Genomic DNA, 69427 nt, shown 5'->3' with positions numbered 1-69427 from the left:
GCTTCCTCCAAAGAATTCTGGGAACTGTAGCTTGTGAAGGGTGCTGAGAGTTGCTAGGAGACTCCTATTCCCCTGACAGAGCTCCAGCGGCTAGAGTTGTTTAACAGTCAGCCGCTCTGACTGAAGCTGTGTGAGGGGAACAGGGCATCTGCTAGCAACTCTCAGCACCCTTCACAAACTACACTTCCCAGGATTCTTTGGGGGAAGGTTTGAAGTGAAATAAAGGTCTGGTGAGGATTCGACATCTTTGGTTTAAATTTGGATGGGAGACTGCATGGGCCTGCTGTAGAATAAAAAGGTGCGGAAAACCCTGAAAAACAATGATACTGTTCACCATGTTTTCCTTTTGGCAAAGAAAGGCCTTTCCCTCTGCCCAGTGCCCTCCTAATCTCCTCCTTCCTTCCCCTTCCTCTCTACCCTACCCTTCCTCCTCCTCCAGGTCAGTTTCATCTATCCTAAGCATGATTGCACAGGAGTAAATCCCACTGAACTCAATAAACATGCAAATGATCAAACCTGCCCTCCTCCCCTCCCCCCCTCGGTCAGTTTCACCTATCCTAAACATGATTGCACTGGAGTAAATCCCACTGAACTCAATAAGCATGTAAATGACCAATCCATTCTCAGCAAACTTGTACAAGATCCCATTTCTTAGCTCCCAGAATGAAAAGCAGAGAAATTCTCTAATAGGCAAAAAAACCCACAAACAAACAAGAACATACCTATCGCCATTTCTATCAAACTTTAAAAAGCAGGGAAATTGGGCAGCTACAGTGAATACACCTTACCAAATTCTTCCAAGCTACACAGAGGAAGTGAATTGGACTGTGAAAGACCAACCCTAATTGTGTTTGTATTTTGACAAATATGTAGGGCAGTACAATTATCTCAGAGAGGAGGTCAGGTCTCCTGCTCCCCTGGTGCATTCACTATAGTTGCCCAATTTCCCTGGTTTTTAAAGTGATAGAACTATCTGTTGGCTATAGGTATGTTGTTAAACTGCAAATTTGTTTTGCCTATTAGTGAATTTTAGAGTAGCCATACTTAGGATTGGACTGTTAAGACCAAAAATGAGATCCTATGCATATCTACTCAGAGGTCAGCCCCACTGAGCTCAATGGAACTTATACCCCTATTTAAGAGAGGGCAGAATTACAAGACATAGCCCTGGACCCGCTGCGCCCTTCTCCCCAGCTCTTCTCAGGCGTGTTGCAATACACTAATTTGTAGGGCCTTGCAAATACTGCAATGCTATCGCCCCGCCGCGCCCCCGCGATCAAGGCGACTCTCCCAGAAATGCTCCGGCTCCTCCCAGCTTATCTCTGAGGTTTCTCTTCTGGAGGGGCTGCTTTCTTGCCGCAGACCCTTCCCTGCAATCACGGGGCTGCATTGAGATGATGGGGCAAAGGAGACCCGGATTCCACCTCTCGCCCCACCGCCTTACTTTCTACCCTTTCCGGCGATTCTACCCTAGCAGAGGGACAGGCGTCGCTCCCATAAAGGAAGAAAAGAGGAAAGCCTACTACCGAGCCGCCTGTAACTCACCCGCGGCAAAAGCAGAGCGGAAGGGTGGACAGCCGCCCAGTCTTCCGTTTCCTTCTGCTTGCTAACCCCACACCGTAACGCATGCGCAGATATGCGGACCTCGTTCTCACCTCCTGAGCAGAACACGGCCTTTCACAGGTTGCATTGCGAGCGGGAGAAAATATTCAGGTGGGAACCGACAGGGGTGTCTTGACCCGTTGTCTGTCTGTCCGCATTCAAGAATGATCCTGGTATTCCCCTCACACTCGTACGCAGTCTTGTCATATTAAACGCATGATGTTTTTATGCGGGCGGGCTGTTTGTTTTAAGTTCTTGGCTTTATTTTTCTGGTCTGCCTTATTCTCGGATTGGCACGTTTTACTTTTACTTATTTTTTCATTTTTGAAACGCAACAACAACCATAAGAAGCAGAAGTGTTCACAGAATTTACAGTCCAGTAAGTAAGGTGGAGAGAGCCAGTGTGGTGTAGTGGTTAAGGAGTTGGACTATGATCTGAGAGACCAGGGTTCAAATCCCCACACAGCCATGAAGCTCACTGGGTGACCTTGGGCCAGTCACTGCCTCTCAGCCTCATGAAAACCCCATTCATAGGGTCGCCATAAGTCGGAATCGACTTGAAGGCGGTACATTTACATTTTTAAGTAAGGCATACATAACCATTTGTTTCATATTTCTTAAAGGTATACAGAAAAAACAGCAAAACGATCAGTGTGAGTCCCACTTGCACCCCACCAAGACCCTCCAGGAGATCCCCAGCCGGCCAGGTGCCCAAGCGTTATCAACGTCTTCAGAACCATGTAATAAAGCTATACCACTGTCCTACGAAATCATCCTCCCCCTTCAAACATCATGTTGCCTGCATTTGTTTCGTCAGTTTTTCTAATACAGCATATAACCAAATTAAACTTTTGCATTCCTGGAATGTGCCTCTGCCTTCCTTTTTCCAATTGCAAGCCATAATCTTCCTACCTGCTGCTAAGAGCAGTGAGAGCAGCTCTTTGTACTGTACATCCTTATTTACATCATCAAAAACAGTTAATAATGCAAGAGTAGGTTTTGGTTCTATGCTGTGCCCCACTGAAAAATGGAAATGGACTGCCTTCAAGTCGATTCTGACATATGGGCAACCCTATGAATAGGGTTTTCATGGTAAGCGGTATTCAGAGGGGGTTTACCATTGCCTTCCTCCGAGGCTGAGAGGCAGTGACTGGCCCAAGGTCACCCAGTGAGCTTCATGGCAGTGTGGGGATTCGAAGCCTGGTCTCCCAAGTTGTAGTCCAGCACCTTAACCACTACACCACAGCCCCGCTATAGTGCTACATTCAGAGAAAACCTTTTCCTAAAAGCTTTGAATTGCTCCATACCTCACTACCTGTGAATATACCTACCCAGTTCTCAGCAACCCTGGTGCCAGCATGTCAGATTTACTGTTGCATACCTCAGATGTAACTTCTTGGGAGTTAGGTACAAGCAGTGTATAAGTTTAAAGGTACCCTCTCACTTTTGCAGATACAGATTAGAGATTATTTTTCCCAAATGCCCTTCCCATTTTTTTGCAAAAATATCACAGTCTTCTTCCCAACATAGTTTAAGGCTATCAAAACGATCAGAATTGTGACTGGAACTGCTTAAGTACTGTATTTGATTGGAATGGGAAATACATTGTATGGAAGAATGAAATCTAACAATCTATCATCATTGTAGTGGTGGTCGTCAACTACCTCCCAAAGAAATTGGGAGGCAGTTCCTAGGTTGCAATCTTACACACAAGTTCCATTGAACTCAGAGGAACTCACTTGCATAGGACTACAGTGCTAGTTACATTATTTTATTCTATCCCTGCTCAACAAATAGCAGACTGAAAAAAACAAAAGCACGTATTACATCCCTCCCTGAAGTTGTACATACTTCCAACCCAGAAGGCTAGCCACCAAGAACACCACTCTGTATCCTTGCCGATCTAATTTGATACGTTTCTATTTTGTTGTTGTTATGTGCCTCCAAGTAGACTACGACTTATGGCGACCCTATGAATCAGTGACCTCCAAGAGATTCTGTCATGAACCACCCTGTTCAGATCTTGTAAGTTCAGGTCTGTGGCTTCCTTTATGGAATCAATCCATCTCTTGTTTGGCCTTCCTCTCTTTCTACTCCCTTCTGTTTTTCCCAGCATTATTATCTTTTCCAATGAATCATGTCTTCTCATTATGTGTCCAAAGTAGGATAACCTCAGTTTCATCATTTTAGCTTCTAGTGACAGTTCTGGTTTAATTTGTTCTAACACCCAATTATTTGTCTTTTTTGCAGTCCATGGTATCCACAAAGCTCTCCTCCCGCACCACATTTCAAATGAGTTGATTTTTCTCTTACCAGCTTTTTTCACTGTCCAACTTTCACATCCACACATAGAGATCGGAAATACCATGGTCTGAATGATCCTGACTTTAGTGTTCAGTGATACATCTTTGTGTTTAAGGACCTTTTCTAGTTCTCTCACAGCTGCCGTCCCCAGTCCTAGCCTTCTTCTGATTGCTTGACTATTGTCTCCATTTTGGTTAATGATTGTGCCAAGGTATTTATAATCCTTGACAAGTTCAATGTCCTCATTGTCAGCTTTACAGTTACATAAATCTTAGTCTTTTTGACGTTGAGCTGTAGTCCTGCTTTTGTGCTTTCCTCTTGAACTTTCATCAGCATTTGTTTCAAATCCTTACTGGTTTCTGCTAGTAGTATGGTATCATCTGCATATCTTAAATTATTGATATTACTCCCTCCAATTTTCACACCTTCATCTTGGTCCACTCCTGCTTTCCGTATGATACGTTTCTATATTGATGTTTAATATTTTCTTACAAAGACAATGTAAACACAAAATAATGGGTGTTTTAACTGCCCCTTAGGAAAAATAGTTGAAAGTGAGAAATTGGGAAAATATTTAAGATTTGTCACCATCCTTGGGGTAGGATTCTCATTTCTTTAACTGCTTGATGGGCAGAAATTCAACATGGGAAGCCCCACCACCACCAAAGGACAGCACAAACTGCTTGTTTTATAAGGTATAGGAGCACTACCCCTAACTTACTGGAAACCGAATAAATGACTCAGAATGTATTGTAATGAGAAATCCAAATCACAAACGTACACAACTTAAGGCTCATCCAGATGACCCATTTATTGAGCATTCATTTGCTTGCACTTTTATGGGGGTAGACTATGCCCAGCCTTTATTAGGGGGAGATCCAAGAATGCCATCTCGAGCTCCTTGGAGAAAGGTAGAATAGACATGCAATAAATAAATATTGAGGATTTGTTCTGATTTGTTTGCAGGGAAGTTATACAATAATGAACATTTATCTTGCATTCACCCTGATTTGCTCGTGGGATATTAACTTCCTGCTAATAATTCATTCATCCAGGGCATTTTTTAACATACAAAGTGCAGGGGAAATTTTCCCCAGCCCCTCCTGAATTCTCCCCCAGGGAACTCGGCATTCCTGCCCTGAAGTGCCCTTTTAATTCTGCTTGACCAGTTTAAATCTTGGGGAGAGAGAGAGAAAAAAGCAGATTCAGGCTGTTCTTCGAGCTGAATTCAAAAACAAAACAAAAATGCACTCAGGCTGATCCCACCAGGTTTTACAGTGAAAAGGGGCGAGGTTTCATTAGCGTCATGTGTCCCCATTTTCAAAAGAGGGAGGTGGAGACGTACTACAACCAACAGAACAGTGAGTGTATTTCTACCCTTAGGTGCTAGAGATAATCCTGATTAAAACTACTGCAAATTAATTTAGTACCATGTGCAAGAAGCTGTAGACTGTGGACATAGAAGAGGGCTATCTAAAAAAGTTGCACACACACACACAAATAGATGCCATATGAGGTGACAGTGCAATCCCATACATGTCTACTTGGAAACAAATCCCATTGAGTTCATTGGGGCTTACTCCTCATTACTCCTGTGGGTTCAGGACTGCATAGTCTCTACCTGAAAGAAAAAAAGCATTCTAGCCCAATGAGTATTGTTAAGAAGACTCATAGCTTTCCAGAGTATTGAACTATTTTTGTAGAGTAAAGGTTTTGTGGCTTTAAACTCTTAGAGTACATGAACGCTCTTCTTTCCTAAAACCCGCAGATGTTTTGTTCCACCTATGTGATGAAATCAGAAAGGGTAAAGGGCAGATGGCTCCTCTGTTCCCCTCTGTTCCTCTTGGCTTTATTTTTCTGGTCTGCCTTATTCTCGGATTGGCACGTTTTGTTTTTACTTATTTTTTCATTTTTGAAACACAACAACAACAACCATAAGAAGCAGTAGTGTTCACAGAATTTACAGTCCAGTCAGTAAGGTGGAGAGAGCCAGTGTGGTGTAGTGGTTAAGGTGTTGGACTATGATCTGAGAGACCAGGGTTCGAATCCTCACATAGCAATGAAGCTCACCGGGTGACCTTGGGCCAGTCACTGCCTCTCAGCCTCATGAAAACCCCATTCATAGGTCACCATAAGTCGGAATCAACTTGAAGGCAGTCCATTTACACATCCTGTATCTTCAACATAGCTTTATGTTCCTAGAATGACTAACATAACTATAAGAAACAAAAAGTACAATATAAAATTACAACTACTACTAATACAAGCTAACATATCAAATTAAAAACAAAATGAAGCAGCCACCTCCAATTTAAGCAGATGGTAAAATCAAATTGCTCTAAGTTTAAGATTGCTTACATTAAAAGCCTGGGAAAACAAATGTTTTTGCCTGGCACCTAAATGATTGTAGTGTGGTCACCAGGGCCTCCTTGAAGAAGGTATTCCAAAGCTGAGGAGCAGCCACAGAAAAAGCTCTCTCTCCAGTCACCCTGTATTTTACTTCGGATGGTGAAAGCACCTGGAAATGGGTCCCAAATTGCAACAGTGAATGGATGGACTGATATGGGAGAATGTGGTCCAGCAAATATCTGGGTCCTAAGCTATGTAGAGTTTTAAAGATTAAGACTAGTACTTCAAATGGAACTCAGAAACTCCCTCAAAGCTACTGGAGTTGATACAGGCAAGCAAGGCCGGCACCAGGCATGCCACGGTCCTTAGGCACCAGTCTGCCCCCGGCCCCAGCACCCGCATGCAAAACCTTTTGGCTTCTCTTTGTCCTTCAGCTGCAGAAGCCAAAATGTTTTGCATTTTATAAAAAAAACTTTTGTTAGTCACACTGTACTAAATATGATTTAATTATTAACTGCACCACACCAGCATCTACAGCAAACTTGCCTGATGTGTTATATGATTATCACACACACTCCTACCTCTCTATGGGAAAAATGGTAACTTGAGGACTACAAAGGTACTGCAAACAGAATGTATCTGTTCACAAATGATGTGAATGATCAGGGCTGGTGCCAAAGGGTGGCCAGGATGGGCCCTTGCCGAGGGCCCCATGGCCCACAGGGGCTCCTGAAGGGCCCCTCATTAGGGTGTGGGAGTAGTGCTCTCCGTCCGTGATCCACGGCGAGGTCCCTGCCACGGATCATAGGGAGGGAGCTTCCAGGCAGACCGCCTGTTTGCTCACTCCACCTACCTCTCTCTTGTCTGCTGCTGCTGCGTGCACTGCGTGGGCAGGACTGCCACCAATCAAGATGGCAGCGGAGGCTTCTTTAATGGGCTGATGCACCTACCGCCATCTTGGTTGATGGCAGGCACGTGTGTGTGTGCATGTAGCATACCGCACATGCATGCCATCAATCAAGATGCTGGTGGGGGTATCAGCCCCTTAGAGAAGCCTCTGCCACACTTCCGGGAAGGGTGACTTAGCCTGTGCCTGCTTTTGAGACGGGCTCCTGCCTCAAAAGAAGCTTATTCAGATATATCAGTCAGTTTTTTCTTTTTTTTTGACTGATTAAACTTCTCCCGGGTAGGGAGAAACGAAGAGATTAACCTCAAAGCCTATTTTTGTTGGGACGACCAGATCTCATTAATTTATGGGACGAGGTCCAGCCGACGAAGGTGGGACGGATTTTCAACAGCAAGCTCTATCTGTTAAAGCGAACGTTCATCTTATCTTCTAAGAGAGAACGCACTAACAGGCAAGCACCCTTCTTTCTATATTTTTCTTTTACTTGACTTAAATTGTTGCTGTTTAAAAGAGATTTGCCAGATTGATCGGTTTTTGACATCTCACTGGGGAGCCATAACTTCTCTCTGCTACGCACTAATTAATAGCTTATCTCTGTTTTTGTTGCAAAAAGCTGTCCTGGATTTGTATTCTAAAGATATACACAGAAGAGGGATTTCTATTCCAGATTTTTATTTTGAAGAATATTATACTGTCTGAGACTACTCTCTTTTTGGTCTATTTTATTTTGACGAATCTGTTTCTTGACGACTGCCATTAATTGTTTCGATCCTGGGAACTGCATTTTGTTTACTTAACTATGGAGAGATAAGGCTGTCTGCTCTGTTTATACTGTGATGTCACCAAGTTTGGAGTATTAACCCAATTGTTGCTGAAATAAGAAGTGGTTTTCCTATATTTTTCTTTTAAAATGGCAATTAAGAAAGTGGCTGAGAATCTGGAAATAACTATGCTTCAGAAAATAATGGATGAGATTGAGATAACGAAACAAAACCTGCGACAGGGTTGTAAGGAGCTGAAAATTGAATTGAGTAAAATGACGCAGGAGATTAAAGATATAGGGGTCCCTGTGAGAGAGGTGACCCTGGAAGGGGTCCCTGTGAGAGAGGAGATCCCGGAGATTGGAACAAACGTGGAACAGGAAAAAGATTTGGAGTCTATGGACTTTAGAAATAAAATCTATTGTTTGGAGACACAGGAGATTAAAGACATAGGGGTCCTTGTGAGAGAGGAGACCCTGGAGACTGGAACAGGGGTCCCTGTGAGAGAGGAGACCCTGGAGACTGGAACAGGGGTCCCTGTGAGAGAGGAGACCCCGGAGATTGGAACAAACGTGGAACAGGAAAAAGATTTGGAGTCTATGGACTTTAGAAATAAAATCTATTGTTTGGAACTCAATGTTATCTCTGAAGAAATTAATGAAGATTCTAGAGATAAAGTTATCAATGGCATGGATAATCTTCTGGACTGGAATGATGTGATGGAGCCCAATATAGAGAAAATTTATGGAATTAACTGCAGCCATGTAACAATGGAAAAACTTTCAAGAGATGACCCAGTGTATTTTGAAAAAAAGAACAGAGATATGATTTTACAGCAGTATTTCAGCAACCTATTCAGAATGGATGGCAAGAAAATATTTGGGATAGAGGTAATTCCCATCAGACTCTTACTATATGACTATGGCTTTGACAGCAAGATTATTATGGAATACTGATAATGGAAGATTGGATACTGAAATTACTGGACTTAACAAGACTACTGAAGATGGAAGATGGAAAATGGAATTAATAGGGATAATAGAACAATGGCTACTGAAATTACTGAACCTAACAGATTCTGATGTGATGGATTAATTGAAATGTTTATTTTGACTATGGTTATGACAATAAGATTATCATAATTAGTAATGAGATGGATTAATTGATATGCTTATCTGGAAAAAAAATTGATAGATATATTTCTTAAAGAATTGAAACCTCTCTTTGACTTTTTGTGGAAAGAATAAAGTAATGTTTATGAGATTTGATGATTAAGTAAGATAACTATTGGAGGAAAGTGATTTTATAATATGACTTAAGAGACAGGATTGTTATATATTATAGACTTATAACTGATCTGATCTTTGACAAATGGGAAGTCAATATTTTACTCTTTATTTTTTATTTTTATTTTTATTTTTATTTTGTTTTTTTTGTTTTTTTTGTTTAACTATTTTTGATTTTGTTTTTTGTCTTTGAATGTTTTATGATTTCGTCTTGTATGTTTTATGAAAATTTGAATAAAAATTATTGAAAAAAAAAAAGAGAAGCCTCTGCCACCATCTTGGTTGATGGTAGCCCTGCACGCGCAGCGCACGCAGCAGCAGGATGCAGGAGAAAGGTAGGTGGAAGAGGCAGGAGCTGCACACCCGGGGCAGGCTGATGCCCAAGGGCCCAGTCATGCCTGTCACCGGCCCTATGAATGATGCAGAAAGTTTGAACTGTGATTGTAAATCCAACTTCCTACATGACTATGAATTGATTTTAATAACTGGATATGAACATGTTTAAAACAGCCTTTCGGTCGTTCACAAATGCACAGCAGGAACCAGAGATATAAATGGCACATGTAATGTAAATGGCACATGTGTGAAATCTGCCAGGAATAATATATCAGTATCTTAGCTCAAGTAAATTCATTTGACAGTCCAGCCCATGTGGAGCAGCTGGTGGAGATTAGCTAAACCTGGGGCTAAAGGATAGGAGGGTGGGGTTTGGCGTGATGTTCCAGATTGGTTGACAAAGCCCTGTCAGATCTGCCAATAAGGCTCAGCAAGATCCTCCTTTGGCATAAGCAGGCAACCAAACCAGTCTTTTCTGTCCGTTAAGCAAGATGACACCCACGGAATGTTAGCAGTTCACTAATTAATTTATTTTGTAACACCTTAGCAATTAAGTCCAAACTCTGATGTTTGGTTGAAGTGAGACAGACAGGAGAGGAACGTAATTCTGAAGCAAGTAAGTGGGCCTGGGACAGAAGGGTTTGATTATAGAACAAGTGGGACATGTAACAAAATGCTACAGCCTGGAATGCTCCCAACCCATCCTTCCCATCCTACTCCCCTCCCCTCTTGTTTCCCATATCTGCCCCAGACTGTCACTTAGCATGCTCAGTCCTCACTGATTTTTTTTAGGGATTTTGTTTTGTATTTCTGCAAATCTGGGTTCCCCTAAACATGCTGATATACTTCCGTCTTGAGTGCGAGTGATGCCATTATGGCTACATAAAGACTAGCGGTTAGTATCTGCCAGTGGAACCTGCAACAAAATGTGGCAGTGCAAAGTGGTCAGGATTCCAACCACTTCATTCCATTCCTCATCCCCTCCTGGTTTTCTACTCTCCCTTCCAACAGAAAGTCAGTGTTCCATGCTCACTGTGCATGCTTAGTCTAACTCCTCTTTGGGCTTTTTTTGGGTTTCCTTGAGAGTGTTCCCCTCCTAAAGATTATTTGTACTGCAGCAAATCTTAAGGTTCCCTGAGTCTGCTGACACCCCCCTCATAGACATGAGCGCTTATATTTTTGCTAATAAGGATCAGCACTCTGGAATGCTCCCCCCCCCTGAAATAAGGCATGCACCAACTCTGATACCATTTTGGTGCATGCAGAAAACAATTTATTGTTCACCATGGCATGGTCTTTGCTGGCTGCTGTAGAATTCGGTAAGTATTCTTATTGACTGCGTGATTGGATTGGGTTTTAACGGCTTTTGTCTGGGTATATTTTTGTATTGTGTTTTATTATACTCCACGTGGGCATGCCAGCATTACAGGCAGTATGTAAATATCTTCACTGTATTTTTAGAATTTAACACAAATGATTGACATTTGTGTCTCAAATTCTCAGCTGCCTAATATCACTGCAGAAAGCTCTGAACAAATGACATGTTTGCTATCCTGTCCCTTGCAGGTGAGTCCATTTGCACCATGGAAACTGAACATCGAGAGCAAACAGAAGCATTTGACAACACTCCCTGGCCCTCCACTACCCTCCCTGACTGGATGTCAGATTTACCTGGCCATCTTTCCCTTTCCAGAATCTCAGTCCCTGGCACCCATGACTCCATGAGCCTGTTTGGCAACTCAAAGATCCGTTGTCAGAGCTGGCCTCTTGAGGCTCAGCTGGCTGCCGGTGTGCGCTTTCTGGATATCCGCTGTAAACTAGAAGGTGGCCATTTCCTTATCTACCATGTCAACACTTTCCAGGAGGCTGATTTCTCTGAAGTCCTGAAAAAGACCTTGGGCTTTCTTGAGGAGCACCCATGGGAAACAGTACTTATGAGGGTCAAAGAGGAACTCCCAATGATTCCCAATGAAGCCTTTGCCCCCCGTTTGCGACAGTATCTGGAAGAAGAAGGCCAGGGTCGTGTTTGGGCAAAGGAAACCATTCCCACCTTAGGACAGGCACGGGGGAAGGTTGTCATCTTGGAGGAACTGGAGGAAGAGGTGCTGGGAGTGCCGCATGAGGAATTGAAAGTTGGCGATGCTTGGCATGTTCTCTCTGCAGAGCGTAAATGGGACCGGGTTAAGGAGCACCTTGGTGTGGCAACCACCGGCGACCTAGCTATCCTGCACCTTACCTTTTGCTCTGGTAATGGGCTTTTCACCAACCCTGAGGAACTAGCCAAAGACATCAACCCGCGATGCTATGAGCATCTGAGGGCTCGGGCCGGGGAAACTGTGCGTTGGGGTGTGGTGATCATGGATTTTCCTGGCACAGGACTGATTCGCATCATTGTGGAGAGTAACTTGGAGATGGGGAGTGGCTGCACAACTGCTTAGCTGCTTTGTGATGGCACAAAGCTACAAAAGGAATGAAGATTCCAGAATAGTCAGCATGTTAGCTTGAGCTGCTGTGTGGCAGTTAGTTTTTGTTGAGAGAGGTACTGTTATGAGGTTGAAGGCCCTGGAGCCTGCCGACTGAAATTCCCACCCACTCCCCTTTGTATTTGCTGGTTATGCGTTCCTAAGGTACGGTGTAAAGGACAACAAAGCCATTTTGAAAGTAACAAAAATAACCAAGAGAAACTGGAATAAATGCCATCTTCTCCTTGGCCGATTTCCCTCATGCACAGCAGAATCATCCCATTGTTCAAAAAGTAGCATGAGTTTCTCAGGGTCAGCAAGAAACATACACACACACACATAGACACACACAAAATCACCTCATACCCAGACCCTCCTGTGCAGGGAGGGGGAGAGAAAAAAAGTATTTTGAAAAGAAGCTTGAATCCAGGAAGGGGGGGGCATATGGCGATCTGAACTCCAACACATGTAAGAACGTTCTCAATGCAGGACTGCAGGAATGGAACCAAGAAGGGAGTCTGAGCCTTGGCCCAAGCCTTGAGGCAAACAGATTCCTTTCTGATTTTGGGTCAGAGCTCTTACACATCACTCCAGCTGTATTCAACTGTCCACTCCTGGGCCTAGGATAAGTAATCTCTCCTATCTTTCACTCTTTATAGTAATAGGGTCCTTTGATCTCTTTAGTTTAAAGTTATGAATGGGTTAGGATATTAATGATTAATGCTGCCATGCAGCCAGTAATTTTGTAATACTACTTTGCTCTTTTCTCTCAATAAAAGGAAGCTGGTTTGGACCTGCATTTCTTGGGTTATACATGCACCATTTAGGCACACTTCAGGGCAAAGTGCTTGTTTTATCCATAGCGAAAGATCCCCCTCCTCTCGAGGAGGTGTGTTTCATAGGACATGTGTGTGGCAAGTTCACACACTCAGGTTCCCAAGAGCACCTGTCGTAATAGTACAGAGGTCCAAACTAGAATTCAGGTTAAGAAGGACCTGCTCTTAATCACAGATATTTGTGGGGTAGGCTGTGAATGATTATCCCGGGTGCTCAGAATCCCTTTGTTTTGTCAATTATTACTTTACTACTGAATTGTAGGTCTGATCTGTTGGAGAGTGGCAAAATTGGGAATGGAGAGACTGAGTGAGCCCTTATGTGTGTTTGAATCTTTGCTAAAGATTATACCTTCCCTGCAAATTAGTCAGACAGAGACTTTAAGCTTTAAAATAAGAAATAACTACTTTATTCTGGAAATACATACTTGATAGGAAAGAGTTCTACATCTAGCCAACTAGCTAAGTTGGAGATGCAAACACTAAGCCTAGAGTTTGCCCTCATGCCTGGAGGAAAGGAAGAGACAAAAAGAATATGTCTGCTCTCCCTCTCAAGAGAAAGAAGGAGGAAGGTGGTCAACATCCTTTGCATATCAGTCTAGCAGGAAGGGAGAGACTGCAGGAGATCAAAGGACAGGTATTAGCCTAGCAAGCAGGAGGTCTCCTCTCTAGCTACCCTTTTTAACCCCATGCAGCCTCAATCTACAAGTTGGAGTTGAACCACATATTCCAACATGATTGATGGTCCATTTGGCTTAGACTTCTGTGTACTGACATTTGCTATTAACATGAAGTTGAGTGAAGTGCTCTAAGGGGAACGAGACTGTCGCTCAATGGTAGAGAGCACATGCTTTGCATGCAGAAGCTCCCAGGTTCAATCCCTGGCATCTCTAGGTAGAGTTGGGAAAGAGTCCTAGTGTCTGGAAACCTTGGAGAACTGCTGCTGGTCAGTGTTGCTATACTAGGTTAGATGGCCCATTAGTCTGACCTAGTATAAAGCAGCTTCCCACATTCCTTTGTGTTTTTCAGGGCTTAGACCAGGGGTGGGCAGACTTTAGGCTTGTGGGATATACTTTATTGTTTACTAGAACTCCACACTCCACTAGCCAGAGCCAAAGGCAAAAGACATAGAATTAGGAACTGAGCTGAGCATTCAGTCCTTTTATAGAAAAATCCACTCCTGGTCTCCTTCACACACCTCCTTCCTTCCCAGTTTTCTTTGTTTTAGCAGTATAATTTAGTGGGAGAGGGAGTTATGTTGTTGTTGCTGTTGTTAAACAATTGAGAGTCAGAAACCCTTGCCAATCTATTTCAAATCACCCAGAGATCTACCAGCAGATCCTGATCTACTTTCAGCCCACCCCTAGCTTAGACAGTGCGTGCATGGGCCAACAGGATTTCAGCTTTTGTGCAACAGACCCTCAAGGCCTGATTCAGGCCACACCTGCATCTTACATTTAAGGATGTCCGTTTCACATTTTTCTAATCTTAAATTTGGTTCTCCACATTTCCGCAGTAATTGGCAGATTCTTTTTTTAAAAAATCCTCATGAAAATTCGCCAACAGTTTAGTAAGAATTTCTCCTACTAAACACATTTTTGGATGAAGTTTTGACTAATGTACACATTTCTGCAAGCCATTTCCCTAATATAATGTATTTATTTATTTATAACATTTATATACCGCCCCATAGCATAAGCTCTCTGGATGGTATACAGCAATTTTTGTATGTTAGTTTCACTAATCAGGGCCAGCGCCAGACATGCTCAATCCAGACAAGACTGAGATGCTGCTAGTGGGTGGTTCTTCTGACCGGATGGTGGATGTCCAACCTGTCCTGGATGGGGTTGCACTCCTCCTGAAGGAGCAGGTTCATAGCTTGGGGGTTCTCCTACAACCATCTCTGTCACTTGAGGCTCAGGTAGCCTCGGTGTCATGGAGTGCCTTCTACCAACTTTGGTTGGTGGCCCAACTACGTCCCTATCTGGACAGGGATAACCTGGCTTCAGTTGTCCATGCTCTGGTAACCTCCAAATTAGATTACTGCAATGCACTCTACGTGGGGCTGCCTTTGAAGAGGGTTCGGAAACTGCAGCTTGTGCAAAATGCAGCGGCCAGATTGGTAACAGGGACCAGACGGTCCGAACATATCAAACCGATTCTGGCCTGCTTGCATTGGCTGCCTGTATGTTTCCGAGCTCGATTCAAGGTGCTGGCTTTGACCTATAAAGCCTTACACGGCTTGGGACCACAATACCTGATGGAACGCCTATCCCAATACAAACCCACCCGTACACTACGTTCAAGATCAAAGGCCCTCCTCCGGGTGCCTACTCCAAGGGAAGCTCGGAGGGTGTCAACAAGGGAGAGGGCCTTCTCAGTGGTGGCCCCCAAATTATGGAATGTTCTGTATGACAAGGTGCGCCTGGCACCAACACTGTTATCCTTTTGGCACCAGGTCAAGACTTTCCTCTTCTCCCAGGCATTTTAGCATGTGTTTTAAATTGTTTTTATTTTGTTTTAAATTTTAAAATTGTGTTTTAAATTGTTTTTAAAATATGTGTTTTAAATTGTATATTTGTTTTAATGTTTTTGATTGCTGTAAACCACCCAGAGAGCTTTGGCTATGGGGTGGTATACAAGTGCAATAAATAAATAAACAAACCTACCCTTTGGAATTCCCTCCCCTTAAATATTAGCCAGGTGCCATCTCTATTATCTTTTCGGCGCCTACTGAAGACCTTCCTCTTTCAACAAGCCTTTTAAGTAGAGACCTTATCCCAGTCTGCATTTGTGTTGCAATTGCTTTTCAATATGTTTTTAACCCTTTTCTTTTTTTTAAAAGAAGATATTTTTAAAGCATGTTTTAAAATATGTTTTATTTTAAGGTATTTTAAAGTCTGTTTTTATGATGTTTTAAAGTGTTTTTAGTGCTTTTGTTTGCCACCCTGGGCTCCTACTGGGAGGAAGGGTGGAATAAAAATTAAATAGTGAATGAATAAATAAATACACATTAAAGATGAGCAGCAGGATTAGAGTTCATGTATATAGTGTACAAAATTAGGGTTGCCAGCTAACCAAGAATAAAGGGCCCGCTGCTGTACCTTTAACAACAGCTTGAACTACAGAAGCCAGCAGTGGATACTTCTTACTGCATGCTCACAAGCATTATCATTTTCTACCATTTTAAAAAAGTTTTGTTTTAATATGTTTTAAAGTCTTTTGTTTTTAAGATATTTTAGAGTGCTTTTAGTATTTTTGTTGTCACCCTGGGGTTCTTCAAGGAGCAAGAGTGGGATATAAATTTAATAATGAATAAATAAATGCCATGTGCCAATCAAGCTGCTGTCAATGGCACAGGTTCCCATTAAAAATGGCAGCCCTACACACAACAGAATCACCAGAACATCAAAACCAGTAATCAGGAGCTGGACATCATGAGCCATTCAATTTAACACGTATGTGTCTGCTAAAGAAATAAATCAACTCACTCATTAAAGGTTGTATTATGGACACAAAATTAAAGAGGAGCCAAAGATGCAGAACATGGCATGCAGACGGGTAAGAACACAAGAAGAGCTCTGCATGATCAGACCAAAGGCCTATCTATTCCAGCATCTTTTTCCTTATAATGGCTAACCAGATAATTCTTGGAGGCCCATAAGCAAAAGATGAGGGCAATAGTTCTCTCCAGTTGTTCCCCTGTGAAGGGTATTTAAGGTAGAGGTAGAGAGTTAATAGAAAGTCGGCAGGACATGAATAAATACATTTGAATTTCTGAGACTGGTGGATTATTTCAACATTTTCTTCCCAAGCAGTTTCATCAGAGCACCTTTGACATCTTTATTCTTCAGGCTGTATATCAGAGGGTTCAGCATAGGAGTCACTGCTCCATAGAGAACAGAGATAATCTTGTCCCTGTCTGAGGCATATTTAGATTTTGGTTGAAGGTACATGACCATGGCTGAGCCATAGAAGGTGCTGACTACAGCCAGATGGGAACTACAGATAGAAAAGGCCTTACTCCGCCCCTTAGTGGAATGCATCTGCCACAGAGCCAAGTCAATACGCAGGTATGTCATCAAGATGAAAACAAAGGGGACAATGAGAACAACCACTGTGTTTATGAAAGAGATGATGTCATTGAGATGGGTGTCAGCACAATTCAGCTTGCCAACAGTCTGCGCCTCGCAGGTGAAGTGATTGATGATGTTGGAGCCGCAGAACTGCTTTGGCCCGATTGCCGTAGGGATGAGAGTCAAGATAAGGCCACTGCCCCATGTCCCAGCTACTAGCTGGACACACACTCTCCAGTTCATGGCCAGGGTGTAGTGTAATGGGCTGCATATGGCCACAAAGCGGTCGTATGCCATGACAGCCAGGAGGATGCATTCTGTGGTCCCAAAATATAGACTAATGTGGATTTGGGCCATGCAGCCCATGAATGAGATGGTGGTCCTCTCTGTGGTGGAGGTAACCAAGGCTTGTGGGACGCCCGTACTAGTGTAGCAAATGTCCAGGAAGGAGAGATTGCTGAGGAAAAAGTACATTGGGGTGTGCAGGTGGGGATCAGTCACAATCAGGACAACCATCAGCCCGTTCCCAATCAGGTTGATGAGGTAGACTGTCAAGATGATCCAGAAGAATACAGCCTGAGCCACTGGGTAGTTGGAGAGGCCAAGCAAAATAAATTCCGTCACCACAGTGTCACTGTTGTTGCCCATGGTCTCTGCATCTTCTGGGGAAAACTTCTGGCTGATGTGCTGGGGAAAGAAAAAGGATGATGATTTTTTTTCTTTAAGGGGCTATGACTGATGAGCGAAGATAAGTTGAGTGATTCAAAATCATAAGACTTTTGTGCTTTTGCCAAGTTACTTGCCAAATAAAGCTATAAGGACAACCTGTTTTGTTCCTGTTGTTTACATGTTGATTATCAGTTATCTCCCTCTTTCTTCCCCCCCTGAATTTTCACATGATGTAAATGTTCAGCAAAATCTGTCATAAATTCAGACCAACTAAACTGATGAGGGAGCAAATACTTGATGTCTGGGTTTTTAAGTGATTTTGTTTTCTTTATATTGAGTTATCAATATAAATTTCCATTTCCTCCCCCCCTCCACATAGCATATTCCTGAAGTCCTTGCTTTGTTACAGCTAACATAGTTAGCTGTAATAAGCTTTACTTTAAAGACATTAACAGTGCAATCCTATGCATGTTGATTCAGAGAGGTAAGTCCCATTCAGTGCAATGGAGCTTACTCTGAGGTGTAAAATGTAAATGTACTGCCTTCAAGTCGATTCCAACGTATGGCGACCCTATGAATAGAGTTTTCATGAGGTTGAGAGGCAGTGAGTGGCCCAAGGTCACCCAGTGAGCTTCATGGCTATGTGGGGATTTGAATCCTGGTCCCCCAGGTCGTAGTCCAACACCTTAACCACTAAGCAGATATAAAATTACACTCTCAGCATAAACTCTGTTCAGGTCTTGTTAACTTGTATGTGTGGAAGACTAATGGGTCTGCACCTGCCACCTGGGCCACTGCTGACTTTCCCACATTGAGTGGGACGGTCTGAAGGGACCATTGAAGAACACTGAACATCACCATCCTCCCCGTGATCAGGATCTTTGAACATGCAGGGTTCCTTGTCACATGAAGGACTGTAACTAGGAATGGGTGTATCTGCCAGTTTTGGTTTCCCTCAGTTTCTCATTTTCCTACTTTTAAGTTCAGTTCTCCACATTGCCACATCGGTTTGCATTAAAAAAAAGCATTCATGAAAATTCATCAGTGTTTTAGTGTACATTTATCCTAACTTTCACATTTCTGTGTTCAGTTTTGCATAATAGACACCTTTTTGCAAAGCAGTTTCTCTGAGAACAATGGATGTCATATGTTTTCACAAAAACTTGGCTGGAGCGCTGCATTGATGCAAACAGTTTTCATTGAATTGTGTCATTAGTCACGCTTGGAGTACACCTGATGAAAGTAATGGGCATGACTAACAAAAATCTTCAGTACCACTCCCTATATATGCATGTGTGTGTGTGTGTGTTATTTTAATTGCATTTTATGTATTTTAATTTATTTTAATGTTTTTGTGATTTTTATTGCGTACAATTTTATTATGTACGTGCTCGATTTTATTGTAAGCCGCCCTGAGTGCCCTATTATAGGGTAGAAGGGCGGGATAGAAATATTTTAAATAAACATGTAGCCTGATCCTGACAGAAAGAGTAAATCTCAGGGGTGAGGACTTATTTGGCATTTGGGACTCTTCCCTGGACAACCTCTCACTGGACCAGCTTTGTACCATCCTTGAGTATTTTTGCCTGGCTGGAATGTGTCTTTGAACTTTGCTTTTTGCCATTTTTTTTTTTTGTCTGGATGGAGGATAGAGAAGGGTGTGTGAGTGCGGGTAAAAATTAGCCTACTATAGAAAGGAAACATTTACATGCATTATTCCACCCACTTTTGCTTTGGCCCCACCCACCGCTGGCATGGGCTCCCTGAATGGTTGCTCAGAAGGAATGTAGCCCCCAGGCTGAAAAAAGATTCCCTCCTGCTGGAGTAAATGGTCATAGGTAATTCAGTGAGCTTCATTGCTGAGCACAGAGGAGAACCCTTATATCTCCAGTCCTTGGTCTACATGCTATCCATTACTCTAAAGCAGATCTCCAGACATCAGAGCACTTAGGCATTGTTGATAACAAAGACATAAATGACAAATGCCAGGACATAATGCAAATCCAACAGATTATAAGATTTCTGAAGAGGAAAGGGCCTATGCTCCTTGTACAGAAGATTCTGCAAGCCTGATGCTAAAATAATCTTACATAGATATTCAGACCAATAGCCAAAATATATATACTCTTCATTCAGGTATTTTCCCTCCGAGCAGTCTCCAAAAGGCTCCCTTTACATCCTTATTTCTCAGGCTGTAAATCAGGGGGTTTAGCATAGGGGTCACTGCCCCATAGAACACAGAGATCATTTTGTCACGATTGGAGGAAACCTTGCCCTGTGGGTGTAAATACATAGACATGGCTGAGCAGTAGAAGACGGTGACCACAAGCACATGGGAGCCACAAGTAGAAAAGGCCTTGCTCTGCCCCTTGGCTGACTTGATGTGCATCACGGCCAGGGCGATGCGCCCGTATGTCACCAAGATGAAGCAGAAGGGCATGATGAGGACAAAAAAGCTGTTGGCCACAATGAGCATGTCATTAAGTCTTGTGTTGGAGCAGGCCACTTTCAGAAAAGCCTGCAGCTCACAGGTGAAATGGTTGATGATGTTGTGACCACAAAAACATGTTGACTGCAACACCACTGCAATAAGGGTCAACAGCAAGGCAAAAGCCCAAGATGTGGCTGCCAGCTGAATGCAGAGTCTCCCTGCTCATGATGAGGGTATAATGCAAAGGGCTGCAGACAGCAGCAAAGCGGTCATAGGCCATGACAGCCAGCAAGAAACACTCTGCTATGCCGAGGAAGAGGGTGATGTACATCTGAGCTAGGCACCCCACAAAGGAAACGGTGGGTCGGTGGGCGAAGCAGTTGACCAGCATCTGTGGAACACTGCAGGTGGTATAGAACATGTCCAAGAAGGAAAGGTTGCTGAGGAAGAAATACATAGGAGTGTGCAAGAGAGGGCTAACGATGATCAAGACAACCATGAGGCCATTGCCTAGGAGTGTTACAAGGTAGACCACTAGGAAAACTGCAAACATCACTGCCTGGGCCTTGGGGTAACCAGATAGTCCAAGCAAGATGAACTCAGCCACCGCTGTGTCATTATTTTCCTCCATGCTATCTTCAGTGTGTTCTCTGTAGATGATACAAGAAATAAGTATTAATATGTTGTTGCAGAATTTCATGTCATGGTCTACTCATTCATCTGAATGAGGTGGCAGAATCCTGAGGTGGTAGAGTGGACTGTACCACTTATGTAAGTGTGCCATTTTAATGCTCACTCACATTTATAAAAGCTTCCTGCAAATGTGAGTATGTCAAGGAAGAAGGTTCTTGCCTAACCTGCTCTTTGCTGTACTAGTTTTCCCTCTGTAGGAAGTTATATATATATTCAGGGGTGCATTAAAAATGTGACCTACTTCAAGACTAAAGTGGTGCAGCCCATCCTACTACTTCAGGACTCCACCACCTCATAATTCCCAACCCATTCTGCTACGTATACAGACGAGGCCTTGGAGTCGCTTCCCAAAATGCATTCACTTTAAACACTTCAAGCATCACAGATTAGTTTATACATAAGGAGAAAGTAAAGATTCCCTTCCTCTCCTAGAGTTTATCTGTTAATAAACAAAACTGTGGTTTTTCTTTTTTGTTGAAAACTAGGTTGTAAATTACTCAGGGTAGGGATCTCTCTTGACAGTTTACTCTGTAAAGGGACATGTACAACGATGATCACATAACAATAACAGCAGCAATAAAAATGATTTTTAAAAACCTACCACAAAGAAGACGCCTCACAAATAAATAAACCAACAATAGCGAAGCAAACCTTTATGGTGAATAGGCAGGGGACAGTGGGAAGAGTTGTAATGTGTGAATCCCTGCCTGGAAAAATCCTGGCTTTCCTCAAAATTCCTTAGATGTTTACTTGAGGAAGAACCTCCATGTTCAGTTTGAATTTCAGCGCAGGCAGAAACTGGTGGCAACCTTATCAACACTCTGTTTGGTCTTCCCTCAAAATGCCATGGATGTTTTTCCTGGGGGAAAATCCCTAAGTTTGATTCTGATTTTGCTATAGGCAAAATTTCAGTGACAATTCCACTTACTCCAATGGTATCTTCTGTGGTGCAGTTAGGTAAATGTTAGGCTCTGGTCTTAATGATCTTACTCCCCACCCCCCTCCATCTTTAGATGGGAAGGGGCATTATTCCACATCAAAATGCAATAATCTAGCCTGCTGCATTCAAGTCCCTCCTGCTTATTCTGCTGAGTGGGGGGCAGGACTCAAGTCCTACCTTGAGGCCATCACTTGGTGTTTTTGTGACACTTTCCCATGAACCAAGATACAAGATATATACATGTTATGTGGGGGGGGGGAAGGATGCTTTGCTGTAAAGGAATTAGCCTTGCTTCTTGGGTGGGAACGGTGAAAGAAGGTTCTCTAAACTATACTCCTTCTATATCAGTTGGCTGACTTTAATCCTTTCCATTTATTTCAGTGAATTATGAATCCCATTTTCAAAGCAACTTACATGTGACAGAACAGCAGCAAAACAAATATTTAACATAAGAGTACAAGAAGAGCCCTGCTAGATCAGACCAATGACCCACCTAGTCATCCACCAATGACCCACCTAGTCATCCAGCATCCTGTTCTCACAGTGGGCAATCAGATGCCCACAGGCAGGACCTAATTACAAGAGTGACCTCCCCACTTGTGATTCCCAGCAACAGGTATTCAGAGGCACACAGCCTCCAACAGTAGAGGTAGAATATAGCCATCCTAGCTAGCAGCCATTGATAACCTTACCCTCAATGCATCTGCTTAATCCTCTTTTAAAAACATCCAAGTTGGTGGCCATCAAGGGAGCAAATTCCATCGTTCAACTATGCATGGTGTGAAGAAGTATTTCCTTTTCTCTGTCCTGAATCTGCCAACATTCAGTGGCATTAGCTAGCCCTGGGTTTTAGAACTTGGGAGAGGGAGAAAAACTCCTCTCCATTTTCTCTTCACCACACATAATCTTATACATCTTAGTCATGTCCTCCCTCGTTCATATTTTCTGTAAACTGAAAGGCCCCAAATGTTGTCACCTTTCTTCATAGGGGAGTTGCTCTAACCCCACTTAGATTGCCCTTTTCTGAACCTTTCCTAGCTCTACGATATGCTGTTTGAGGTGAGGCAACCTTGTCTCATAACTACTAACCTTTGCAATCACCGCCAGCATTGATATGTTTAGCAGGTTAAAGGCTATGTAGATAAATAGCAAATAAATAGCATTTTGGCTGTCATATCCTAATGTTGAAAGGCTGCCTGACCTTGCACTATATACATTGGAAGAAGTAGACTGTGGGTTGTAGTATTGAGCGCTGGTGCTTTTATCTGGGGGTGGGGTGCAGGGGGAAGAGGGAACTGGTGAGAATTTCTTCCAACCCTTGTGTTTATGGAAGCCTCCACTGAATCAAAGAGCCTTTTATGAACGGAAGGGCAGTTATATACAACCTTTTGAGTCCAGCGTTCAAATGCTCATATCATGATAAATACACATAGTCTTTAAAGTACCACACTATTCTATGACATCTTCTCAAAGCGACAAGTTCCAGAGAATTTGTTGTTTCAGCCTAGCATGTGACACCCAAAAGACTAGCAATCCTGAAAGGCTAGCAGACTATGATATGAATTCAGTGGGCTAGAGAAGCTGTTGATCAGAATAATTTGACCAGTTGGACTCTAGCTCATGAAAGCTAGATGCCACAATAAGCATTGTACTCTCCGAGTGATGCAAGAGGGGTGCCCTTGCTTTCCCAGCTTCCAAATGCCGTGGGTCATTGCTGCTGATCAAGATGGGGAGGAGTAAATCATGGGGAGCTCAGTGTGGTGCAGTGCATGGTGGCAGGAGCACTGGATTGCACTGTGCCGAACTCCCCACATCTCTCCTTTCCTTCCCTCCCTCTTGGTCAGGGGCAGAGACCCACCACATTCAGAAGCTAGGAGAGCAAGAGTACTCCGCCCACACTTCCTCACTAGCTGCTGCTGGGGTAGAGTCCCAGCATTGATCAGAGAGTACTCAGGCAACCAGTTGGTAGGATCAATATTGCTTCAAGACTCACCTGGGCAAACTGAGAAGGGTCCAGGAGCAAAAAAGATGATAAATTCTCAGGTAGAAGTTGTTTGCTATCATAATGTTATCTGTTTCGTGCAGTGTGGGGGAAAAAAAGATCATTCTAGTCACCAACTCATCATTTTCGTTTCATTTCATTTGCTTTGGGAAGTTCAATAAGAAGTGATTCATGAATGAAATGAAATGAAAAGAAAATGATGAGTTGGTGACTAGAATGATCTTTTTTTTCCCCACACTGCACAAAACAGATAACATTATGATAGCAAACAACTTCTACCCGAGAATTTATTATCTTTTTTGCTCCTGGATTTGAAATTATATATATATATATATTTGCTACTGGGTTTGAAACTTTTAGACTTGGTTAAAAATAATATTCCTTCATACCTTTGTAAAACTTAGGGTTAGGGTTAGGCATGGGGTGGGATGGAGAAATGTGTCTGTGGAGAAGTAAGAGTATTTACTTCATTTGATTCCCTTCAGGTGATGAGCCTCCTTTTAGGCTACCACCAACTATTTTAATTTTATTTATTTGTTTATATGTTTTCAATATTTAGACCCTGCCTTTCTACCAATTATTCAAGGTGGATTACAAGCAAAACCAAAACAATGCACAGCTATAAACAAAACAACACAAGGTGTCGATGAAGACAGCAATAGACTTTAAAAGACTGCAAAAGGCAATAGGAACAGAATCAAGGATAGCAATCGACAAAAGCTCACTGAAATATAGAAGTCTTCATTGCCCATCTAAAAGTGAGCAGCAGAGGGCCCAGCTGCATCTGGCTGGACTCTGTGAGAACAGGATGCTGGACTGAATGGGGCACTGGCCTGATCCAGCAAGACTTTTCTTATGTGCTTCTCTCTGTAGCTGGAGTACATTACAAATCAGACTGGCTTGTAACACAGCCCAGCTCCTCTAAATGTTTGGCTTCATCTTTGCTAATGTCTCTAGTGTATGACTGGCAGTCCCAAGGGTAGAACAGCTTGTTAGATGAACTCTGTTTCAATCACCTATACAGTGGGCTCAGCATGCAACAGGGACCTGAAAAGCAGCTGGACTGAATCTATGAGATGAACTCAACACTCCCTTCTTCAGACCCTGAGTGAATGCAATGCTTATAGGGGACAGCATTATAAAGATGAATATAAGCCATGGGTAGGGATGGAAGAATCTGTCAGTTTTGGTTCTTATGAAAAATCTTCAGCATTTTAGTATAAATTTCTCCTAATACATTTTTATCTGCATCTTTGACTAACGTACACATCTTTGCAGGCAATTTCACCTTATATAATGAATTTTTGTATATTATTTTCACTAATATGTATATTATTTTCACAAAAAATGGGTATAAACATATTTCCCCCTAATATATGCATTTTTGTACACATTGATTGGGGAAGTGCATTGCAAAATTCAAACTGCATCGCAAAATTTGAATAAGTGTGAATTTTGAAGGATGGCTGTGTTTCGCTTCCCACATTGTTTTGGAAAGTGTGAATTTGATAGATTCAGCATTAAATGCAAACTGAATTGAATGGTTTACTCCCAGGTTAGTGGGGTTAGGACTGCAACTTATGTTTCTACTTCTTTCCTTCCATTTGCACATCAGGGAGATTTGGGGGAAAGCTTTGAATGGATTGCCTGAGTGGTGAAATACGTAGCAAAGCAGGAAACAACAGGTGCATTCTTCTGCTATTTTTTTTAAATGCGTGTGAACATTAGTGGCTTTCACAACAATGTCCCAGAGTATAATGTACAAAACAGTTCTTCATTTCCATTGTTTTAAGTTACAATTGCATGGGGGGGGGTATGGCAGAGAGAGAATACAGGCGCCTGAGGCATCACTGCTGCCACTGCCTGGGGCAGCATGACTCGACTGAGTGAATGATGCGAGGTGAAGGGGCTGGGCACTCGCTCATCCTGCACAAGGCAGTGGCACTTCTTACCTCTCCTCAGGTGTGTGTGCAAGCAAAAGCCTCCCTCCTTCCCATCTCTCCTTTCTCACCTTAGAGGCCTCCCACCAGCTGGCAACTTCTGGAGCTCAGCGAGTGCAGCCAACAGGAGTGGCAGGCACTTCCTGGGCACCCTGAAGGGCTGAGCCAGGCTGAAGGTACCTGGCTGAGACCCAAAAAACCAATGGGACAGTGACCCTCCACAGCCTGGGACCAATACACCACTGTTTCTTATGCTGATTAGAAGTTTATCTTATCCATTTTTCTCACTCTCTTCTGCTGTGAACAGCCCCTTTCAGACGGGCAGCCCCATAATAGTCTGTAGGAGCCCACACTGCGGGATTACATTCATTTCTATATCCAGCACCAACACCTTCACATAACCTTAAAGGTCCTCTATGCATTGGTTTACCTATATATTTGTGATATCCTAAGAACATAAAAATGTTAGAGCTGATCCAAAGCCTATGTAGTCCACCATCCCGCTTCTCACAATGGCCAACTAGATGCCTCTAGGAAGCTCATAAAGAGGCCAACAAGAATCCTCTCCCCTGTTGTAACGCAGCAACTAATATTCAGAGTAAGGATGGGGGAGAAATTCACTTCAGTTCACATTTTAAAACCATATCTATAAAACTTTCTGAAACAATATAACAACCGAAACACAGCCATCCTTCCAAAGTCACACTTATCTGAATTTTGCAATGCAGTTCTCCAACCAGCCAATGTTTACAAAAATGCATATATATGAGGAAAGTGTGTATAGAATGACTGTATTAGTGAAAATAACATACACAATGTATTATATTAGGAGAAATTGCTTGCAAAAATGTGAACCGTTGTCAAAACAGCGTACAAAAATGTGTTTATTAGGAGAAATTTGCACTAAAATGCTGAAGAATTTTCATGAGGAACTTTTTTAAAAAAATCAGAAATTGCTGCAGAAATGTGGAGAACTGAATTTAAGATTGGAAAAATGGGAAACCAAGAGAACTGAAACTGACAGTTCCTTCCATCTCTAATTCAGAAGTATGCTATCTCTGTTATAGGAGGGAGCATGTCTGATACCCTTTTAAAGCAATCTCAGTTGGTGTCAGCTCTGCACTGAGACAGCAGTGCAGGCGGGGGCTGGAAATTCCTGGGTATTTACCAGGGCGGGAAAGTCCTTAGCTGGCAGTCTGGTTGTAAATCTGCCAGGCTAACGAGGATGAAGCATGATAAGGGCAAGGCCCTTTCCAAGCCTACATGCCAAGCCAGAAGCGAGGTCAGTAGAGGTCCGGGTTCAAATGCCAAGGGGTCAGTCCAAGATAAGGTTCAGGGAATCTGGAAACACACAAAGCGACGCCTGATGTTGTAGTCAGCAACAAGCTGAACCCAAGGTTTGTCTTTTAAGGAGCAGGTTTGTCAGCAGGTGTGAGCCATCAGCATTTTGGCCTTGTGGACAGGCCTGCCCCTCTTCTGCCTGACCTTCTGCTGTCTACGTTCTGCAGGTGAGGGGGGAGTATCCTGTTCACTGGCTGCGTCTGGCTGAAGGGCTTCAGCTGTGTCTGGGGTGCTCTGCAGCTGAGGGGGAGAAGGAGCTGGGTTCTCAGGAGTTTCCTCCGTTTCTCCTTCTGGGTCTGCTGCTTCTGGGTCTGCTGCTGTTACTCCTGAGTCATCCTCATCTGATGAGTCCTCCGATGGGGCCATGACAGTTGGTGGTCTTGTAGGAGCAAATTCAAAAGTTTAGCTACTGTATTGCCAAATGCCTAGCCCCAGCCACGCACAAGACAAATTAGTTCAAAATTTCAACAGGGCAATGAACACTTCTGGTGGTGAAGATGTTAAATGGTTTATTAGAGCAAGCTGTTTACATCATTTGCAAGCAATAAAACACTAAAATGAAACTAATGGCAAGCAGGTCTTGGCCTCCCCCCCTCCCCGTGCTCTTCTCTTCAATTTCTCTCGTTGGTTGGAAGCCTCATGAACAGCACAGCAAGGATCTCTTGTCTGGGAGGGGTTACAGCTCCTTCTTTATTCAAGCTGGTTTCTCTTCTAGCTGATGTTGAGGCTAGTGGGGGATTGCAAGACCCCTGGAGGCTTAATTGGATGTCACTTTGAGTCTTGATCTCCCTGATCTAGGGGTCCTATATTTATACCCAAAAGACTCTCTGGGAGGGGGCACCTGATACCTATTAGATCATTATCTTCCCATCATCCAGGTTGCTGATTTCCCTCTCAGGTGATTTTTGTTTATTTCTTTTCCATTTCTGCCTAGCCTCTACCAATCCAAGGGATCCATTTCAAAACACAGAGATCCAGAGAGTACCTTGAGGTGCTTGCCCATCAAGAAGAATTCTCAGCATATTTCTGATAGCAGCTGCTTGTCTGCATTGGAGACTCTTGCTGAGGTTTTGCTGAGCTTCAGGTTGGGCTGGTGAGGCAGTGCAAAGGGCTGCTTCTAGAGAGCTGGGACTCAGAAGCTCACAGTGCATGTATGGGGGGGCTAACCCCAAGGCCCCTCCTGGCTAAGTCATTTCACTATAGGTCCAATGCCACACTAGACATGCAGCCCCTCTGTATTTTATTTTTCTTCTTCCAGGAAATGTATTGTCATGGGTTTGCTGCCTGATGAGTGTGACTAGGTCTTTTCACTGTGGTTTAACCATGGTGGGTCCCCCCCCCTTGTAGAACAGCTTCTAGCCCTATTCATGTGTTACCGTAAATGCATGTGGGGGATAACGCATGTAGGGGGAGCACACGTGCACATGTTGACTCCATCCCCAATGCCCCCTTTCTGCTTCATCTCTGATCTGCATGTGTTGAGCAAGAAGAACCAAGGGGGCTTCTATGAAAATTTAGCCACCGGCTGGTTTTTAAGCTTTCTGTGGATCAGGAGTCATATCTTATACCCCATACAACCAATACACAATCTTTTAAAGCATGAAGATTGTTACTGCATGTTTCATATCCAGGAAAATTTATGCTTGGCTGTCCAATTTGGTTCAAAAAGTTCATTGTTTGCTGAAGTTCCTTATCTCAGAACTGCTTCTGCTCACTCGGTTCCTGTAGGTACACGGGTCCTGCCTGACTGGATCCTTCAGGAATATTGGACAATTTACTCCCATAGCCTTTCTAAGTCCTTTAAGATCTAGGCCCTCATATAATGAAGATTAAGAGTATAACTAAAATCATTTAATGCTCACAAAATCCACATGTGAAGAGTAGGTAAGTCTGATTTTCTTTTTTTAAAAAAAGAATAAGTTGGCAGCTGGAGAAATATGTCTGAGATAGAGATGGGTGGCCCAGAGAGATCATAACTGGGAACTGCAAACTATTAGCTCTCATTTCTGTGCATTACCTTGTGGGCAATGCCAACACACATTCTTTGGGGGGCAATTATTTTTGCATACGTAAATAAAATCTCTGAGGAATATTGAATATTAGAAAATGGCTGTTCCCTACAATGGAGATATACCATCCCTGGTGAAAGTTGTTGGGTACAGAACATCAGAAACACACTATGAGAAACACACTACGGACATCCATCAAAACATGTAGCACACTTTCATTGTTGTAGATGATAAAAACTAACAATATCATGGGAGAGAAAAAAAAAGGAGATAATACAAGACTGATAATAGTTGTATGCATTTATTTGAATGTCTATCTTGGTCTGTCTTGAACACTCATGAGGATTTACAGGTTTGAACAACACAGTCAGAATAATCTTCCACTTATTTAACCACTAGCTATTAAATGCCAGTCTGAAAAGCATTACTTTACAACTGATGTGGGGAAGCTCTGGCCCTCCAGAAGTTGCTGAATTACAACTCCCATCTTTCCTGGTCATTGGCTATGCTTGCTGGAGCTGATGGGAGTTGTTGTTCAGCAACATCTGGAGAGCCAAAGGTTCCTCACAGCTACTCTGCAGTGTATAATTCTCTGCTTTGAACTTTGTTGAGCCTCTAAGACACATTTATAGCCATGGAACAGCCACTCAGGATACTCATCTAAGAGTCAATTGAGTTGGGGGGGGTTGTGCACACTGCACTGTGTGCATCTCCTTCTGTTCCCTCTCCCAACCACATGTTTAATCAGAGTTTAAAACCCTAATTACGCATGTGGTTGGGGTGGGGGTTAGAAGCAATAGCAGCCAGGAAGGTGGGATAGAGTATTGTTTAACTTGCTTCCTGACACCACACATCACTGCCAGTTACCAAGCGGCAGAAGGGGAGGGGGGAGGTACCAGGAATCTTGGCACAGGGTGGAAACAACAGCAGCAGAAGTGTCAGATTGAAGCCAGGCAGTGGCGGCTGATGGCTCCATATCAGTGGGGCAGTGGAATCCGCTCCAGGTTTTAGTCTGAACCTTCAAGGAATTGTCCAAGGTTCTGAAACCCATTCGCAAGATAGGACAGATCCTTGAAAGCACCTTGGACAGATCCTTGAAAGTGTGGACTAAACCCCAGATCGGATTCTACTGCCCCACTGACATGGAGCCACTGCTGAAGCCAGGTAAGCAATGCTGCCCTGTCAGCTCCTACTGGGGGGAAGGAGATGGCTACAGGCTGCCTGCATCTCTTCCCTTCTCTCCCTTCCAACCACATGTTTATATAGGGTTTAATAACTGCCTGCATCTCCTTCTCCCCCCATTTCTTCACCACCCAGCTCCCTATTTTTGTACTTAGTTTTATATGCAATGTTTATATTACGTTGATACTAAAGAGAATGTTTTGTTCAGTTAACTGTATCTTACCTTTTTTTGTAGTTGTTGTTTTAAGATGTTTGGACCTGTTGTATACTGCTCAGAGTTTTATTTAAATATGTGGTATATAAATGGACTAAATGAATGAATGAATAAATAAATATACCCCCTCATTTTTTAAAAATACTGCCTTGCAAAACAAACACATGCAATTCAGGAAATAATTAGTATACTATAATCACAGATCCCCAGCTACAGAATATTGAACTTTGAGTGGTGCTTAGAAATGGTAATTTTTGTTTTACCAACCTTAATGGAAGATGCATGGGCTGGGTGCAATAAATGGGAGGGGGAGGGAGAAATGGCATTAACTACGCAGAAAACTGTGCAGAAAGTCCTAATGTAATAAATAACAATTACCTTAAGTCCTCATTGGGTGTTCTACTTACTTGTAAAACCAACATTGAGCAGGGAGGGCAGGGCCAAGCACTCTCAGCTCAGCTCGCTCCATCTGTTGCCCTTTACAAGTTAGAGGGTGAACCCCTGAAGTGGGGACCCTTCTGTAGCCACACAATTTAGAAACTTGGGAGATGAGGGTCCTAAATCATGCAGTGATAATCCATCAATGTTGGAGTTTCCTGCCTTTCGAATGGAGCCCATGGAGGGTGGTCAAGGTAGGGGGCAAAGCTTCGTGCGCCCATTTCTGCTCTGCCACTTGCATTTGGTTTTATCCTCAAGTAGAACGGCTGCAAAGGGCTTTAGGCACCACATGAATCCAGGACTAGGTGCATGGGTCACATAATCAAATGCCACTATTGTACCAACAGCCCCCATAAGGAGCCTGATGTTCAAATCTGTAGCCCCTTTTCACACTGTTATCCTCCCTCCTCAATATCCCCCAGATATATTTCACAACATTGAGAATGATGTTTCAGAAGTTCAGGGCTAGCATGACTGGGCCCTTGGGCACCAGCCTGCCCCGGGCCTGCTGCTCTGTAGTCTAACCCCCCCTCCAATACAGGTGGTGTTGGGCTAATATGCCTGCCTGCGTGCCCCAACTACCTCGCAAAGCATATGAATGATGCGTGCACACCTGCCATCAACGAGGATGGTGGTGGTGGGGGCGTCAGCCGCTTAGGAAAGCCGCCACCACCATCTTGGGTGATAGCAGGCATGCACAAGCAGAAGGAGCACAGGCCAGCAAGTTGAATCAAGTGAAATTATATGACATCAGGTGATTGATGGGGGTGGCCCCACCCATCTGTCAAAAGTGCCCCATGGAGTTCTGACTCCAGCTGGCCATCTGGGTGGATCTGGTTCCCCACCCTGTTCTATGGGGATCATCCCATCCTCTGCACCCTGTGTTCTTTGCCTCTGCTTCCGCTCTGCACTTATGATAACATACAGTAAATTTGACAAAGCAGGGATGGGAAACATGTGGTCCACCACATGTTGTTGGATTACAACTCCTGTCATCCCTCCTGACCACTGGCCATGCTGATTGGGCTTGATAGCAGGTGGAGTCCAACATCTTGTGGAGGCTCATAAAGACACCATAATTCTCAGTTGTTCTCTCAACCATCAGAAACCAAACCTTGGCAGTGCAGACCTTGGAACTTCTCACCGCTCAGGGAAATGGGGAGTGTGCAGCAGATATACAGTGTAAGCTTGGCATTCCACTTAGACTTGAAACTGAGATTTGAAACAGAGATTTGAAATTGAGATTTGAAATTACTATTATTGTTGTTGCTATTGTTATTGTTAATTAGATTTATTAGTTGTTGGATACCCAAAGGTCTCCCAAGTGACTTACAACAATATGAAAAGCAAAAACAAATATATCATACTATGGAAAAAAAAAAAACCCATGCAGCCACAGAAAGCTTTGGCAGCAAAATAAAAACAGACAACATCATCTCAGTCTGTCAAATACCTGGGGAAAACATTAGTCTCTACCTGGTGCTGAAAAGATGTCATTGAAAGTGCCAGCTGGACCTCAGTGAGAAGCAAATTCCACGTATGGGGAGCTACAACTGAACAGGCTCTCTCCCTGGTCACCACCCCCTGAGTCTCCCTCAGAGGGGGGACCTGGAGAAGGGCCTCAGGAGAAGATCAAAGGGCCTGGGTAAGTTCATATTGGGAGAGGCATTCCAGACGATATTGGGGTCCTGAGCCATAAAGAGCTTTATAGGTCAAAACCAGCACTTTGAGATTTGAAATGGAATTCCTGCCATTAATAAGTGGTTTGACTTAATAAGTGGTGTAGTATAAGGGATGGGGTGCAGGCTTAAATTAAGTTCCTATCCCAACTCAGCCATGAAGCTTTCCTTAGGGAAATTACTCCCTTGCACCCTAACCTCACAGAGTTGTTTTGAAGATAAAATAACTCCCATTTACACTGCACTGACTTCTGGGGGGAAGAACCAGGTCAATATTAACGTAATGATCTCCTAAACTGTAAATAAATGCCACTCCTAGTCATAGTATAATCTAACTAATCCCATTGTACTAATTAAAATGCAATGCTTAGGCAATCCAAATTCTGTGGCAAGAAAATCTGCTGCCGATATAAATTATTCAAAATTTGCATAATTAGAAGAGGTACATGGGAAACTGTACCTATTCTATGCTGAGTCTCAGACCTGTGGTCGATCTGGTTCAGTATTGTCAAGATGGACTGGCGGTGACTCTCCAGGACTTCAGACATGGGGGTTTCCTATTCCTGCCAGGAGATGGCAGGGAATGAAGCTGGGACCTCCTGCATGCAGAACAAATGCCTGACTGCTGAGCTATCAGTTATGAGTCTTGAGTGGGGTTGGGATGCTGATGCCCCATTAGCCACTCAAAATCATACTGAACTCCCTCTCTGGTTTCTGAGATATCAGCAGGCATTGCCCACCACACACTTCCAAACACATCTTCATAGCCATAAATGAGTAGGGATTTCTTTCTTTCTTGCAAAATAGAAAGTGGAAATTCTTAGGAAGCTGAATTCTGCACCTAGTACCATATTCTACAGTTACACGAAACTGTGGGCCTTTGTCAATCCACTGAATGCTGCATTTGTTTCAATGTCAGGGGAAGGTCTTCATGACACATGAAGTCTTCACTAGCAGTTATGTGAATATGGTAGGCCCTTTACTCCACCAACAAAACTCTGCATATTTATCTGAGCCTGCAGCAACCTGAAGCCCTGGAGCACAAAGTGGCTATCCAATATAAAATATATCGAGGGTCCTTTGCACACATCCAGTACTTTTTATTCTCCCCATAGTGAGAAGAGAGAAACCAAAGTGTCAGTGTATAACGATTATGTTGTGAACATTAGTGACCAATGGGATTTCGCTTCTAAAAACAGGAAGCTGCAGGAAACCACTCTCACTTTATTCATGAATACATCTCTTTATTTCTAAAGCAAGGAACACACAGACATCTTAATGGTAAATAATTGTAAGACATCATTGCCATAAGGAACAGCATTCAGCAAGAGACAGAATGCTGTTAGGACTGAGATCAGTATTAGGATCTATGAATATAATGGTAGTTTGTGGATTTAATTGTGTACAGTAAACACTAAGCAGTAGCTATGCTTTAGCTTAGTAGAAATCACACTGGGATTCTGGTACAGGAAAAGCAACAAAACTAAGTTTATTGTAGGAAATACATTTAGATAGAAAGACCTACATCTGACTAACTAGGCAGAAGATGCTGCAGAAGACACATCTGCTGGATCTGTGCTCCTCCTGAGGGACCCACGCTGGCAAAAAGAACAAAGGAAGATTGAGATCAGAGAAGAAGCAGGAAAAGAGATAACATTTTCCCTAAAAGTATCAGTTTACACCTGGAAGGAAAGGTCAACTTAGGTTAGAGTGGACAGAACAGTCTAGGAATTTAGGAAGCTTTCTCTCTATCTACCCACTCCCCATGTAACATGCAATCCCCTCTCAGGCTTCTAGCTGACTTGCACTGTCACATTTCCAACAATTAGCACATGCATCACTCTAGTAGATGAGTGGCTCAGACAGCGATAGAAAAGGAATTTGATGAACAGTAGATAATTTTGGGGTGCTCATAGTTACACATAGTGTGGGGTGTGCGTGAGCAGAGGAGGGGGGAATCCCATTGCACAAGTGGCAATCCTTGTGCTAGCATGATTATTTAACTGAATACCACCTATGAGTATGAAAAGGTGCTCCAAACTGCATTTGAGTTGTTTACAACTGTTCTTCAACCTTTCTCCCCATGGTTCTTCACAGTGCTCCCTTTACATCCCTGTTCCTTAGGCTACAGATTAGGGGACTGAGCATAGGAATGAGAATCCCACAGAGCACGGCCACCACCTTCTCTCGGTCACTGAAAGTCTTTTTCTGGGGCTGCAGGTACATAGCCATGGCAGTGCCATAGAATATGTCCACCACAGCCAGATGGGAGCCACAGGTTGAGAGGGACTTACTCCAGCCTTGACCTGAATGAATGTGCAGTGCAGCCAGGCTGATGCGTCCGTATGTCACCAGGATGAAAGTGAAAGGCACCATGAGGGTGATGACACTGTTCAGCATCATTACAAACCCACTTTGGGATGGTACATGTGTTCAATGAAGAGTTGGACTTCATTGGCTTACTGTAGATGTTTAATGCAACTTCCTCGCTCACCAGCCTGCCACCGGGTTGGATCCGCCCACTCTTCTCCACTTGCACCCGAAGATCAGCAAAACCGGTATTTCATAAGAATATTTATTGTGGCAACTTCTTTTTACCTCCAGAATTACCAGAGATATAGGTGTCCCTGGAGAGCAATCATGACTGGTCTTAAAATATTGTCTTCTCCCCACCCAGCCACCCACCAGCTCACTCTGGTAGTGCCCCTGATACAAAGAGTGCTGGTTTTTAATGTATATCTATATTTCTACGTTCCTTACACACCCTCAACCATTAGTCCCCAAGGTGGGTTACAGTAGTATCATCATACATACAAATAAAACAATAAACTATTCCTCAGAAATCAGTGTATGCAATTTAGACCACAGTGATCTATAAATAGAGAACAGGTGCACACAGTAAGAGGCATTTGGAGTTATGATCTCTGCAGGCCCCAAGCAAATGTTGAAAGGTCTTCTACCAATAAGAAACACCAAACATTTCCTTTAATAATGCTATATCCTGAATAAATTGGTGCATTAATTCTAATTCAGGAGAGTCATTTGAATTGGCTCTTTGTGCCATGTTTACTTGTTTTGTTTATTTGGCATAATTGTTCAAAATAAATGGGATAGATGCCATCATGGTTGCTGTCTTGTCTGTCTTGTCAGTCTGGATGCTCCAGACTGAAGGGGGATCCAACTGAAATGACAGAGAGAACCTTGCATTCCTCTCGGAATGTGCACTCAACATTTTTTCTCATGTTTACCCCCTATTTCCTGGGGAGCTTTTTTTTACAGAATTCTACAGAATTCCAAACACCATTTCAGACTTAAGGCTGCCATCTATTATCCCAAAGGCAGCCACAGTAGCATCCTCCAGATATTGTACTAAAACTCCCATGAGCCCTATCCTGCTTGGCCAGCAATCATAATAATGAGAACTGTAGTCCAAAAACTTGACTGCATCTGTTTAATTATATGCATGAAAATGGAAATGGACTGCCTTCAAGTCGATCCCGACTTATGGCTACCCTATGAATAGGGATTTCATGGTAAGCGGTATTCAGAGGGGGTTTACCATCTAAGGCTAGTACTCCCCACCTGGCTAGGGCCTGCTCAGCTTGCCACAGCTGCACAAGCCAGTCCCTTCCTTGTCCGCAACTGCCAGCTGGGGGAAACTGGGCTCCTTGCGACTATGCACCTTGCCCACAGGTGGCAGGGCACATAACCCCTGAGCCACTCACTGTGGGGATGATCTTTAGCTGGCCCTTGACATCCAGGAGACACGAGCGGGGATTTGAACTCATAGACTCTGGACTCCCAGCCAGGCTCTCCTCCCCAATGTGCTATACCATCTGTTGCATGAGCATACAGTTAATATACAACTGACTTCATAGCACCATGCAGATAACAACTGGCTCATTCTGCATTAGCATAGCTGCTGCAAGCACTCTTAGTTCATTTTTACAAGATAGTTCAACATGCTATCTTGTTCATTAAAAAAATGCATTCATTCCTGACTTTACCTCTTACCACTTCTCCAGGCTGTAAAAAATAAAATAAAACACCTTCCACTTTCCTCTTTTGTATCTTTAATTCAGTTGTTGTTGTTAATGTGCCTTCAAGTCAATTTCAACTTATGGTGACCCTATGAATCAGCGACCACAATAGCATCTATTATAAACCACCCTGTTCAGATCTTTTAACTTCAGGTCTGTGGCTTCCTTTATGGCATCAATCCATCTCTTGTTTGGTCTTCCTCTTTTTCTACTCCCTTCTGTTTTTCCCAGTATTATTGTCTTTTCTAATGAATCATGTCTTCTCATTATGTGTCCAAAGTATATGTGTCCAAAGTCAGAGGAAGGCAATGGTAAACCACCTCTGAATACCTCTTACCATGAAAACCCTATTCATAGGGTCACCATAAGTCGGGATCGACTTGAAGGCATTCCATTTCCATTTTCCATCCATACTCCCTAAGATGTTGAGAAAGAATGAATTTGTCACTTCAGCTGGACCTCTTTTAGGTAAGATTTCTATTTTTATTTCCAAAAATTTTTTTTGACTGGTATGCTGCACACAAGTGTGGTTGATACAATGTATCATGCTTCATGATGTCACTAGGGCCCGCCCTGTGATGTCACTAGGACCCACCCCATGACATGACTAGGACCCGCCCCATGACATCACTAGGACCCGCCCCATGATGTCACAAGGGCCCGCCCCCATTTTCTCAGGTTTTTGAATGGTTCCGACCTGGCAACCCTATTTGTGGTCTGTTTCCACGGTCACTTTTTTGCCATAGAGAAATTGATGGAATCTTGTGCATCCAAACACTATTGCCAACATTTCCTTTTCTATTTGAGCATAGTTCTGTTGGGCCGCAGTCACTGCTTTAGAAGCATATGCAACAGACAGTACAGCACCTAAGCCAGTAGAACTAGCATCCACTGACAGAGTTACAGGTTCTTTCACATTATAATATTTCAAAACAGGAGTTTTTGTTAATAGTTCTTTCAACTGTGTGAATGTTGTTTCATGAACTGATATCCAGCAAAATTCAACATCTTAGGCCAATAGCTGTCTTAAAGGGGTTGTTACTATTGACAAATTTGGGATAGATTTTGCTAGGTAAGTCACCATTCCTAGAAATCTTTGAAGATCAGCTTTGTTACTTGGACTGGGCATTTCAGTGATGGCCTCTATTTTAGATGAATCAGGTTTTAGTCCTTGTTTGGTTAAGATGTGTCCTAGATATTTTATTTCAGTCATGGCAAATTTGCATTTCACTTAGTTCAGTTTCACATTCCTCTCTCGGCATCTGTCCAGAACTCTCTTCAGTCTCTCATCAAGTTCCTGTTTGGTCTTCCCCCAAACCAGGATATCATCTATGTAGCATGTGACCCCATCAATACCCTCAAATGTCTGTTGGATCATCCTCTGATAGACCTCAGGAGTTGAAGAGATACCAAATGGCATTCTTGTAAATCGGTACCTGCCAAAAGGTGTATTAAATGTGCATAGCCTGGAACTGTTGTCATCTAGCTGAATTTGCCAGAATCCACTACTGGCATCAAGAACAGTAAACAATTCTGCTTCTGCTAGCTTACTGGTAATTTCTTCTACAGTAGCCAATTGAAAATGTTCTCTTAAAATTGCTCTGTTCATATCTCTTGGATCTAAACATATTCTTATCTGGTCCCGGCCAGGCTTGTCTACAACCACGATTGAATTCAACCACTCTGTAGGTTCTTCTACCTTAACTATGATTTTTAATTGCTCCATACGAGTCAGTTCCTTTTGCACTTTATCCCTTAGTGCCACTGGAACCTTCCAAGGTGCATGAATTACAGGTGGAACCTGTGGGTTGATTTTGATGGCGTATTTCTCTGGTAAGCAACCTAAGCCTTCAAATACATCTTTGTATTCAACTGCAACATCCCATTGATCTACTGGAGCTCTTTTCATTAAATTAACTCTTTGCACCAAATTTCAATTAGTCAGCCCGGAGACCAAGTGCAGCTTGTGCATCAAAGTCTACCATGTGAAATTCCAACTCAGCTCTTTGATCTTTATATTTGCAATCCAGGTTACATTTACCAGACACATGTAGTCTTTCTCCAGAGTAGGTTATTAATCTGGTATTTGAATTCTGAAGTGGTTCAGCTTGCAAGGCTTTGTATGTTTTTAAAGACATTGCATTAGCCTGTGCTCCTGTGTCAATCTTAAAGGTCACATACTTGTGATCATTTATGAGAAGATCCACACACCATTCATCTTCCAGAGCTGTAGAATTCAATGTGCCAATGAAGAAATCATCAGCATTTTTAGCTGTATCTGCTACTGAGACAATAAGGGATGCTAAAAAAAAATTTGAGGAGCACATTGCTAAGAACATAAAAACCAACAACAAAAAATTCTATAAATACATTCAAAGCAGGAGACCATCTAGGGAGGCGATTGGACCCTTGGATGATAAGGGAGTTAAAGGTGTACTAAAGAACGATAAGGAGATTGCAGAGAAGCTAAATGAATTCTTTGCATCTGTCTTCACAGTGGAAGATATAGGGCAGATCCCTGAACCTGAACTAACATTTGCAGGAAGGGATTCTGAGGAACTGAGACAAATAGTGGTAACAAGAGAGGACATTCTAGGCATAATGGACAATATAAAAACTGACAAATCACCGGGCCCAGATGGCATCCACCCGAGAGTTCTCAAAGAACTCAAATGTGAAATTGCTGACCTGCTAACTAAAATATGTAACTTGTCCCTCGGGTCCTCCTCCGTGCCTGAGGACTGGAAAGTGGCAAATGTAACGCCAATATTCAAAAAGGGATCCAGAGGGGATCCCGGAAATTACAGGCCAGTTAGCTTAACTTCTGTCCCTGGAAAACTGGTAGAAAGTATGATTAAAGGTAGATTAACTAAGCACATAGAAGAACAAGCCTTGCTGAAGCAGAGCCAGCATGGCTTCTGCAAGGGAAAGTTCTGTCTCAGTAACCTATTAGAATTCTTTGAGAGTGTCAACAAGCATATAGATAGAGGTGATCCAGTGGACATAGTGTACTTAGACTTTCAAAAAGCATTTGACAAGGTACCTCACCAAAGACTTCTGAGGAAGCTTAGCAGTCATGGAATAAGAGGAGAGGTCCTCTTGTGGATAAGGAATTGGTTAAGAAGCAGAAAGCAGAGAGTAGGAATAAATGAATAGTTCTCCCAATGGAGGGCTGTAGAAAGTGAAGTCCGTCAAGTCCCTCAATCAGTATTGGGACCTGTACTTTTCAACTTGTTCATTAATGACCTAGAATAAGGAGTGAGCAGTGAAGTGGCCAAGTTTGCTGACGACACTATATTGTTCAGGGTTGTTAAAACAAAAAGGGATTGCGAAGAGTTCCAAAAAGACCTCTCCAAACTGAGTGAATGGGCGGAAAAATGGCAAATGCAATTCAATATAAACAAGTGTAAAATTATGCATATTGGAGCAAAAAATCTGAATTTCACATATACGCTCATGGGGTCTGAACTGGCGGTGACCGACCAGGAGAGAGACCTCGGGGTTGTAGTGGACAGCACGATGAAAATGTCAACCCAGTGTGCGGTAGCTGTGAAAAAGGCAAATTCCATGCTAGGGATAATTAGGAAAGGTATTGAAAATAAAACAGCCAATATCATAATGCCGTTGTATAAATCTATGGTGTGGCTGCATTTGGAATACTGTGTACAGTTCTGGTCGCCTCATCTCAAAAAGGATATTATAGAGCTGGAAAAGGTTCAGAAGAGGGCAACCAGAATGATCAAGGGGATGGAGCGACTCCCTTACGAGGAAACGTTGCAGCATTTGGGGCTTTTTAGTTTAGAGAAAAGGCAGGTCAGAGGAGACATGATAGAAGTGTATAAAATTATGCATGGCATTGAGAAAGTGGATAAAGAAAAGTTCTTCTCCCTCTCTCATAATACTAGAAGCTGAATGTTGGAAGATTCAGGACAGACAAAAGGAAGTACTTCTTTACTCAGCGCATAGTTAAACTGTGGAATTTGCTCCCACAAGACGCAGTAATGGCCACCAGCTTGGATGGCTTTAAAAGAAGATTAGACAAATTCATGGAGGACAGGGCTATCAATGGCTACTAGCCGTGATGGCTGTGCTCTGCCACCCTAGTCAGAGGCAGCAACAGCAACAAAAGACCTTGTATGGCTCTCAAGCCAAAGTTCAGCAACTGAGGTTCTGGTCCTAAAAGCGTTGCTGTCTAATAAGTTATCTGTTACCTGGGAGGGTCCTCTTTTGGTCAATGCGCTCTACTGCAATGCGCTCTACGTGGGGTTACCCTTGAAAACGGTCCGGAAACTACAATTGGTGCAGAATGCAGCGGCTCGTCTGCTTACAAACAGCCGCCGCCGTGATCACATTACGCCAGTATTATTTCATCTACATTGGCTTCCAATTGTTTTCCGGGCCCAATTCAAGGTGTTGGTGTTAACCTTTAAATCCCTATACGGTCTTGGCCCAGTTTACCTGAAGGAGTGCCTCCAGTACCACAAATTAAGCCGCCCGACCAGATCAGCCACGCAGGGCCTTCTCTCAGTCCCACCAACGAAAACAGCTAGGCTGGTGGGGACTAGAGAGAGGGCATTTTCAGTGGCGGCCCCCACTCTCTGGAACTCCCTCCCGTTTGATCTTCGCCATGCCCCTTCCCTGGATACATTTCGCCGAGCCTTAAAAACTTGGCTCTTTGGACAGGCCTTCGGGATTTCTGGGGTGGGCTAATTTTTCTGTGATTGCTTTATAATTATTCATTGATTGCCCTAAATGATTTTATACTGCTGCATTAGTGTTGACTGCATTGTATTCTATTTTGTATTATATTGTATTTTATTGAATTTTAATGTGTACATCGCCTAGAGTGGCTCTGGCCAGATAGGCGACGCAAAAATTAAATTTATTATTATTATTATTATTATTAAGTCCCAAATAAATGACACAAGTTATCTGCTGGCCTACCCTAACTCCACCAAGCGGCATAGAGTGTTCCATGTTAACCTGATGAAACAGTATTTGTCCAGAAAGAATCTAGTATTGCCCTGCACTAATGTGAAAGAGAATGCAGAGGACTTTGTGGACTTGGACACTGAAAGTAAGCAGGAGGGAGAATCTCTGAAGCCTTCCAGCCTACCAGCTTGTCTCATGAGTAGCATACCCAATTGTCCTAGGAGATCTTAACAGAGTTTCAAGCCTTGTTTTCCAGTAGGCCTGGCAGGACTCATTTAGCCACTCATTCTGTTATTACTGGAGACCATCAGCCTTATTGTGTTACTGGACCACATGCAGAGGTGGTGGAAAGGGAGATCCAGGCTATGCTGGAGCTTGGAGTCATCATGCTGTCAACTAGTGCCTGGTCTTCACCTATTGTTTTGGTGACTAAGAAAGAAGTTAATGAGGTTTGCTTTTGTGTTGATTACAGAAAGCTCAACCAGATCATTCAAGTGGATCCTTATCCTTTGCCTAGGATGGACCATTCGATTGAGCATCGGGGAACTGCTCAGTACATCACTACTTTGGACTTGATCATACTTTGGATGAAGATGCTGCATTGAAATCTGCATTTGTGACTCACCTGGAACTGTTCCAGTTGACAGTTTTACCTTTTGCCTTGCCCAATGGACCTGCCTCCTTCATGAGACTCATTAACTCTGTGTTAAATGGACTGGGTGAATTTGCATGTGCTTATTTAGATGATATTGCTATTTTCAGCTCAGATTGGGATTCACATGTTCAGCACTTGCAAACTGTGTTTCAGAGGCTTCAGGAAGCTGGCCTAACAGTTAAAGCTCAAAAGTGTCGATTTGGATTGGGAGAGGTGGTTTACCTTGGACATTGAGTGAGAGTGGGGGTGGAAGTATGAAACCTCTTGATGCTAAAAGTGAGGCTATTCAGAATTGGCCTGTGCCTTGCACCAAAAAGCCAATTCAACCCTTTTTGGGTTTGGCTGGGTATTATTGAAGGTTTGCCCCTCATTTCAGTAGCGTGGCCTCACCCCTAACTGATATTTGTAAGAAATGTCAGCCAAATCAAGTTCAGTGGAGTGACAAGTGCCAACAGACTTTTGATGTTTTAAAAGCTTTGTTAATCAACTATCCAGTTTTGAAAACTCTTGATTTTTTTTTTGCACCTTTTGTTGTTCAGACTGATTTTTCAAATTTTGGTATTGGAGCTGCCCTACTGCAATTTGATGCAAGTGGAGATTTGCACCCTATTGCTTATCTCAGTAAGAAATTTTTGCCTTGGGAATGAAGTCTGGCTACTATTGAGAAGGAATGTCTGGCAATCTATTGGGCTTTAAACAGATTGTATCCCTACCTGTGGGGTTGACATTTCCACTTACAGACTGACCATTCGCAATTGTGTTGACTCTCTAAGATGAAAAACTCCAATCAGAAGTTGTTGAGATGGAGTTTGGCCTTGCAAGGTTTTGATTTTGCTGTCACTCACATTAAGGGATGAGACAATGTTGCCGACAGCTTGTCTCGGGCCTATGCTCCAGATGACTGATTTTATTTTTTTTACTCTGTTGACCTAAATTTTGGATTTGGACCTGATATCTGGATTTTTATGGTTTTGTTGACCTACATTTTTGGATTTTGGACCTGATTTTTGGATTGCCCTATTTTAACTTTTTCGTAATCTTTTTATTCACTTTTTAAAGTCCTTTTTAGACTTTTTTCTTCTATGGGTATTTTATGGTCCTTTTTTCTCTTTTTAAAGATTTTTTCTTAATCTTTGAAACATAGCTTTTTTAAGGCATAAGCAAAGAAGTAGCCTAACACACTTGGGGGAATGCATTCAAATATTTATTTTTAGTAAAGTATTTTTAAGCTGTCTTTTTGGGGTTTTGTTGTTGTTGTTTATTTTTCTTACTTGTTTTGGCCAACGATGAAACAGAGGTATTTGAATCTCTGGTATCATCATTTTGAAGTGGGAATGTGTCAAGAACACCTGGCTTCTACAATGGCTCTGTGGCAAAGAATTGTGGGGATTTCATCTTGCCTGAAATGGGCCTCTGGGAAGAGCAATGAGGTGTATTTTTTCACAGCTGAAGCTAGTTAATTACACCCAAGCAAGAATACCTGCTTATCAGTAGTGATTGGTACAATCAAGGCCACAGGCCTGAGAAGGTTGGGGAGTACATGCCAGTTAGGCATGAAAACTCCAGCAGCATTTCATCATCTGCAAGCCCCCTGATTGGCTAATTAATTCTGGGCTGTTGCTAGGATCTTTCCCATAAGTATAAGATTCAAAGTTTAGTCTTTATTTTCCTGGGTTCCATCATGTCTATTGGTGGTTACCTGTGTGGGGTTCTGTTTTCCATCTGCTATCCAGGCTATGCATCTCTGGGGAAATGTGGAACCATGAACCTATACAACTGTTACATCTTTGTAAGTATAGAATAGGCTAGACAGTTTTGTTATTTTGTTTTGTGACTGTAACTCTCTGTATTTTACCTTGCCCTCTGGGTGTGGGTTTTAAGGAACTATTTTGTGCACTTATATTTTATTTAAGAAAGCTACTTCTTATTTACCAGTGAGTGTTCATTTCAGGAGGAGTGTGGCTCTGAATCTGATACCTTGGCCATTTACCATGGACTACTGTGTACTTGGTTATTTGCCTAAGGCTCCAAGACAAGGAGTGCATTTTTGGCTCTTGTCTGCTGGAATCCTTGGCAGGTCTATTTCTGGCACTTTGAGTTTCCCCTTGGACCAGAGTGGTTGACCAGTTCAAGAGGTGGTGGCAATCTACCTACCTTGCACAGTTGTTGATGGCCTACTCAGCCCTACTCAGTAAGGGAGGCATGGGTTGTGCCTCACCAGGATCAAGTGCCCTAGGTTTGGGAATTGAGTCCTGGGACTGAACCGGGTCAGGTTCATGACAGCCATGAGCAGAAATAATAATTATTTATTGCAGCCTGATGTATTTCAGGTATTAAAAGGCCCTTTATCAAGGGCAGTCTGTAAAAATACATATGAACAACATTAACATGCTTGAGAATATCAGCTACAATACAACATTTATAAAATTGTCTATTAAGAATAAACAGTGTCAAGATCTGTAGGCTATAGGCTGGCTCATGAGCTAGATCAATGAGGAAAGAAAACAACTGAAGTGAAACAATAAAAATAATAAATACTAATAAAATATAATAAATATAATTTATATATTAAATATGATTTAAAATAAAATATTAAAACTACACAAAATGGTACATACACCCCAACTTTGAAAATTCCTGCAGAGCTTCTCTAAATTGAAAACTCTGTTCTTGGAAAGAAAATGGAAAAGAATACAGAGGTGAATGTCTTGTATACATCACACACTGTTATCCAGTTAATATAACAGTTTGTAGGAGTAACTTGTTCTTGAAGGAAGACAACACAGAAGCATGAAAACTTCACTCAGAGAAAGGCAATGGTAAACTACCCCCGAATACCTCTTACCACAAAAACCCTATGAACAGAGTATCCAAAAACTTCACACACACCCAGAATAAACACATCTCCGATATATAAATGGGAAAATGTTAAAACCTGTCCAAATTAAAACAAACCAGAAAGCTGGAAGTAAATACAAGTTAATACAGGGATAATATTCCTTGTGCAAGTACCAGAAAGCTATCCATCTCTTCATATTAAAATGAGACACAGTCTAGGGTTGCCAGGTTCTTGGTCTGAGACTTATCCTGTATCTTTAGAAGAGAAAGTCAGCCAAGTACAGGTGTTCTTGCAACCCTGAAATGGGAAAAACCACGAGGTGGAATTCTTTCTTCCCCCTACACAACTTTTAAAGATACAGAAGACCTCTTGATTGCCAGGCCCAGCCTCTAAGAGGTCTTCTATATCTTTAAAAGTTGTGCAGGGGGAAGGGGGCATTCCACCTTGTGGTTTTTCTCATTACAGGGTTGCAAGAACACCTGCACTTGTCTGACTTTCTCTTCTCCTAAAGATACAGGATCAGTCTCAGGCCAGGTACCTGGCAACGCTAAGACACACACACACAAAAACTCCAAAACTGCTGAGGTTCTTAGAAACATCTGACTCATAAAGGAAAATGAACGTTGCCCAAAACAGGTACGCCTGGCGCCAACATTATTATCTTTTTGGCACCAGGTTAAAACTTTCCTCTTTTCCCAGGCATTTTAGTATGTGTAAAAATGTCTATGTTTTAAATTCGAATTTTAAGCTTTTAAAAAACTGTTTTAAATATATATTCCATTGTATTTTGATGCTGATTGTTGTGAACCGCCCAGGGAGCTTCGGCTATGGGCGGTATATAAATTTAATAAAATGAAAAATGAAATGAACGGTGGGTGTAACCATACAGTAATGGCAGAAGAGTAATAAATAATTGAAAGCATATGATGCTAATCTCAAAAAACATTGATGTTACTTGCGAATAAATGCACACATCCATATGTGGGGCACATAAAACTGGTGCCTGTCTTGTAATTATTTGCAAACATAAGAACTTCACGACTAACTGGATGAGTGAAAGCAACCCCCCCAAAATGTTTGTAGGAAGTTCTTACAGGACTTTTTTATGAACCTAAGAGCAAAAAGTGGAGAAGTGGAAAAAGAGAAAGAAAAATACCTTGTGTAAATAACACACTGCTGTCTCATCAGTGTAAACAGCTAACAAAGGTCTTGCATAAGGCTGGCTCTTAAAGGAAAGAGGATTAACATCAACCCACACAGTCAGGTCTGGCCACACAATGAAGGCAGCGGAATTTTGACATTATTACAGGTATATGATATTGGTGTTCATCAAAGTGAGTATTGTGTAAAAGTAATACACAGCCATGCAAATGTCACACCTAACTGCTACCTATCTGACGATTATAATAGGGGAGTTATTCCTAAATCTCCATTAAGTCCTGTGGGGGATACACTCTTCAACTGGAGGATCCAAAAAAGTTCTCTTTTCAACAAAACTTCATTACTAGTACACTGCACTTTTTCTATGGCCCCAAACACCAAGTCATTGGGAGCATGTCTTTGGGTCTGGAAATGGGTCACCAATGGAGATCCCACTCTATTATTGCGAGTGTTACTAAGGTGCTCTCCAATACATTTTTTGAGGGGTCTCCTGGTTTGGCCAATATAAACTTTTTCACAGGGACACTATGGCATAGACCAGCCTTTCCCAACTAGTGGGCCACCAGATGTTGTTGGACCACAATTCCATCTTTCCTGACCATTGGCAATGCTGGCTGAGGCATTCTCAGAGTGGTTTAACAATCAATCTCTCTTTCCCGGGAACTGGAGAACTGTAGGTCTCTGAAGGGTATCGGATTCTCCTAACAATTCTCAGCGCCCTTCATAAACTACACTTCCCAGGATTCTTTGAGGGAAGCCATGACGGTTTCAAGTGGTATAAATGCATGGTGAGCATGTGACCTTACACAACCCTTTAACAATATTGAATAACAATGGGACAAGCAAAAGGTTATATGAAGGTAGGGCCTGTATAGTAATTTTTTAAAAATAATGTTTTTATTGGTTTTGGGTAGAACAGAATACAAAACAAGAAAATATAAAAAACATTACTAAGGATTCTGTATGGTCTGGTATGGGAGGAGGTCCATGGGGGTGACACCATGAGTTACCGCACTGGGTGACACCAACCCCAGTGATGCCACTGTCTGGCATGGCTTCAAAAAAACCCTTACCTTTAGTGCGGCGTGGCCACGCACGTCTGTCGCGTAGGGGGCGGAGCAGGGTGGCTATTTAAGCCCTGCTCCATCTCCCCTTGGCCTCTTTTTGGCCTCACGTGACACAAAGGAGCAGGTTCTCACTTGCCTTGGCTGGACGCCTGTTCCTTTGAAGTGTGGGGGTGTGTGGAAAGAGGCTGATCGCGATCGGCTGTAGTGCGGGGATCAGCTGAGCGGCGGTGGCGCAGCAGCAGCACCAGCACAGGCTGTGCTCTGCCTGGAAGATCAGCTGGGCAGCGGCGGTGGCACAGCAGCACAGGCGGTGGCGGTGGTGCAGCAGTGATCTGCTTGGAGGATTGGCTGGGCAGTGGCAGTGCGGCAGCACAGTGGCGGCGCAGCAGCAGCACAGGCTGCAAGGCTGCATACCGTGGAGCGTTCGCAGGCTGAGGCAGCGAGGGAGGCTGAGCAGCGATGGCAGCATGAGATCAGGTGGCAGTTTGGAAATAGTGATTGGGCCTGGCCCCGGGGTTGCTGAAGGCGGTTGGGGCTGGCCGCATTCCTGGAAGGGCTAGGGGTGGCATTTGGCCCCTGTTAAGTGGGCTGTTGCTTGTCTGCTGCAGCTCCTGGGGGGGTAGCGGGTGGCTATTTAGACCATCTGGCTATTTCCCGCCAGTTTGTCCTTTCCTTGTGGGGGGTGGCCATTTTGGAGCACGCTTTGCTCCTTCGTGTGGGCAGCCATTTTGCACACATTGTACTCCTTCGTGTGGGCAGCCATTTTTGAGCACATTTTGTGTGCCAGCCATTTTGGAGCACATTTTGCTCCTTCGGGGGTGGGGGCAGTACTTTGAATTATTGTCTGCCTTGTCTAAGACAGACATTTTGGGGCACATTTGTTTAACCATTATTTACCCATTATGCCTCCCCAAAAGGGCGCGGGGGGGGTTTAAAGGGAAGGAGAAGGCCGTGAAGCGGCCGGTGCTGAGGCCGCCCACACCACCTCAGGAATCCTCATCCTCAGAGGAGGAGGGCCCTGATATGGCTTCTGCATTGGCTTGCATTGAGTCGTTGGACAGGTGGAATAGGTGGCCTCAGGAAGTTAGTGGGGCAAGAGTTGAAACAGCCAAGGGGCCGCAGAATAAGAAAAGTCAGTATGGCACTGATTGGGATTCTGTTTTAGGCCCCTTGGCAGCTTTGGAGGACTCCTGAGGTCAGTTTGCACCTCCTTGTTTGACTCCTGAGGTGGAGGCGGTGGCTCCTGAGCATCCTGTGGTGGAGAAGGCTGCGTTTCATCCAGGTTATGGTGAGTCTACACCTGCAGGTACTGTGTGGGGAATGCCTGGGTGCCCTGGGATGGGGCCTGGGGGCACTCCTTGGGGATCGCATCAGGGGTGGCCATATTATCCTTCTGCAGGTGCAGTGACTTCTGGGTATGGAAGGGGGATGTCTCAACCGGTACAGCAGCAGCCTGTAAGTGAGGCTTGTGGGCAGGTTTGGATTTCTGTGGGCTACTATGGGACTCCCTCAGGGGCCTGCTGATCCTTTGGCTTATGTTCAGGCTGGCGGTTTGCCTTTTGGGGAGACATCCTCTCGCTTGGGGGCGCATTTGGAGAGGGGAATACGTGGACGTGTTCTCCTTATTGTATCGAGAGCCTGAACAGAAGGAAAATAATAGGTAGGAAGAGCGGGAAAATGAGAAATGTAAAAGGAAGAAGGTAGATAGGACCCGGCGCAAGTGGTTGGCAGGGTTTTTGATCTATATGGGGGTAGTGATCCAGCACCAGCCCATGGGAGCAGCGGTCTTGGTGAAGTACCATGTAGTTTTTAGAGCGCATACGGAATTCATGGGGTCAGCGTGGCTGGCCCTTGATGAGTCCTTTGGGATGAAGGTGGCAGTGGATGTTCATCTGCAGTGGGATAGGAAGGACCCTGAGTTGTTGTTACAGTTTATGACTGCATCTCAACCCATGCACGGTGACAGGGCAGATAGCGGGCATTTGCTTGGTAAGTCTGCCAGTGTGGCTCCTACCCGTGGGTTCACGGGGCAGGGGGTTCAACCTCGCCTGCTCTGTTGGGAGTTTAGCGCCAAGGGCTTTTGTAACAGGAACCTGTGTAAATTTAGGCACGAGTGTTCCATTTGTGCTGGCTCCCACCCCTTTACCAGTTGCCCTAGGGCTCAGGGATTTAAGGGTTCTCAAAGGGGGGAAAAACTGGAGGACAGCCTTCTGGAAAGCGGCCCCACGCCAATTAGAATTCCCAGCTTATACATTTGCTCTGTTAATATCTGAGAAGGGCAGATGCAGTCTATTTGGGGGAAGGTTTTCATTGTGGTTTTAGAATCCCGGTTGTTGGAGAGCATAGGCCTTATATGTCAGGGAATCTTAGGTCTGTAGTGGGTATGGAGTTAATGGTGCAGGTGAAAAATTATTGAGGAAGTGCCTCAGGGACAGGTCTTGGGCCCATTTGATCACCCTCCCATGCCCACGCTAAGGGTTTCCCACTTGGGCATATTTCCTAAACAAGATCCTGGACTGTATAGGCTCATTCATCACTGATGCTGTCCCCGAACATTTGTGTTCGGTGCGTTACGCTTCCTTTGACAGCACAGTTTTGATGGTCCGACATTTTGGCCAGGGTGCTCTTATTGGTAAATGTGATATTAAGTCAGCATTTCACTCATTTCTTTTAAGGGTCTATTTCTCGTTCAGCTTTTGAATGCTTTAGTGCATTCCTGGAGTGGGCTCTCTGGAGGCGAGCTGGCTGTGATGCAGTAGTGCATTATTTAGATGATTTTCTATTCGCTGGGCCTGCTGGTTCCCAGCATTGCAGCCAAGCTGATGGGGACGTTAGGGCAGTTGGCAGAGGAGTTAGGTGTGCCAACCGAGGGCCCATCTCCTGTGCTCACTGTTTTGGGTATTGAGCTTAACTCGGTAGTACAGGCTTGTCGTTTACCAGTGCAGGGTCGATAGCATGCGGGAAGCCAGGAAGGTTACACTCAGGGAGCTTGAGGAGTTGGTAGGGCATTTAAACTTTGAGTGCAGAGTCATAGCACCTGGCAGAGCGTTTTTGCACAGGATAACTGACCTGGTGAAAGGCCTCACCAGGCCTCACCATCGGGTCAGAGTTACTAGGGACATGAGGGAGAATTTGCTAGTTTGGTCATGTTTTTTGGAGCAGTTTGATGGGGTTTCATTTCGGTGTAGGGATTTGCTGCTGGAGGCGGAGTTGCAATTTCACTCTGATGCCTGTGGGGCTTTAGGCTTTGGGGTTATTTTCAGGGATAGGTGGTGTGCTGGGACATGGCCAGGGCAGAAGCTGGCATCACTAGGGAGTTGATAGGGATGGCCATCTTCCAGACTGGTATCAGGAGTAGTAAACACCCCTGAGACGTACGAGGGGTGGACTTCACATGTGGTGCATCGTGTCCAGGACTATGGTGGCCATGTTTTCTTAGTGATCATTTTGTCATTTTAAGAAAAGGCATAGTCTGGTCAGTGCCGGGATGGGGACTGCCTGGGAACCACATGTAGGCTGCCTTGAGTTTCTTGAGGAAAGAAAGGCAGGATATTTACTCTACATTCAGAACATGCCATATCTAATCCCAACTGCTTTAATGTTATACTGAGCCAGTAAAAGCTGCTCTGATAATAAAGTAGCAGATTACCCAGTATGGGACGTTATGGCAGCTACTATTCACTTTACAATAAAGTGCAGTGACCGCGTTCTGCCTTTGAGAGGCTGACCACAGATTTTAATTACCATCATGTTTGTGGTTGGATCACTCTTTCAAGATTGGTGTGGCTTCTACAGCAGCTATGTTGGGTTTGGGAGCACAGCTATGCAGGCAGTGGAGTGTTGGCAATTGGGTGCTTTCCAGGCTTGTGTCAAGCCAATCGAGGGCCCATGTGGACCGTGGCTCTGAACAGCGTACTGTTAATTGTTTCTCTTTTACAGGTTGAAGGGTGCTGGAGAGAGTTGAGGTACTCATGTGTGGCCACAGATGGAGTTCTGGACCAGGAGGAGGGCATCGCAGATCAGGCACGGAACCCAGTTGGGGCTCAGCCATTGCGCTTTTGTCCAGTGGCTGGGTAGATGTGGCATGCTGTGGGAACGCCTCCTACAAATGCTGATGCATCATTGGTGCAGCACCCTCCACAAGTTTTGGTTCTCCATTAGGGAGTTGATGAGCTGGGAGTGTTGAAAGGGAAAAGACCTTATCACTCAAGTTTGCCTGGACTTTGAGGCCGTACACAGTGGGTGGCCTGGGACTGTGACTGTTTGGTCCGATATCCTCCCCAGGAGGATTTGGTGGGGTGGGATTGACCCCAGGAGCTGGAACAGGGCTAGTTGAAAGGTAAATAAGGAAGTCCGGCTCGCCATTGCTTTGACGCAGGGCAAGGTAATACATCACCCGGAGGTGAGGTGTGACAGCCGATTTTTACCAGCCAGATGGTGTTCATATGCCTGACCTGGGTAACGATCTGTTTCTTTCTGATCTGCAGAGTGCCCATGAAATAATTTGTCGCAGGTGGGGGAAGAGGGACTAAGCTGGGGCTTGTCCTCTTCTGTGGTGGGTATGTGCAGAAATTCACAAGGTAGGGTTTGGTGACCACCCTTAGGAACCCTTTAAGGTGATTGGTGGGCTCTGAGGCCTGCCTTCCAGGTTGTGCAGCTGGTTGGCAGGATAAGGCTCACCTTTGGGGCTAACCTGTAACACCCACTCAGAGGTTGGGCGGCCCTGAGGGGAGGTGGAGCAGGAAGGCCTCCCTAACCACCATGCGGGGATGGGGCCCAAAAGAGGGGATTGGGCTTGGACCACCCCTTTTCGCATGGCAGGGTGCCCTCGCCCAATTGGGTAGGAGATAGGTTCCGCACTTGTCTCTGCAGATCATTTTATTATGTAATGAAGCATGTAATTGGATTTATTCCAATAAACGTGGCCCTTGATTTACCCACACCTCATCTTGGCTTGCCTCTTCATTTCCCGGCTATGTACTGCAATTATTAGTCTTCTGCAGTTCCCTGTGTTGCCTTCCTTCAAGAGCAAGTTACTCCTACAAACTGTGTTTGTTATATTAACTAGATGACAGTGCATGATGTATACACCTCTGTATTCTTTTCCATTTCCTTCCTAGTTCAGGCTTTTTCAGTTTAGAGAAGCTCTGTAAGAATTTTCCAAGCTGGGGTGTTTGTACAATTTTGGGTAGGTTTAATGTGATGTTTTAATAGTATTTATTGTTATTTTTTATTATGTTTCACATCACTTGTTTCCTTTCCACATTGATCCAGCTTATGAGCCAGCCTCCAGCCTATAGATCTTGACACTGTTTATTCTTAGCAGACAAAATTATAAATGTATTGTAGCTGACATTCTCAAGCACATCTTGTAATTGATTTTAATGTTGTTCATATGTATCTTTACAGATTGCCCTTGATAAAGGTTCTTTTGATACCTGAAATGCATCGGGCCACAATAAAAAATTATTATTTCCACTTGTGGCTGGTTACTGGCTCAGAACTTAGAGGCCCTTTCAAATAGCAGCCAGTGAATTGTGTGATGCCCAGCTCAGCTCTGCTGTCTTCCTGCTGCTGCCTGCACTATTGTTTTACTGCTGTTTTGTATCTTATGTACACGTCTTGCCATTGCTCATGCATGAAATGTCAGGGAGGGAGGAATAGAAATATTTAAAATAAGCAAATAATATTGCTTCTGTGTTTTCTTTTGGTCTGTGGTGTTGACGGTTTGTTTTGCTCAGGATTTCTTCTCATTTTCTCCCCCCCCCCATTAAAGCAATCAAATAATTTTGTGGCGCCCTAAAGAATAACAATGTTTATTAATTGTTTATTGGTCTTTAGTCTTTAAGACTACAACTCTTTGTTTCTGCTGCAAGAGGCTAACATTGGGTTCCCCTCCCATTAGTTAGGTAATGATTTATTATTACACTTTAAAAACTGTTTTCTTTTCATATGCATACTTTTTTGGCTACCTGTCTTAATTTTACTCCATGGAAAATGAAAATGAGAAGGTTTTTCTGAAGTTGTTCTGTGAGGTTTTCTTCTTTTTGAAATAAGTTCAACACACTGTTATTATATGAGTAGTCAACCGAGAATTGCAACATTTCTCTTTTTTTGCTATTGCCACACCCACACCCACACACCCCTACAATCAATGTTCTGTTTCCCGTCTGTAGACACCTCCCAGAACTTTGGGCTACAAAAGCCACTGGAGATCTGAGGGAATCCCAGCATCACTCTCCAGGCAGTCGCAGTGATGAAGGTCCTGGCCCTCACCCTCCTCTGCCTCCTCATTGCAGTGAATGAAGCCAAAGTGCTTGAGAAATGTGAACTGGCTCGAACTTTGAAACAGAAGGGGATGGATGGATACCATGGTATTAGCCTGGCCAACTGTGAGTTTGCGATTCCTTTCTCTTTCTCTTTGTCACTTCATATTGGTTTTAGAGCAAAGCTGAGATGGAGACTTCTTTTCAGGAAACAGTTCACCCCCACCACTTCCTGGCAAAATGTTCCAACTTTTATTAGATTTTGAAAGAGAGAAACAGGGATAGAATCTTCACTCACTGCAGTTCTACACAGAGGTAAACCAAACCAAACATTTGCCCCTAGTAATATGTGATTGCAATAATGAAAAGTACTGGCTACGTGGAGTGCAGGAAATCTAAATTAGGTGTGAAGAACTTTGACCCTCCACATATTGCTGAACTACACCTCCCATCAGCCCCAGCAAATCTGACCAGGGAAGACGGGAGATGTAGTTCAGCAACATCTGGAGGGTCAAAGGTTCCCCACACCTGACCTAAGTGGTCTATTTAGCCCTGTTTTTTTAAGAAACAAACAGAAAAATAAGTAACACAGATTTGCAACAGTTAATATTGAAATGTTTTTAAAATTCTGTTTCAACTTTTTTTAAAAAAACTAAACTCATAGTGTACTTTTCCCTGTCTACTTTGTTCTAGGGGTCTGCATGGCATATCAGGAAAGCAGATACAACACCGCAGCCGTGGGGCCACCCAACTCAGATGGCAGCCGTGACTATGGGATTTTTCAGATAAACAGCCGCTGGTGGTGTGACAATGGAAGGCGCCCAACAGCCAATGGCTGCAAATCCCGCTGCTCCGGTAAGCAACTTGATACTATACGGATAACTAGCAAAAGGCCTCTGCAATTTCCCAAATAGGTTGGATCTTGTTTTTAAAAGAAGCTTCTACTACTTCTCCCTCCAGTTACCGTTTTCCCATTTCAGTCCAGACTATTGATGGGGGAAACATTTGATTCACTTCACATTTAAAGATGAATCCACCTAATTTGCAGTTTCTGAAACAATACATCAACCGAAACACAGCCATCCTTTGAAATCCACACTTCTCTGATGTTTGCAATGCAGTTCTCCAGCCAAGTAATGTGTAGAAAAATGCATATAGTAGGGTAATGTGTACATATAAATGCGTATGTTAGAGAAAATGATACAACAATGCATGATATTGGGAGAAATAGCTTGCAAAAATGCATGTATTAGGCAAAATTGCATACAAAAACTGCATATTCGGAGAAATTTGCACTAAAATGTGAATTAATTGTCATGAGGCTTTTTGTTAGAAATGTGGAAATGTGGAGAACTGCACTTAAAATTGGGAAAATTAGATACTAAGGGGAACCAAAATTGAAGAGTGAGCCTTTCTTGCTTCCTTGACATCATCTAGCATGGAGGGCCTAGGAAGTGCAGAAGGTAAGGCCAGCCTGCTTGGTGGACCCAGCTTATCACAAGTTCACTGAAGCAGCAACTGGGGATGGACAAAACTGTCATTTTCACTTTCTATTTTTCTTAAATTCACTTTTCTACATTTCTGCACTAGCTTACATTTTTTTAATAAGAGTGTATGTGAGAATTCATCACCATTTCTAATATACACACTTTTGTATACAATTTTATTTAGTATAATGCATTTTGTATGTTATTTTCACTAGTATCTGCATTTTCATGTATGCCTCCCCCTAATGTATATATTATTTGGAGAACTGCATTGCAAAATGAGGAGACATTGCATTACATTGCAAAGTTAGGAGGCAGTTATATTTCAGTTTCCATATTGTTTCAGGAAGGGAGAATTAAGTAAATTCACCTTAAATCTGAACCAAACTGAATTTCTCCCCCCACCCCTAGCAACAACTGTGTCTTACTGGAGAAGGAAGTAAGAAACATCACTTGCTCCCCAGCTGAGAACTTCTGAATAAGAAACATCACCTGTCCCTTAGTTAAGCCATTCTTAATCATTGCTTTCTACTCTTTGGGCTCATCTACGCAGTGGTTTAATGTGTGTTTGGTGCTTCTCACATGTCCTTTAAATTTCATCATGTTACCAACAAAAAGAAGCTAACACACGGTTTTCTTCCTGTAAATCCATACTAACCCAATCTGCTGATAATACAAAAAGGAGAGAACAAACCATCTTCACTGTGCTGAGTTCCTCCTTGCAGATGCTTTGCTCTGATTCTTTTAGGTGAGTGTCAATCATTCCCTTCTCCATGGCCACTATCTCCTCCTCCCTTCTTTCATTTCGTTTCCTGTGGGCTGCCAAGCAACTTCTGGCTGCTTTCCTCTGTTCTGCTCGCCTTTTTTATGTTGCTGCAATGGTGGTGTTATTTTTCTTCCCCCCCAACTTGAGTGCAAAACCATAACACTGCTCAAATAAAGATCTGTATTTCAGCTGTACCACACCAGTGAAAATGCAAATAATTGCACTTGTAGGTTGTTTTTTCTTCAAAATGGAACCTACTGCAGTTGGTAGAACAAACTGAACAATCTTGATTGCCAAGCAACCAGAGGGAGTACATATGTTAAATTAGAGAGCATGGTTAAATTAGAGGGTATTGAGCCCTTACGATGGATGGTCAAATAGAAAATGGCAGTAAAAACAGTGTCTTTAGTAGAAAGTAATGCTCCCATGGGGATAAGCAAGCCTTGCAGCATTATCCTATGTGTTTATACAGAAATGTCTCATTGAATTCAATGGATCAGCCAGAATTAGGCATCACTAGGGATGCACGGTGGCTGCCATTAGCTTTATTTTAATCATTTTAATCATTTTATCTTTTTAATCTTGTAATACTAATCCTTTTATCATCTTATATTTTGTTTAATTGTATTTTGTTTTCATTGTGTCTTATATGTTTTGTGATTTTATTATTATGATGTATGTATTTTATCCTATTATGTTTACCGCCCTGAGAGCTACTTGCTATGGGCGGTATATAAATGCAACAAAATAAATAAATAAATAAATAAATAAATAATAAGCTCTTTGTCTCCAAATCCATGGCTCTGCTCCATGAAATTGTCCAGCTAGAATGTCTCAGCTCATTCTAGAATCCTCCACTAACCAGCTGCAGGGTGCTGCTTTGAAGAGCTTGGAAAAGTTACTTTTTTGAACTACAACTCCCATCAGCCCAATCCAGTGGCCATGCTGGCTGGGGCTGATGGGAGTTGTAGTTCAAAAAAGTAACTTTTCCAAGCTCTGCTGCTTTGCTTGCAAAGGAGCATTCTGCTGCCTGCTGGACTGAATCCTCCACACACCATCTGGTGAGAGGAGGGTTCAGCCCTGCTTTTTCCTGTTCCATGAGCACAAAGGAGCATGTTGTAGCCCACAAAACTGGAACCTTTGCTCCCCATCCTGCTGGTGTCTGCTTCCTCAGCATGATCCCTGCAGGAGAACATGCTGGAGCTGCGGCACCCATCCCCTTAAAGCCCCAGATTGCTTCAGGCAGATCGACCACAGTGATCCAGGACTGTCTCCTCTCCACTTGGGGGAAACCTGGATCCATCCAAATAGACCTGATTTGATTCAGGATTTGGGCTTTGGCTGAATCCGTTGCACAACCCTAGAAAGGAATTAACAGTTCTGGGGCATTTACTAGACCATCTCTCAAATGTGCTCTTCTTGACATATTTTATCCAATATTTTGCAGACTGTCTTAATGCAATATTTTGCACAATATTTTATGCAATGGGGGTGTTTGGGAACAACCATTTTGAGAAATAATAACCTCGTTTGCTTTCTGACAAACCTTTCAACAGATTTCACAGATGACGACATCACAGATGATATCAAGTGTGCTAAGAGAATTGTCCAAGATGTCCAAGGGATGAATGCCTGGTGAGTTTATTTGTTGCTAACATCGCACTGCTTTTAAGATTCAATAACAGTTTAGCTTTCAATTGTGGCTGTACAGAGAAAGGTGGCTTTCATTAGGCTTCTATATAGCTGGCATCTTAAGATGCTTCCTCAGTAGGCATTGATGATGGCTAAAAGATGCTGCCTTGGCTTTTGATGGCTGGTGGCTACTAGAAGCAGTTAGTATCTTTCCAGGTGGAGATTTAAGGAACCAGTCTGGGAACTGAGCCAATGTAGAGTAGTGGTTAGAGTTTTGGACTAGGACCTGGAAGGCCAAACATCAAATCCTGACTCAGCCATTAAGCTTGTTGGGTGACCTTGGGCCAGTTATCATCTCTCAGCCTAACCTGCCTCACAGAGTTGTTTTGAGATTTTGAAGCTGTTTGAAAGGTTAAAATGGTTTGCCAGCTTCCTCATGCCCCCGAAAAATAATTGTAGAATAGCATATATCTTTAAAAGACGCATTATAGCTCAGAAGTCACTCCCACTGACTTCAGTGGAGCTTATCCTCCTGGGTAAGGACAGATAGAATTGCAGTCTTAGCCTTCGGAATGCTTGTCTCCTCTATGTTTATTCTATTACAGGAAAGGATCATGGGTCAATTCTTACCTGAAATATGGTCTTGGAGTATGTTCTAAGAAGCCACACAGACACACACACATTTCAGAATGCTGTCTTGTGTTTGCATACTGAAGAGGAAAAGTTGAAACTATATATTGTCAAAGATTGCCCCTTAGGGTCCCTTGACCTCAGCAACCCCAAGGGGGTCTTTACTTCTGAGAACAGTCCCAACGTCCTGGGCCCCTGCTTCCTAGGCAAACTCTCACCTTCCCAGGGCCAAGCTACACCCAACACCAATCCTGGGAGGAGGTAGACTGCCACCACCCCTTTACTAGCCCACACTCTGAGTAAGGGGAACTCAGAGCAGTAATTTAAATCCTAGAGCAGACCGATTGTTAAACTCTTTGCTCTGGGGCATTAGCCTAAATTAACCAACAGTAGTCAGTAGCTTCATGGTCAAGAATTGGATTTAGAGTCATTAACTCCAGGTAATACACAGCAAATAGAGAAGGTAGTTTATTTAAAAAACAAAAGAAAGATACATGTAGAAAAGCGAGCAGCATTACTTTCCTTTAAAGCCAATTACCCACAACTGGGCTGAGCAAGAGATACATTTACATAACACTGTGTCAGGCCCAGGATGTGACTCAGGAACCAGACCAACGATTGTAGTTAATTCGTGTTTTATTAGGGTAATGTCCAAACAAAGACTGCGTTTTCTCATGAATCAATACAGGGATACAGGTCCTGCGGCATTGGGAGAAAGTTGACAGAGCAAGGGACTTCTTCCCGCCTGTTCTTTAAGAAGGGGCCAAACGGGCGCGCAATCTTTCGCTCCTCCTTAACTGCCCCTCACGTACTGCCCGCCTTCCCCCCCTTCTCTCCTGTCTTTTCAGCTGTCTGCGTGTGCGCGGTGAGGGGGGAAGCATCACCCCCTCCTCTTCTGAAGTTTCCGATTCCAGGATGGGGGATAGGGTAGGGGCTGATGGTAAACTGCCTCCCCGCTTTTCGGCTGTGAGCAGCCCTCCCTCTTTCCCCTCTTGCTCTGAGCCTGAAAGAGGGGGAGGCGTGAGAATGTCCAGGGAGGGCTCAGGCTCCCCGTTGCTAAGCGACCTTATCACTGGAAGTTCCTCTGTTTTGTCTTCGCTCCAAAGGGGGGAAGTTCCTCCCCCTTCCCTCTGCCATCCATCTGAATACTCTTCTCCCAACTCTCCGGGATCCAGCTCCCCGGGATTGGGACCCCAGCTCTGCCTTCCGACACACTGTGAGAGATTCAACCAGACAAAGAAAATAACAAGGCTTACCTGTTCTAGCTAATACTCACTTTGCAGTCTGATAGCCTGGTTTCCGAAGGCTTTTACTGAAATCCATAGGCAAATGGGAATGGATGAAGTGGGGGAACAAGTAACTGAAGGATCACCCTTTATTTTATGGGGTTTAGCTGGCAACAAGGAGGGGACCAATTAGCCATCCTAGGCGCCCCTTCCGTGACCACCTTCTTGAAGTTAAGGAGGGCTAGACAGTTCACGCCAAGTGGTCCCTGATCTGCATTACCCAAACTCCTGACTTTGACCTCAGGAAGCAGATAATAACAGATAAGGCTCAGCTGCATCTTCTTCACATTAGTAATTTGTAGCTGTCTGGCACTAAAACACTTGGGTTTCCCTAGCACAGAGTATCCCAGAGGTCTTTGCAACAAAGCACCCCAGAATTCCCTCTGGTTGAGCCATTTTGGCTATTCTGGACATATATAAGTCAGCACTGAAAACACATTGTTTGGCCCTAACATCTCATGGTCTTTGGGTAAGCAGTAAATATTTAGATTTGGCCTTAAATGCAACTGCAGCCTGTTAAGGTAGTAGCAGATCATTTGGTGGTGCAGTTCTAGAATGTTCAAGGATTTCCTCCACATTTCTAAGCAAACTGCCCTGATCTGCAATTCCAGAAGTAATATGCAGATCAGAACACAGATCTACTTTGGGTTTTTGCACTTCTCCAAATTTTCTCAACTTTTTTCTAAGTATAAAAAACCTCCCCTCCTCCTCCCCCTCCTGCCTGCTCCCATCTCTCTCCTTCCATCTCCATTCCCTGTGGTTTCACCTATCCTAAGCATGATTTCAGGGGAGTAAATCCCACTGAACTCAATAAGCATGCAAATGATCAATCCATTCTCAGCAAACCTGCACAGGATCCCATTTCTTACCTCCCAGACTAAAAAGCAGGAAAATTCACTAATAGGCAACAAACCTTGCAGTTTAAGAATGTACCTATAGCCATAGATATTTCTATCAAACTTTAAAAAGCAGGGAAATTGGGCAGCTGCGCTACAAATTTGTCAAAATGCAAACCCAATTTGGGTTGGTCTTTCACAGTCCAATCCACTTCCTGTGTAGCTTGGGAGAATTTGGTAACGTGCCTCTGAGCATATGGTGAATGGTGGCAACAACTGCAATCAGCCCAAATAACAGAAACAAGATGTGCTGTGCTGATCTTGTTTTAGAAGGGAGGAAACAACAATATTAAGACAGTTTATATAGTTCAGATGGTCACTTTAAATATGTTTGATTTACTTTGCAATTTTAGTGAAGTTTCCTATAGGAAATCATTTTCTTTTGCTTCTGTTTCTGTGGATATGTGAAGGACAGCAACACTTTGCAACACTAAAAAAAAGCTCCCAAAACTGTTGTGGAATAATGGCACTAACTGTTCTGCAGAATAGCTTCCAATAGACATAAGGAGAGTGTCAGTTTGCACAAGATGAAACGGTGGGAGGTGAAATATATTCTAGCAAAATTCTAGGAGTGCTCTATGTTTTAATTGGCCATGCTCACCTTTCCTTAAGTGGAGTAGTTTAAGTGTAGCAGGCTGAAAACATGCATCTTGGGCAGGCCAGGTTTGGTTTTTCCAGCAGCTTGAATCATAGCTTAAGTAGCAACATATTGTAATCAGTCTGATTTTACATCAAACTGCAGTTTCAGATTCAAATGTTAATGCACCCAAAATAGAAATAGCCTTTTGTGTTTCAAACTGTTATGTTATGTTATGTTAATGTTTATTTATACCCTGTCTTTCGGCCAAATGGCCCTCAAGGTGGCTTACAGAAAAAGTAGACACAAATATAAAAATGCATCAACAAGACAATATATCAATAAAGCAATACATTGTACAAAAAATGAAATTAAATAGCAGATAACATTAATTAAGAAAAATATCTAGGAAAGGCATTCCATCTTGCCTGAACTTACAGCTATTTCAAGGGGCAGAAGATAAACTGGAGGTTATCTTCACCATCATATGACATTGACCAATAAAAAGGCTTTGAAATTAATAAAAATAAATTTGACACAGATTTCTAGGATGAATAATGAGAGAAATATAATTTTCTAGGTTAGATTCTCTGTAGAAAGAGTAAAGAAGCAAAGTAAGAAGAACACCAACAAACATACAAAAATGTAATTCTCCAGCTTTGGAGATGGCAGGTGTTGTCACCACTCACCATATGCTCAGAGGCACATGTTACCAAATTCTTCCAAGCTGCACAGGAAGTGGTTTGGACTGTGAAAGACCAACCCAAATTGGGTTTGCATTTTTACACATTTGTAGGGCAGTCCAATATCTCAGAGAGGAGGTCAGGTCTCCTGCTCCCCTGGTGCATTCACTGTAGCTGCCCAATTTCCCTGCTTTTTTAAGTTTGATAGAAATATCTGTTGGCTATAGGTACATTCTTAAACCGCAAGGTTTTTTTGCCTATTAGTGAATAATAATAGATTAATGCTGAAACAGGATGGGCTGGGCTGCTGGATGTAGACATGTGAGACTGACATGGAGTGGAAATAGACTGATTCATCCATCCCTTTTGGACTTATTTCTGTCAGAGTTCTCATAATCTGTTGAAATTAATTAAAAATCAGACATATTCACAGAGTACCTGCAATCCTATTACTAACCTTGCCCATTACTCTGACCTTCAGCTTCTGCAGTTTAAAAGTTTAAAAAATGCCTGGCTGACTTTTAATTAAAGAAATTTTGCATTGAACTCAATGATAATGCCAGGCATGCTCAATAAGAACCAACTGTCAGTGTTCTAAAAGCCAGACTCACAGCTGCTGGGCTTGCCTAATCAGGGGGCCACATCAGACTTTGATTTCACATGAGACAGCCATGGCTTCCCCCAGAGAATCCTGGGAAGTGTAGTTTGTAAAGGGTGCTGAGAGGAAACTCCTATTCCCCTGACAGAGCTCCAGTGTCCAGAGTGGTTTAACAGTCAGCCACTCTGACTGAAGCTCTGTGAGGGGAATAGGGCATCTCATAGCAACTCTCAGCACCCTTCACTAGCTACACCTCCCAGGATTCTTTGGGAGAAGCCATGACTATCTAAAGGGAAATAAAGGTCTGGTGTGGATGTGGCCTGAGACAGCTTTGGTTTAAATTTGGGTGGGAGGTTACATGTGCCTGCTGTAGGATAAAAAGGTGGGGGAAACCCTGAAAAAGAGTGATACCTTTCACAATATTTTCCTTTTGGAAGGTAAAGGGGCTTCCCCTCTGTCCAGTGCCCACCCAACCAATCTCATCCCCTCCAACTCCATCATATTCTCAGAGGCATGTTACCAAATTCTTCCAAGCTCCACAGGAAGCGGATTGGACTGTGAAAGACCAACCCAAATTGTGTTTGCATTTTGACAAATTTGTAAGACAGTACAATATCTCAGAGAAGAGCTGAGGTCTCCTGCTCCCCTGGTGCATTCACTATAGCTGCCCAATTTCCCTGCTTTTTAAAGTTTGATAGAAATGTCTGTGGGCTATAGGTACATTCTTAAACCGCAAGGGTTTTGCCTATTAGTGAATAGATTGCAAGGGAGGAGACATCATCTGATTCTCTGCTTCCTCTGGGACAGTCAAGAGCACACATAATAAAGGGGAAGGATAGACCAGCAGCTGATGGTGATGCTTCACTTGGACATTTTCCTAAGCTTTTAAAGGAGATCCATCTCACCCATAGTGATCCACAGAACAGTCATGTGACCCTTTTTTCTTCATTTGTTGCTCTCACCCTCACTTTTAGGGCTGCTTGGCGGAACAACTGCAAAGGAAAAGACCTCTCGCAGTGGACTCAAGGCTGCAAGCTCTGAGTTCCATGACTCTGAATGAGACCCAGCCTTTCTCTTGATTTCCCCTTTGATGAACCAGATTCCTCTCCCTCTACATTCAAAACTGAGCTTCTTCTTTCTATGCAAGCCTTTGTGCCGCAGAAGAGAATGAATGAGGGGGGAAATGTATGTGGGGCTGGGCTGTGATTTTGCTTGAGATTGTAGGCTTCTCTGCTCGAAAATCTTCAATAAACTAAGCATCATAAAAACCCTGTTCCTATTTGATGGGTGAGTAGGAGAGTAAAGAAGCCGGAAGATATTGCAATCAAACATTGCTGCCTTTCCCAGTTCCACTGAGTCCTCTTTGGTGATCAAGGAAACAGAATAGTAATAGTAATAATAATAATAAAACATCAGCCTTTGTATCAGTGATGGAGGTGCAACATTCACTGCCAATCAAAGAGAAGTAGTTCTAATTCTGGGCATTACTCTTCCTAAGGTACACATCCATCTTACTAGGGATGGCAGCCTCCGCTGAGCCCTATGCCCACACAACCACCATAGTCCCCTGGGAGTGGGTTTGGTGTATAGGGAAAGAATAAAAGGGAATAAATCAGGGCTTTGAGCATCTTGGGGAATGAGGGCACCCCAAGCCTGTGACCAGGTATCATTGTTGGCGGTTGCTGCATTAAGTAAATGACAGAGCTTGGAAAAGTTACTTTTTTAAACTACAACTCCCATCAGCCCCAGCCAGCATGGCCACTGGATTGGGCTGATGGGAGTTGTAGTTCAAAAAAGTAACTTTTCCGAGCTCTGGTAAATGAGTATTATTGAAAAACCCCCATGAGCCCCCCTTTCTCCGACTAATAATGAATTTACAGGATAGACCCATGTATGTGCGTAGGCTGCTGCTTACACACATCTCTCCCTGGAGCGGGCCACTTGTATCCAAAGGGCCGTCGAGTTCTTTGGCCTGCTGTTGGTTCTTAAAACTTAAAATCTCTTCTAAAGGGAGGGGCGCACCTATGAGGGGTACTCCTGCAGTTCCGTGCGGAGGAGTGTGAGCACATACATAACAGGATCCGTTTTTGGGGGCTGAGGCTTCCAAGAGAGAGAGAAAAGTGTTCGCCTTCCAGCTGTCCCCACGAGGCATGAAGGGTGGGGGTGTGATATGCCTTAAAAGGGGCTTGGATGTTAATTCAGATGTACTTGGGGGAGCAAACCGGTTGAGCTGGCTCTTCCGTAGAGTAGTATAACAATTATATTCCCCTATCCCAATGCAGAACTTAGGTGCTATAGTTCCCAACTTACGATAAGTAAAGACGGAATATTCCTTAGTGACGGAGCTAGTGTCTAGGGATGTAGGGCATGCTGAATCTCTGGTTAGGCCTGGGGCTGGTGTACAATTTACAGCCAGATAAACTGCCCATGCTATTTCCGCCCGCATACATTGGGTGACAACGAAGCCGTTGAGGCTGTGTTGAAATACCACAGCGGCCTTTTGACACCTAGTCTTCCATCCTGCAATATCTACAGTGAAGGGTTGATTATTATTTAAAAGAACATGATATAGGTAAGGATCAGGGCACTCACCCAGCACCTTCGGGTCTGGCAACCCATTCCGGATCCCAGCAAGAGGGGGTTTGTAGTCATCCCCCGTACATATTTTTATTCCATCAGGACAACACAAAGGAAAAACAAGGCTGAATTGCACAAGCAAACAAAGAATACAATAAAGAACCCCACAGTCCTGAGGATTACAATAGTTCATGATATTTCAGCTGTGCGGAAAGGGACAGTCTGTGGTGCCCACAAATCAGTTACTGGATCTCTTCGTAAGTGTAAAGCTGGCACAATTCTGTCCTCTAAGTCCACAAATCCGTCTTGTGAAGGCACGTCCGGCACGTCCGTGGGGCTGAGGTCCACTACTGCGGGCTTGACGTGTGAGTGATGAATCCAAGACTTTCTCCCTTCCAGGAAGACCGCGGTCTCGGTAGATAATAAAACCTGGTGGGGACCAGTGAATTTCGGATGGAGCGGACTGCGATGGACAAACTTCTTCGCCCAAACGAAGTCACCCGGCTGGAAAGGATGGACCTGTTTCTCCAACGGCACCGTCTGTGCGTACCGAGTGACACGCCACAATGCTTGTAATCTGTTGTGTAAAGAAAGAAACTGAGCACAGGTCACATGCTCCCCCCCCAACAGGGACACATCGGGCTTCGGAAGGCCCCCACCCTTGGAGGGTGGATGACCATACAGCAACTCATACGAAGAGAGACCCAAAGCCCGTGTGGGCCTGGTGAGCATGTGGAACAGGACGATAGGCAGTACCTCAGGCCATTTTAATCTAGTCTCCTGACAATATTTTGCCAAAAATGATTTCAATTCCCTATTCTGTCTCTCTGTCTTTCCAGTAGATTGTGGTCTATATGGGGTGTGAAAGAGGTGAGAGATACCCAAGCCCTCCTCTACGTGTTTTAATACTTGTCCTGTAAAATGTGCGCCCCGGTCAGAGTCTATGGTTTCTGGGACCCCAAACCGCGGAATGATTTCCTTCAGCAACAACTTTGCTACAGTGAGGGCTGTGGCATTTGTAGTGGGGTAAGCTTCAACCCAAGACGTGAGGGTACATACAATAACAAGTAAATGCTTCTTACCCATTGCTGGTGGTAAATCGACAAAGTCCATCTGCAAATGTTGGAAGGGTGCAGCGGCTGCTGGCCGCCCCCCTTTTGGTGCTCTGTTAGGCAGAGCAGGTCCATTAGCCTGGCATAGACTACAGGCTTTTACAATTGATGTGCATACAGATTGGATCCCAGGGGCGTACCAGTACCTAGTGATGGTGTCTACTAAAGCATGAGTCCCGTAGTGCCCCCCTTTACTGTGATCCCAGGCAACTGCCGCGAAATACATAGAGCGGGGTAGGCAGGCTCTTCCATCAGGCATAATCCACAAATTATTCCTGTAGCTGGCTCCCAACGCTTCCCAGGCTTGGGTCTCCTTTGGTGGTACAGACGTTAAAGTAGTGGGTTGAAAGTCATCAGTAATCAATGCTAATGTGGGGAAAGAAAGGGGGAGCCATGCTGCGATCTTGGCTGTTCTGTCTGCGAGGGCATTTCCCATCGCTATGGGATCGCGTTCCTTGGTGTGCGCCTTACAGTGGACGACTGCTATCTCCGCTGGTTTCTGAACTGCTTCCAGCAATTTCTGTACTAAAGACAGTTGTTGAATAGGCTTCCCTCCCATAGTTAAAAATCCTCGATTTTTCCACAGGTGTATGTGGCAATGAATTACCCCAAAGGCATATCTACTGTCCGTGTAAATAGACACAGTCTTACCCTCTGCTATTAGGCAGGCTCTGGCCAATGCATATAGTTCTGCTGCTTGTGCTCCCCACCGACCGGGCAGGGCAGCTGCTTCCACGGGCTCCCATTGATTAACAACAGAGTATCCTGTATACCGCGTTCCCTCAATGTAGAAGGAACTCCCATCCGTGAAGAGGATAAGATCTGGATTGGACAATGGCTCGTCGGACAAATTTTGTCTTACTTGGAGGGTGGAGTTGACCACGTCCACACAATCGTGATTGTCCAGTGGTGCAGGGAGATCCGGCAGCAGGGTAGCTGGATTCAACGGACCGCATCTCTCGAAGGTCAAGTTGGGATCCTCCAGCAGCTCTGCTTTGAGTTGTTGTTGTCTTTGAGCTGAAAAAACCTGGGTAGTACCCCTACGGAGTAGAGCTGATAAGGCATGGGAAGTCCATATAATAGTGCTGTGCCCCAGAGTTAAACCTTTGCTTTTTCGCACTAAGAGCGCTGCCGCCATTAAGGCGCGTGTGCACGAGGGGGTGCCCTTTGCTACAGTGTCTATTTGTTGTGAATAAAACGCCACCGGGAAGTGGCTAGGACCCCACTTCTGGGTTAACACTCCACTTGCCACTCCCTCCTTTTTGTGCACAAACAAGTGAAAGGGCTTACCATAGTTGGGCGGCTTGAGGGACATTGAGGTTGCCACACTGTCCTTTAGTTGCTGGAACACTAGTATCGACTCGGGGCACCACACAAGGGGGCCTGCAGCCTTCTTAGTCGTGAGAGCATGAAGAGGTTTACAGAGTTCCCCACAGGAAGGAAGCCACTGTCTACAGAATCTGATGATGCCTAAAAATCCCCTCAGCTGTTTTTTGGAGCGGGGCAGCAGGCATTGCTGTATTGCAGATATCCTTTCTGGGTCCATCTGTCTGCCCTCTGGTGTCAGTATGAACCCCAAGTACTTAACTTTCTGGGAGACCCATTGTAATTTCTTTGGGTCTACCTTATGTCCTCTGGAATGGTGATAGCTTAGAAGTGCCTTACCATCCCCCCGCAGTCTGCCATCATTCACATTGGTCAGCAGGACATCGTCTATGCAAAGAATGATAGTAGAGCCTCCAGGAGGGGTGAAGTCTACCAGATCCTCTCTTAAACATTGGCTAAAAATTTGTGGACTATTTCTGAACCCTTGTGGGATTCTATCCCAGACCATACTGCAGTGGTCCCATTCAAATCCGAACAAAACTTTAGATTCCGGGTGCAAAGGGATGCTAAAAAAAGCATTTTTTAAGTCTATTACTGTGAACCATTGAGCATCCCAAGGAATTTGGCTGACAATAGTGGCCGGATCTGGTACTACAGTGTGAAGGGGAACAACATACTTATTGACCGCTCGAAGGTCCTGGCAAAATCTCCATTTAACAGGATCCCCTGGTTTTTTTGGAGGTTTCTTGATAGGCAAAATGGGAGAATTACATGGAGTACATTGGGGGTGTATAATTCCTTCTCTGATGAACCCCTCAATGATGGGATGGACCCCTTCCCATGCTTCTAAAGACAAGGGGTACTGCGGGATGCATGGAGGGGGGAGGGTATGTTTTACCTGTATTTTGATTGGCTGTATTGATTTCAAAAGTCCCACGTCAGTGTCCTTTGTTCCCCACAATGAAGCAGGTAGTTCCTTCAGGTCTTCGTGTAATATAATGTCTCCTAATGTGTGTGCATCATCCCTTACCCTGAATATGCTGAGCAACAATCCCACCCCTCCAGGAGTGCAGGTTAAAGTGGCCTCAAGTTTACAAAGCATATCCCGCCCCATCAGAGACATGGGGCAATCTCTAGAAAACAAGAACACATGGTTAAACATTCGTCCCTCATGCTCAACCTGCAGAGGTTTTGTAATGGTGAGCGCCTGAGGAACCCCCCCATTCCCATTGCAAGTTTTGAGTCTTCTGTAAGCCATGCATTTGGTGCCTTATTCAAAAGAGAGTAAGTTGCACCTGTGTCAACCAAAAAGGAAAACTCAGATCCTTCCACACACATTGAAATAACGGGTTCGGCCGTCGCAGGGGGAAGGAGGAGGAATGTGCCGGCCAAGGACAGAATTGCAAGCATTCCTAGCTCCTTCCAGGAATGGGCTGTTTGGTTAACAGGTCCGGTTAGTCATTGTTGTGTCTGTCATTGGGGCATTACTCCGATCTGGTTCCATGCAGTTGGGATTTGCTGCTGCTGAGGCGGTGGCGCGCTTGGAGGCATCGGAGGAGGGAGTGCACTGTTATCTGCAAAAGTAAAAGGATTACCATACCCGTCCGGAACGCTAGCCCCTTCTGCCAGTGGGCAGTCTCTCCAGAAATGAGATGGATCCCCGCATTGGTAGCACCCCAGATTGCTCCCAGTGCCCCCCCAAGGCTGCCCTCGTCCACGACCTCGGGAACCTCGGCCTCTCGCTCCCCAGGGGTATCTAATTCCCAAAGAGCCACGGAGAGCGGATGCAAGCATTTGATACTGTTCTTTCTTCTCGCGCTTCTGACCTTTTTCCTTCTTGTTTTCCCAAACGACATCTGCCACTTCCAGAATTGCAGCGACAGACTCAGCACCCCACCCTGGCCTATAATGCTGGAAGTAATCCCGTATGGACAGAATTGCTTGATGCACGAACGAGGCAACCAACGTGGGTTGATCCTCCTTTTCTGGGTTCAAATTGGTATAATTGCGTGCCCCTTCTAGCAACCGAGTCCAGAATTTACGTGGAGCCTCGGTGGATTCCTGCCTAATGGCCAGGAATTTGGTCTGATTGGGTGGTTTTTGGGCCATTTGTTTTAGGTGGGTGAGAAGCCGGTCCCTGTCTGCCCTAAGCTGTGTGCGTCTGTCGGCAGTCCATTCATTACCTGTCCAGGAAGCGGCTGCTTCTGCTCTCCTTTCCCAGGATGTCTGGCGGTGGAATCCTTGGCAGCCCAGGCAGATTCCAGCGCCCAAAGGCGACTTTGCTCTTCCCCAGTTAACATTCGGTCTAAGAGGTAATTAACGTCTCCATAAGTGGGATTATGGCTATTGAACAGTCTCCTCAGCAAATTCTGGATCTTGGTAGGGGATTCTTCAAAGGATCCTTCCATCTTACTCCATTCCTTAAGATCCCATTCCAGCCATG

The 69427-nt window shown here is 43.8% G+C and overlaps 5 protein-coding genes across 6 annotated transcripts in view; 2 read left to right on the top strand and 3 right to left on the bottom strand.

Moving 5' to 3' along the window:
* Window positions 1–1646, bottom strand: part of HTATIP2 (HIV-1 Tat interactive protein 2) — a 16795-nt gene extending 15149 nt beyond the window's left edge. Inside the window, exon 1 of one of the 2 annotated variants that reach the window (XM_061614460.1) lies at window positions 1546–1646. In XM_061614460.1, coding sequence (XP_061470444.1) covers window positions 1546–1628 — 83 coding nt within the window. In that variant the 5' untranslated portion in view covers window positions 1629–1646. Of the gene's footprint in view, window positions 12–1545 lie in introns of those variants that run through there. The other variant, XM_061614461.1, reaches the window with a different exon arrangement.
* An 8439-nt stretch (window positions 1647–10085) lies between these two features.
* Window positions 10086–15328, top strand: LOC133382039 (1-phosphatidylinositol phosphodiesterase-like). Its single transcript, XM_061621697.1, has 2 exons — window positions 10086–10161; window positions 11112–15328. Exon 2 carries the CDS (start codon window positions 11129–11131, stop codon window positions 11981–11983), a length of 855 nt encoding a protein of 284 aa, XP_061477681.1. The 5' UTR covers window positions 10086–10161; window positions 11112–11128; the 3' UTR covers window positions 11984–15328.
* A 1303-nt stretch (window positions 15329–16631) lies between these two features.
* Window positions 16632–17564, bottom strand: LOC133382137 (olfactory receptor 13H1-like). The gene has a single exon (XM_061621802.1). It carries the CDS (start codon window positions 17562–17564, stop codon window positions 16632–16634), a length of 933 nt encoding a protein of 310 aa, XP_061477786.1.
* A 2149-nt stretch (window positions 17565–19713) lies between these two features.
* LOC133382130 (olfactory receptor 13H1-like) lies at window positions 19714–20647 on the bottom strand. The gene is given in 2 exon segments (XM_061621792.1): window positions 19714–20223; window positions 20225–20647. Coding segments are annotated over 2 exon segments (933 nt in total).
* Window positions 20648–53343: 32696 nt separating this feature from the next.
* Window positions 53344–63237, top strand: LOC133379349 (lysozyme C, milk isozyme-like). Its single transcript, XM_061614459.1, has 4 exons — window positions 53344–53540; window positions 54108–54269; window positions 57224–57302; window positions 62944–63237. The coding sequence occupies exons 1-4, from the start codon at window positions 53405–53407 to the stop codon at window positions 63008–63010; spliced, it is 444 nt and encodes a 147-aa protein (XP_061470443.1). The 5' UTR covers window positions 53344–53404; the 3' UTR covers window positions 63011–63237.
* Window positions 63238–69427: the final 6190 nt, after the last annotated feature.

This window comes from Rhineura floridana, chromosome 3 (assembly GCF_030035675.1).
Source record: "Rhineura floridana isolate rRhiFlo1 chromosome 3, rRhiFlo1.hap2, whole genome shotgun sequence".
Taxonomy (NCBI): Eukaryota; Metazoa; Chordata; class Lepidosauria; order Squamata; family Rhineuridae; genus Rhineura; species Rhineura floridana.
The sequence above is the reverse complement of the archived record's forward strand: the minus strand, read 5'-3'. Positions and strand labels throughout refer to the sequence as shown.

Excerpts from the sequence above, each read along its gene's own strand:
- LOC133382137 (XM_061621802.1), bottom strand. The coding sequence starts at position 17,564 with ATGGGCAACAACAGTGACACTGTGGTGACGGAATTTATTTTGCTTGGC.
- LOC133382039 (XM_061621697.1), top strand. The coding sequence starts at position 11,129 with ATGGAAACTGAACATCGAGAGCAAACAGAAGCATTTGACAACACTCCC.
- LOC133379349 (XM_061614459.1), top strand. The coding sequence starts at position 53,405 with ATGAAGGTCCTGGCCCTCACCCTCCTCTGCCTCCTCATTGCAGTGAAT. Across the intron at positions 54,270-57,223 it reads CTGCAAATCCCGCTGCTCCG|ATTTCACAGATGACGACATC; the intron begins GTAAGCAACTTG and ends ACCTTTCAACAG. Across the intron at positions 57,303-62,943 it reads GTCCAAGGGATGAATGCCTG|GGCTGCTTGGCGGAACAACT; the intron begins GTGAGTTTATTT and ends CCTCACTTTTAG.